General features: G+C 39.6%; 3 protein-coding genes, 2 long non-coding RNA genes, 4 other non-coding genes and 1 pseudogene across 12 annotated transcripts in view; 7 read left to right on the top strand and 3 right to left on the bottom strand.

Moving 5' to 3' along the window:
* Window positions 1-1211, bottom strand: part of LOC148850975 (uncharacterized) — a 4002-nt gene extending 2791 nt beyond the window's left edge. The window contains exon 1 of the mRNA XM_088943920.1: window positions 574-1211. Coding sequence (XP_088800046.1) covers window positions 574-774 — 201 coding nt within the window. The 5' untranslated portion in view covers window positions 775-1211. The remainder of the gene's footprint in view (window positions 1-573) is intronic.
* Window positions 1212-16403: 15192 nt separating this feature from the next.
* LOC148850974 (UPF0496 protein At4g34320-like) lies at window positions 16404-21600 on the bottom strand. The gene is made up of 2 exons (XM_088943100.1): window positions 20096-21600; window positions 16404-16753 (listed from the first exon to the last, which is right to left on the bottom strand). The coding sequence occupies exon 1, from the start codon at window positions 21251-21253 to the stop codon at window positions 20126-20128; it is 1128 nt and encodes a 375-aa protein (XP_088799226.1). The 5' UTR covers window positions 21254-21600; the 3' UTR covers window positions 16404-16753; window positions 20096-20125.
* Window positions 21601-25412: 3812 nt separating this feature from the next.
* On the top strand, window positions 25413-27427 carry LOC148850973 (uncharacterized). Its single transcript, XR_016099550.1, has 2 exons — window positions 25413-26116; window positions 27077-27427. It is a non-coding gene; the product is annotated as an uncharacterized LOC148850973 (long non-coding RNA).
* An 11065-nt stretch (window positions 27428-38492) lies between these two features.
* LOC148850972 (uncharacterized) lies at window positions 38493-47019 on the bottom strand. 3 transcript variants are annotated; one of them, XM_088947772.1, is made up of 7 exons: window positions 46513-46684; window positions 45119-45314; window positions 43929-44050; window positions 43794-43824; window positions 43503-43682; window positions 42906-43251; window positions 38493-39277 (listed from the first exon to the last, which is right to left on the bottom strand). In XM_088947772.1, exons 2-7 carry the CDS (start codon window positions 45188-45190, stop codon window positions 38991-38993), a joined length of 1038 nt encoding a protein of 345 aa, XP_088803898.1. In that variant the 5' UTR covers window positions 45191-45314; window positions 46513-46684; the 3' UTR covers window positions 38493-38990. The 3 variants fall into 3 exon arrangements, with proteins under 3 accessions (XP_088803898.1, XP_088803897.1, XP_088803899.1); XM_088947771.1 differs by having other exon boundaries at window positions 43794-44050; window positions 46513-47019; XM_088947773.1 differs by lacking the exon at window positions 46513-46684 and having other exon boundaries at window positions 45119-45327.
* A 6073-nt stretch (window positions 47020-53092) lies between these two features.
* LOC148850969 (uncharacterized) lies at window positions 53093-54875 on the top strand. The gene is made up of 2 exons (XR_016098664.1): window positions 53093-53392; window positions 54572-54875. It is a non-coding gene; the product is annotated as an uncharacterized LOC148850969 (long non-coding RNA).
* LOC148850971 (small nucleolar RNA snoR83) lies at window positions 53894-54016 on the top strand. The gene has a single exon (XR_016100022.1). It is a non-coding gene; the product is annotated as a small nucleolar RNA snoR83 (small nucleolar RNA).
* On the top strand, window positions 54565-54689 carry LOC148850970 (small nucleolar RNA snoR83). The gene has a single exon (XR_016100033.1). It is a non-coding gene; the product is annotated as a small nucleolar RNA snoR83 (small nucleolar RNA).
* Window positions 54876-54950: 75 nt separating the features above from the next.
* On the top strand, window positions 54951-55024 carry TRNAI-UAU (transfer RNA isoleucine (anticodon UAU)). Its single transcript has one exon. It is a non-coding gene; the product is annotated as a tRNA-Ile (tRNA).
* A 132-nt stretch (window positions 55025-55156) lies between these two features.
* TRNAI-UAU (transfer RNA isoleucine (anticodon UAU)) lies at window positions 55157-55230 on the top strand. The gene has a single exon. It is a non-coding gene; the product is annotated as a tRNA-Ile (tRNA).
* Window positions 55231-68427: 13197 nt separating this feature from the next.
* LOC148850966 (pentatricopeptide repeat-containing protein At3g29230 pseudogene) lies at window positions 68428-70909 on the top strand (annotated as a pseudogene). The gene has a single exon (XR_016099081.1). The product of XR_016099081.1 is annotated as a pentatricopeptide repeat-containing protein At3g29230 pseudogene (transcript).
* Window positions 70910-71789: the final 880 nt, after the last annotated feature.

Genomic DNA, 71789 nt, shown 5'->3' with positions numbered 1-71789 from the left:
AAAAAAAAAACAAGACCATCCACAGGGCATGGAAACATCAATCCAGGAGAAATTTAGTCCAATATACCACGAACTCAAAATTAGAAGGATAAAAGCATGAATCTTTAGGACTTGATCAAAGTCCACATATAGAAATCCAGATCCACGTATAAAACCCACATGTTAACCAAACCCAAATGAACAATCCAATATCAATAAAGATTAAGTCATAAAAAGAAAATGTAATTCATGCAATAAGAAAAGTAACGAAAGAAACCAAATTCTGCAAATTGATCGAATACAGAATAAGTGAATGCAACAGCAAGAAACAAAACAAAATCAAAGCGACAGTGGAAGGAGCACCAAATCCAAATAAATAACTAAAGTAAGAACCAACTAATACTAAAATGAAAAATCAATGTGAATTCTATCCAATTATCCCACATTGCACAAAACTCATCAAATCAAACCTCTCGAACAAAACCCCCAAACTTCTCTGAGAAACTACATTCAGTCTCAACCCAAAAAGGAAAGGCATTTCCCTAGGAACACCAAAATTCATAAATCAAATATCAAATTTCTAACAGAATTTACCAGCCAATGCCAACCGCCAAGCCCAACAGCTTTCTTGACCACGCCTTGGAGTCCGACGAGGACGGATTTGGTACGATTATTACCAGTGACAACGACCTTGGTGTGACGAGGAAGAACAGAGAGCTCCTCTTCGCTGCTTTCTCCGCAGCTCTGCAACTGCGAAAATCCTCCATTCACTGAACTCTCAACTGGCTCGAGCATTTCTTGTGGCCTCACCTTATCGAATTCACAACGAATTAAAATCAGATAACAAAATCGGCGATCAGAGCTCTAAATTGCATGAAACCGATAGATCGTGCATTGAAGAATCCGTAATTGAATTTTTTAGGAATAAAAAAATTAGAAAACGAGGAGAAAATGAGGAAATTTAGAGGAGAAAAAACACAGACAGGAGAAGAAGTTAGACAGGGGGAGAGAGAGAGTGAGTTTGTGGGAAGAAATGGGAGTGACTGTGCTTTCCTTTTGTTTTCTTTATTTTTTTCTCCTGTTCTGAATCCCGACGACCCGAATGTTTCCAATAATTTGTTGCCACGTAAGGCCCAAGGGTTCGTTAATACAGCGCTCCGAGCTGAAGCTCGTTGCAAAGACCGCTAGGGGTTATGTTTGGAGGGGATAGATGGTTTTGACTGTTTGACCACATGTGCCTAGTGGCTTTTAATTTGACTTAAATACCCTTGGCCGAAAAAGAGAAACGTCGAGAACCGTAACGGAAACCGGAAATGCGTAGGCAGGGCCCACGAGGGGGGAGGGGGGACGTTTTCACTTTTTTTTGCTCCGATTCCGACCTCATCGTGGCCTTATCCGACAAACCGGGGCCCACTGACCGTGCGCCTCCAACTCCACCCATGTGCCCAACTAGTATAAAAATATCTCTACTATATATGGCTTTTCCCGCCAATGACAGGATAAACAAAAACCAGCCATCGATCTCAGATGAGGAAAACACCAACCGTCCATTGGCGCGGGAAACAAAAAATCTAACCCATGGATTGGAGACTCTTACGATTTCTATAATTCTTATGTGGCAAACTGGCAACTGGCAACTGGCAACCCAACCTCACTCAAAATTCAAATGCTTCAGTTCAGCATGTAGAATAGAACAGAACATTTTAATAAGCTTAGTACCCGACGCGATTGAATGAACCCGTCCTGTTTATGCATTAATTATTGCGGGATGAGATGATGATTGATTTAAGCAAAAAGTAATGCCCTCCGGTTCACACATAATTACCGCAAGAACCTAACGATTGTAATTTGTAAATTGTAAACTTAGCGAATACATACAACGTCCATGGGATTGGATTTGGAGGCAATTACGGTACGGTGCGCCAGTAGCAAGCGGGCCCCACCTAATAACCGATAGCGAAAGCAGACAAACCAGCATGGGCCCCCTTCATATATGAGGTCAGATACCTGACTGCTAAACCCTAAGACAGCGTTGACATGATCCTGTTCACGAGAGCCCATTACCGCTGCCTGATTCTCAGTTTTATTATGTGATCCTAAATAATAATAATAATAATAATAATAATAATAATAATAATAATATCACCCATCGGCATCGTGTCCGTGTGTGCCACAATGGAATGGAATCTTGACTTGGATGCATCTGCTGCTTAAATCGGGTGGGTGGGGTCCCTTGTCCCTTCGGCTTTGGGACAATAACAAATAAGTCGATGGGTAAATTTGTCAAAAAAAAAATCAACAGAATGGTCAGGCCTAGCGGAGTTTGTTTGGGCCTGGGGTTTTATAAACTAAAACTAGTGCTTTGTAGTTCAAAATTCAAACAAGTGTGGATGGTCCTAGATCATGGACGCCCATTCATCAATGTTGGAATTTGGATGCCAACACCACCGACCAGTGACCAAGAAATAACAATCCGATTATTTATTTTAAAATGTCTACTACCACCTACACCTGCACCTAGTACCACTTTCACTCGTGGTAAATTTCTTTAATTAATTAAGCATATCACAATCCATCAATCCCGAGAGCGTGATGAACTTATTTCGCTCCTTCAATTAACCAAATGAAATGACCGATCCATTGTTTGTCGGTTTCCGTCCCCTCGTGGTTTTATTTTGCTATATATTAAACCTTGCAAGTTGCACCAGCCCAAAAACCAATAAACTGGAGTAAACCTTGCAAGTTTCATCTCTATTAAAGCGGTTTGCTATTGGATATATTTTTTTTAAACAAAACTTGACGGGACAGAACCGATCTTCTTCTTAATTCAGCGTCCGGTTCAACTTTCAAAGTGTTCTTCCACGATAAGTAATAACGATTTGATGGACCATACCATATGGTCTGTTGGATTTATTTGATCGAGTATGGGCCGGCCTCCATGGACCATGATGGCCTCCCTTTTTTCAACAGATTCCTATCTATACATGTCACAACTCGCAACTGCTTGAGTAATGAGTAGGGGAGATTAGAGTATGATCTCGAAAGAAACATCCTAATAACACTGACATTTGAACCGCACATTGGGAATATCTCCTAGGCCGGATGTGTTTTCAGTGTATACGCGATTTTTGCTTTCAAGAGAATCCCAAAAACCATCCCATTTTAACGCGAGCAAAAGCCACAAACATGTTATAGTAACAGCATTCTTTCCCATTCATCCATGCTTTAAAAGTTTGAAAGTTCAAAAAACTCTCAAGTCTGAACCCTCATTCCTTCTTCTTACCAGTATTCTCACGAGTGACGGCAGCGTGCAACAAAACTCAAACCCAGGCTAGGCTCTTGGTTTAAAAGAATCAATGAATCAAATGTAGCAGAAACCATGAATCCATCATTGTTTTAGTCTAAAAACAATGCCCAGGCAGTGGACTTAGGGCTGTAAGCAAAGGGAAAGAGTTTATATACCTTGCTCAGAGATTATCCCTTTCTTTATTGAGTACCCACAGTTTAATCCCCAACTTCAATCCCCTTTTTCTTCGAAAGAGGAAAGTTTGTGCTTTTTTATTTTTCAGATGGGTTCGAGCCTAATTCTTGAATAGCTTTAACCTTAGTTCAACCCAATTATAAATTCTTTAATAAACCATACTTATATAAATATAAATATTCATATATATATATATATATATATATATATATATATATATATATATATATATATATATATACATGCATATCGCTTTTTAGTGCAGATAAATTGACTAAGCCGAACCACAACAATGCTCGCATCTAACTGCCCAACAAGCTACAGAACATATTGAATGAGAACTTAACTACACGTCTTAAATGACAGGTGGCATGGTTTTCTTCTGTTGGGACCAGATTCGAACTCCATGTAAATAACACAAGATGGGACCCGGATTCAGTCAATGCAAGGCTCGCTCCAACAACCCTTGCAATGGAATATCTCCTATAAAATAAAATACAAAAATATAGAAATATTTCCAATGCAAGGTGATGAGGGCAGATTTGGCCCTCCAGTGAAATTGTGATACGTGGCACCTCGTGACAACTAGGAAAACACCCAGCCAATAAATTTACGAAGTTGGTGACCCACCCGGGCACTAGTCTGGCCAGCCTGGCGCGACCTGTGCGCGGCTTGATGCGCGCCTGCGCGACCTGCACGGCGCGCACGCGCGGCCTACGTGAACTACGCACGGCACGTGCGCGGCCTGCGCGACCTAGCCGACCTGGACCAGCCTAGACACTGACCCGCCGACTGACACAGGCGCCAGCTTGACGACCTGATCTAGACACTGACCCGCTGACTGACACAGGCGCCGACCTGATGATCTGGCCTAGACACTGACCCGCCGACTGACGCAGGCACCCCTCTGACAACCCGGCCCAGGTGCCGACCTGGACGCCTGACACAAGCGCCAGCTTGACGACCTCGAGGAGTTCACCACCGTACCCCGGTTCTGACAGGATGCGACGAGTCTTACCATTTGGAGGCTTTTCACCCACCTAACTCGCGAGGACTCCGGTATATAAAGACCTCACCCCCAAAAGGGGAGGGAAGAAAAAGAAAGAGAAGTGACCCTACTCTCTATCTCTCTCATATTATCTTCAAAGCTCTCTACAATAAGAGTGCTAACTTAAGCATCGGAGAGCCCCCACCGGGAAAATGCCCCCGGGACCTCTGATTCAGTTCTCACAGGTCCTTCAGCTCCCTTCGCCTACAAGGAGGAGGAAAAGATGGAGTTCTCGGAGGTCCCTTAGCTTCCGTCGCCTACAAGGAGGAGGAAAAGATGGAGTTCTCGGAGGTCCCTTAGCTTCCGTCGCCTACAAGGAGGAGGAAAAGATGGAGTTCTCGAAGGTCCCTCAGCTCCCGCCACCTACAAGGAGGAGGAAAAGATGGAGTTCTGGGAGGTCCCTTAGCTCCCGCTGCCTACAAGGAGGAGGAAAAGGTTGAGTTCTCGGAGGTCCCTCAGCTCCCGCCACCTACAAAGAGGTGGAAAAGATGGAGTTCTCGCAGGTCTCTCAGCTCCCGCCACCTACAAAGAGGAGGAAAAGATGAAGTTCTCGCAGGTCCCTCATCTCCCGTAGCCTACAAAGGAAAGAAGACCACCTCATGTTCAGGGCAGTCGGATTGCGCCGCACCAGGGAGCTCCAACATTCTCTAAGGCATCGCCGGCCTAGTAGGGAGTTCGCTAGGCAGTTCGCCACCAGGGAGCTCGCCACTAGGGAGTTCGCTAGGCAGTTCGCCACCAGGGAGCTCGCCACTAGGGAGTTCGCCACCAGGCAGTTCGCCCCTAGACAGTTCACCACCAAGGAAGTTCGCCCCCAAGCAGTTCACCACCAGGGAGCTCGCCCCCAGGGAGTTCGCCACCAGGCAGTTTGCCCCTAGGCAGTTCGCCACCAGGCAGTTCGTCCCCAGGCAGTTTGCCACCAAGGCAGTTCGCCCCCAGGCAGTTCGCCACCAGGGTGTTCGCCACCAGGCAGTTCATCCCAAGACAGTTCGCCACCAAGGCAGTTCGCCCCTAGGCAGTTCGCCACCAGGGAGTTCGCCACCAGGCAGTTCATCCCAAGACAGTTCGCCACCAAGGCAGTTCGCCCCAGGCAGTTCGCCACCAGGGAGTTCGCCACCAGGCAGTTCATCCCAAGACAGTTCGCCACCAAGGCAGTTCGCCCCAGGCAGTTCGCCACCAAGGCAGTTTGCCCCTAGGCAGTTCGCCACCAGGGAGTTCGCCACCAGGCAGTTCGCCACCAAGGCAGTTCGCCATCAAGCAGTTCATCACCAAGCAGTTCTCCCCCAGGGAGTTCACCACCAAGTAGCTCGTCACTAAGGCACGCCACCACTGGGTCAAATAACGAGGTACTTTGCCAAAAAATTTTACATCACAAAACATTGGTACGTGGCCGAAAACGGTTACATCACAAGGCTATAAAAGTTGTTTGAACACCGTTTTGCATTGACTGAAGCGGATCTCCACAAGATGAATTAAGGTAATTCCTAGTAGCTAAGGTTCAAAGTATCGATTCGATACAAATTTTGGCCATATTGTATCGGCATTTAGAAACAACCAAAGCTCTTTTTTTTTTTACTTTTTTTTTTTCAAATTTTGGTTATTTGAAAAGATTTTAACATGCTTTTTGTTATTAAAAAAATTGAAATCCAAAACACCTGGAAACAGGCGTATCGGATTGTATCGTTTTCAAAAGATACAATACGATACATCTAATATAGCTTTTACGATATGATACAGGGCATATTTTATCGATACTTTGAACCATACCAGTAGCCAACAGGGAAAGGGCACCACCACCCTAACTGTATTAATAAAAAACGGAGAGACAAAACTACTCCCACGATACAGTTTTTATTATTGTTATAGTGAATATGGCTCAGTTTGAAAAGGTATAAAAGTAAATATATACAATACAAATGCATATAAAATATAAAATTTTGTACTCTACAAATTTATATTTGCACTCTTCCAAACTGAGCCTAAGGGTTTCTTTTGTATTTTCAATGTGATGTGCAAATAAAAATGGACGAAAGTAGAGATAATAACAAAAAATGGATCAGCACGAGGAAAGAGCACGAATAAACAGAAGAAGTCGATTATATTCTTGTTTGTTAGCAAATAGCATTTCATAATTGATGAAAGCAAGGCACTCTACCATATTCAAATATGCTTAATATTATATATGTTGATGCTTAAGCCAATACGCATGAACAAAAATGCTTAGTGGAGTGAGGACACACCGGTGGCCAATATCATTGAATGAAATAGTAGTTGCCAATTATTAAGTAAAAGAGATCTTATATACCAACCACCATAATTGTAATGCCTACTATCAACCATGTGTACATTATGGATTAGACCTGTTTATGGGTTGGGTTCGGGCGGAGCTTTTACTCTGTATTTATAGATTTTTTTAAGGTCTGAATCTGAGCTTGGCCTGATTATCGGGCCTACAACTTGGGCACGAGCCTAACCCTCATAAAAAGCTCAAAGCATGGGTCTGGGTTCGAGTCCGAAATTTATCCCATGCTGTTACTATTGCTGAAGCAACTGAATAGAGAGAGAGTGAGTGAGAGAGAAATTATAAAGAAAAAAAATAAAAAATGTATATATTAAGTTATAAACATATATATTTCAACAAATATTATATTATTTATATATTTTATATAATGTTGAGTCGAGCCAGGCTGGGCTTTTTTGAAAAATCCCAAGCCTGGCCCGTAACAAAGTCGGGCCTACAATGTTAGGTCGAGGTCAGGCTTGTAGGCCTAATTACATGACCAAGCCCGACTGGGGTGCGGGCTGAGCCAGGCCATCGAACTACCCGACCCATGAACAAGTTTATTCTAGATGACAACAAGATCAACCAACCAACTTCGATCATTCCTTTGGTTAGGTTAAACCATTTTGGAGCCAACTTTGAATTCATGGCCATAATTGGACCGGAAATGATGCATGGAGGTTTGTCCACAAGAGCTTGATCACTTACCAATATATGGTATTGTTTGGTTTGCGGGAATAAGAGTTTGGAATTGAAATTAGAATGGCCTATTGTGATTCCAATTGTTTGATTGGATAGAATTGGAACCCCACTTTCATTTTTGATTGAAAATGGCATTTCCCCATTTAAGGGTCCTTGGGAATAAAATCTTATTCCAACCGACTCCAATTCCTATCTAGGGGTGGCCACAAGCTGAGCTTCTTACAAGTTATTCGAGTTCGGCTTGTAAAAAGTTCAATTTAAACGAGATTCGAGCTTAACTCAAGCCTGATATATAGGCTTGTTTGTTAATCAAGTCGAAATCGAGCCCTATGAAACTCAGCTCGTGAGGCTCGCAAGCGTAATCGAGCCTAGCATAATAAATAAATATTTTTTTTATTGTATACATACATATACGTATACGTATTTATTTTTTGTGTATAATAGTAAATAATTTTTAAATTCCTTATTTTTTGTATGTAAAATAAAAATATATTTTTTTTATTTTTTATATGTATAATAATAAATAATTTTTATAATTCTTAATTTTTGCATACAAAATAAAAAATAATTTTATATGTATAATTTTTATGTTTTAGAAAAATGGATTGCAGTTAAGCTTGAGTCGAGTTGAACTTGAATTTGTGAGCTTTGAACCGAACCAAACTCGAGCTCAAGTCTCTAACTCGAATCAAGCTCGAGCCTAACACAATTTCAACGAGCCGAGCTCAAACAGCCAAGTATTTGACTCAACTGGACTCAAATCCACCCCTATTTCTATCTGAACCAAATAAACCATGCAAATAGATCATTCCGATTTCATTCCAATTAAAGAACCAAACGGTCTCAAAATCAAACGTGAACCAAACCTGTAGAGGAATCAATCGAGTGAGAAAGTACCAATCAGAAAGAAGCCTACTCCACAGGTGGGCCAGCAGTATAGATGTACGTCTTACTCGAGGAACCTTGAAAATCAAGCTAGAATTAAGGTGGACTGTTTCTAAAGATTGATTCTCATAATCATCAATCACAGGTGGGCAAACGAAAGAGCTACCAAAGTGACAACTGACAAACCTACTCCCAGACTCCCAGTTATGGTTTCAAATGGGCCAATAGACCGTGGAATTTAAGGCCCACCTAATTTTGTACTAGGTTTCGGATGAGATATTTACCTGTTTGGCCTCTACCTGTAGCATCCTGTAGCATCAGACTATCAGCATGGCTTTATCTTATAGCCCCGCTTTTAAATAGGATGTCGCTTGACTTTTGATTCCTAAAGGCCCCAGCTTGCCCATCTCAAATTTTGAGCAAATTATTAATGTGGGACATATTGCACTGTAGTATAACCGCTTATGTGAGACCACAGATTTTACAAATGATAAATTGAATCTAACGTTGGATGCAATAATTTCTGACCAAAGAAAACGAAATTTTGTTTACGAAAATTGTCTAAAACTAACAATCTGTTTTTAGTATTTCTCTAAACTCATTATAACTTTTCAAAATGTCTAAAATTCATCGTGTTGTTAACTTGATGTTAAACAGATTAGTGGGTGTTAATATATTACCATTTTAACCTTCATAGAAAAATATAAAATATATACAAAATAAATTAATGGGTGTTAATATATTACCATTTTAATATTTAGATATGAAAAAAAGAAAAAAATTCAAAATATATTTTCAAATATAAAATATATAAAAACTTAGAAATTACAAAAATATAAAAAATTATAGAAATTGCAAACAAAATAAAAAATTATTTTCAAATTATAGGAACTATAGAAATTGAAAAACAAAATCAGAAAATAAAAATCGTAGAAAACACCAAAAATTATAGAAGGTTAAACCCAGAAATTACAAATAAATAACAAAAGATATAGGAAAAAGTATAGATTGTAGAAAATAGAAACTGTAAAAAACAGAAATTATAACAAAACACTAAAAATGAAAAAAAAAATGAAACAAGAAAATTGAAAACTGAAAAAGACCATTTTTCCTCTAATTCGCCATTCAAGAGTAATTTGGTCATGAAAATTGTTATTTATGCTGACATGGACACTTCTGTTAAGAAGCATTAACGGTGCACTAACGGAATGTAAGTTTTGAAAAATAAAAACTTATTGGCTTGATGAGTTTTAAACATTTTGAAAAGTTGTGGTGAGTTTAACATAAATATTGAAAACTCATGGTGAGTTTTCAACATTGTGGTGGGCTAGAGTAAGGCCCATAACTAGCAATTCAAAGAATGTTGGGCCTTAATCAACGTTGTAGTGGAAGGCGATGGCCCATACTACAAAAGTTCTGTTGGAGAATTTGGCTTCTCCATGGCGCACTCAACACTTTGGTTGCGGGTTGCAGAGGACTCATAGCTTCCTCTCCCTCCTGCTGAATCCGTTATTGTAATAAATCCTGTAACTCAGCTTCCCATATGATTTTCCAAGTGTGAAACTGAACTTAGAAAATCTGTTTTCTAGATTTTTTTTTTGCCTGATGCCATTGCTGATATTGTGTCCCTCGAATTGAGTTGATTGATGAAATTATCTTTAGGCTATGTTTGGTTTGAAGGAAAAGATAGGGAAAGGAAGGAAAATGTAAGGAAGCCTATACAAGGTTTGTAAAGGTTTTTTTATCTCTCCCTTCCTTTCCTTACTTTTTCCTTCAAACCAAACACAGCTGTGCTCATGGGGATAAAATAGGGTTGAACCATCCAAGGACTCATCCCAAGCCCAACCACTTAGGTTGTGTTTGGTTTGAAGGAAAAAGTAAGGAAATGAGGGGAAATGTAGGAAAGCCTTTACAAACTAAGCACAACTTACTTTTTCCTTTAAATCAAACACAACCTTAAAAAAATGCAAGCAACTATGGTTTTAAAAAATGACCCTGAAATGGAACCGTTCTGGCAACCGGTTTTCAGGTCAATGGTTCGAATGGACGGCTCATTTTGACAAAAAATTAAAAAAAATAGAAATATTAAAAAGTAAAATAGCCAAAAACTGTTGAACAGATCGACTATTCGACTGCCCAGGTCAATAGGCCATTGACTGAATCAACAGTTTTTGGCTAGGAACCGAGGTTTGGGGTAAAACGGAACTAGTTGCCTAGACGGTTCACAGGCTGAACGGTCCAACCATCTAGGTCAATAGTGGTTCAAAAACCATGCAAAACTTCACAAGCATCAAGCCAAGTTGTTAGGCCCAACAATAATAACGGTGTAAGCTAGGGTGCAAGTCGGGTTTCCCCAAGTTAACAGTTTACATTGTTTTGGGCTCAAGCTTCAGGTTGGACCCATCGAAATATTGACAAAATCCCAACTCTATCATGGAAAATTTGCACCCAATGTGTATCATTGGTATTGGCGTTATTTATTTATTTTTAATACCAAATTTTGGTGCAGCCGCCTTAAAATTTTATTAATCAATCAACATCAAAATCAATTGTGTAGCATAGGGGACGATGTAGCCCACTTTCTCCTCTCAACCCCAACACCCAAAAGCAAAATGAAGACAAAAGCATACATCACAAAATAACCAAAATGAAAACAAAAGCATACATCACAAAATAACCAAAATGAAAAGGGGTTTCTACTGTTCAACCCACCCTCAGAAATCCTAGTTCCACGGTGCATTTGGGATAGGTGCCAACTTGGAATTGATGTTAATTTATGAGTGGATATGAGTGTTATAGATGAAGGTATTTATAATTTTGAATTGCTATAAATCTGCATTTTAATTCAAAATTCTGAGGTGAAATGCAATCTACTTACTTAAAAACGGAAGCTTCATGTAATCTTCTTTCACGCTAATACTATCATTATATGTATGGGAATTCTAATAAGAAATCAAATATAGTATGAAAGTATGAAAACGAAAAAAAAAAAACATATTGAAACCACGCTTTTTTTAGGTCTATGCTTATGAATTGGGCCAAGAAATGATTCATTCTAATAATCTTTTGATTGATTTGCAAACATCAATAGGTTACTCTTTTAACGAAAAGAGCTCTAAGAATTGTTTAATGGAGAAAAGCTGTCTAGCCTAGCCCAAATAGAGCCCTATTAGGGTTTTCAAATCGTCCACTCATCTTTCACCCCTTACAGCTAGCTTCATTATTATCATCCTCTCAAGTTTCCGTTCCTTCGTCTATCCAATACAACCACCACTTCTTAGAGCTATTTTCCTTTTCATGAACGATGTGCCTGATTTTTTATAAATGGGTGCGCCTAAATCACTGTCTATCATGCCAATATGTAAATCTGGCAAAAAGTTGGGATTCGATCCAATTCAATCCGAAAAAATAGGACTACGGTCTCATATCTAAATATCTGAATTTGAGAATGAATCAACCCAATCCAACACGAAAAAACTGGATTGGGTCATGGGTCAACCCACCGATTCACATTACAACTAATCTAAGTTGGGATACGTAGATTACCGATTACTCAACAAACGTTTAATTAGATGCAAAAAACAAACGCAAAATAAACTTCCATTTAGTGTTAAACACTAAACTAAAAGGCTGGACCATTTTCTTCATGTAAGAAAGGATAAAACGTAGAATAAAGTCATAGAACTTGCTCGAGTCAAATGGTGTATCCGGTTCAAGCACTGACCCATCTCTATCTTTCGATTAATAATCCTTTGCCCTATCATTTTGTTGGGTATCGTGCACGTGTGGCACGCCAATCTTATGCTTCAAGCTCTGGTCTCAAATTATACTAAGTTGGATGGTTTTGAGACTGATCAAACGCATGAAACAGACAATGATAGCCTTGACTAAGGCGTGCTTAATTTGATTCTGAGGATGTTCCGTGCATCGATTGGTTTCAATCTACGTTATACCCTAATGTTGTTGCTCTCTCCCTCTCTCTCTCTCTTTCTCATTTGGACAGGCCACGATTGTTTGTCAATGTATTACCAGTTATGAGTTATGACTCTTCCCTCGTAATCCTTTAGCTAAATAAAAATCCTCTCTCAAGTGAAGTGCCAAATGGAAGGTGGCAATTAGCTTGATTGGTAAGATCTTAACCCGTTAAAGCGGAGACTTGGGAATTGGGATTACTTCCTTTCATGTTACTACTTTCAAATTCATTAAAGAAAAACTCCTAGCCTTATATTACATTGGCAAAACGAACATCAATACAAAGGTGTGGTGTGGGTTAACTGAGACGGTGGCAGAAGGTAGGTGGCTAATCCCATCCAACCGATAGTTGTTTAGATGGATATATAATATCATCATCATCTCCACGCATGGCAGAAATAAGCTGAGTAGTCGTGCAGGGAAAGTTCCCTACTAAACGTAAGAAAAAGAAATAGCATAAAATAAAAAGATTGGTGTTAAGACTATGCGAATAAAATTAGAAACAAGCTTATTAATATTAACCTAGAAGTAGTTCTAATAGATGATGGAGATAGAAAATACACTACAATGCTTTGCCAATATGTTTAGAAGACAATTAAGCTGATTTGGTAGCAAAATAAATAACTAGGATCCATTTGGTTTGCAGTTGGAATTGGAATTGAAATCATAATTCTTTGTAATCAGAATTGGAATAGTCTATTCCTATAGTCTGTTTGGTTCCGACAGATATGAGAATGAGAATTTAAATCAGCGGGAATCTCAAGTGGGTGAATGCAATGAAAATGGGATTCCGATTCCACTCAACCAAGCAGTTGAAATCGAAATAACCCATCTCGATTCTGATTCCAGTACTGTATTCCCACAAACCAAATGGGGCCTTAATGTAATGCAAGACTTGGAAGTAAATGGTGCTAGCTAGGCTGCTAGCAGATAGGGAGTCTAGAAGATTCGCAAAATTGTATAACATGAGAAGTAACCCTGAGGCTCGCAATCTAGGAGGTTTGGGCAAATCTGTATACGACTTTGATTTTGCTGATGTATGCTGCATTGCATTGCATTTACTTAGTTTACAAAACAAAACCCTAAATATTGGCAAACACACCCTTAATACAATCATTACTGTATTTACATGATGGTTGTTTTCTGTTTTGAAAAACAAAATGTACATATTGAACAACATCACCATGTTGGATGATACAAGGATCCTGATGGAAATCCTTCATGTTTTAACTACGTTCCTCTCTTACTACATATAGAAGTACAAGAAATTTTGTGGATATATGATAAAATGTAGGGGAGTCAAACTCAGGTCCAACAAGATGACAATTTTCTCCATTTCCTCAATCCACACTGGAAAACTACCCCATTTGAATGGAGATGATTTCCCCATGGAACAAGAATGAGGTCAGGGACAAAGATAGCAATCCTGCCCCGTGGGGATATTTTTTAAAATATGATTAAATATATTTTGAATCTATTTTAATAGAATTGTAAATTATAATTATTTTATTTAAAAATGAAATGAAATGAAATAAACTTAACATCATAAAAATGACGGGTAATGGAAAAGAATCAGGCAGCAAAATGTATTCCTTTACATCATTCACAAATTTAGGCCATGTTTGGGAGTGCTTAAGTTAAAAATAAGTGTTTATTGAATAATTGCTTAAAACAAGTGCTTATTCAAATAAGCACTTAATTGCTGCGTTTGGCACCCAACTTTTTAAAATAAGCACTTATTTTATATTGGGCATTCGGTAGTCTTTTTTTCTAATAAGCACTTAAATAAGCATTTGTGACTATTTTGTCCTTCATTTTCTTTCAAATTTTCAAAATATACCCTTCGAAAGCAATTTCATTAAATTACTTCTATGAAAACACTTTTATTAAAGTACATTTTTAAAAACACTTTTATGAAAGTGATTTAATGAAACACTTTTATAAAAGTACTTTTACGAAGCACTTTTTAAGAAAGTACTCTTATGAAAGCACTTTTGTGAAAGTACTTTTATGAACACTTATAAAAGTATTTTTTTTTTAAAGTGCTTTCATAAAAGTACTTTCACAAGAGTACTCATAAAAGTGCTTTCGTAAAAGTACTTCTATAAAAATGCTTTTTGTAAAAATATTTTCATAAAAATACTTTTATAAAAGTGCTTCTATAAAATTCAACTAGGGATAATTTAATAAGTGGATTTTAAAATTCAACTAGGTATCATTTTGGAAGAAAAAAATTAAATAAGTGCTAATTATATAAGCACTTAAAAAAAACTGGAAATTTGGGCTTAAAAAAATAAGCCCTTATTTTTAAAATAAGCACTTATTTCCCAAATACCAATAAGTGCTTAATGGCCCAAATAAATATTTATTTTGAATAATCACTTAGTTTTAAGCACTCCCAAACATGGCCTTAGACAAGAAGCGAGCTGCCTGGTTCGATACTCTAAATATAAATATAAAAGACATTCACAAAAGAAACAGCCTCAAAACAGGAAGCCTAACTGGTCTTAGCCTCTATTACTTGATGAGAAGGTACCAATGGATGGAGGTAATGTAGCCCAAGACCAAGCAGGTCTAAGCCTCTATTTCAAATCAAACCAGGGAAAAATTGAATTGAAGCAACACTAAGATTGTCCTTATGTTTTTCTGATTACAAATAGAGGAGATGAACCAACCAATAAAAACCGTAAGGAGACAGACTGTAGCTTTAACCCTTTTCCCCCATCCCAAAATGTTGGGTTCCCACTTCTAATAATAAGCAAATCTCTTATAAAATACTGCCGCTGATGTAAGCGAAAGTGGTGGGACTTCTGTCTCCAAAGTCCTAACTGCATATAAACCAAGATTCGATTGCATCCACACTGAATGCACATTCTCTGTCACACTGGATCTAGATGGAAATAAACCAATGGGCTGGGCCTAGTTCCTGCATCTAAGTTCTCAGCCTACCAATCCGCCCTCCATCATTTGGTCATATTAGAAGCTCAGAACCAACCAACGGATGGGTCCCAACCAAAATTCAGCATCAACAATCAACCATCTCATGTACACAGCTAAAATGTATATATTAAGAACACACAGTTGCACTATTGCAGTCATATCTCAATCTAATTTAGGGCAGCTAATCAACTTTATGGGATCCATTCAATGGTGGTGGGCCTTGAACTCTTGATTCTCTGAGTGACAAATATTGGGGCCCCATAAGAATCATAGGGTAGAGGAATATCTCAGCTTCTCATTTCATGGGAGCGGGGGTCATCAAGTACGACCAGGGGCCACAAAGTAGCACGCGTGACAATAAAATGGGGGGTTGTATAGTCACAATCCATTTTCATAGCATAGAGTCGACAGTGTTATTTACACATTAGCATTTGCCTTTTACTATGCTGTAGCCAACACTCTACCTTTTTGCCCAATAAATATGTAGATAAGAATTGATCTTTGCTACTTCCAAGAATAATATTGTATGTGCTGAAGTGAAGGATGGCTGACAATTAAATTTCCTTGGGCATCCAAAACTCTAAGAACAAATGGTTTACTACTGGAAAAGTTGTTCCTAAATCAAAAGAAATATCAACATTAAAGTCAAACTGTATCCTTCCCAAAGAAAGACCAAAAAAAAAAGTAGACAACGTATTTCCCATAAACAAGTTTTCTCTAAACGCATTTGTAATGAATTCTTCTAAACATACTAGATTGTGACCTAATTTAATGTGACCCCATGTCCATGACATGAAGCGCTATCTCCATCACTGTCACATCCGAATAAAACTCCAAATTTCCCATTGTCCAGTCCTAAGAAAGTAACTCCATGTACGGGTAGCTGGTTCAATGGATCCAAAAAAGGAGCAATATTACAATTCAACATTGTGAAAGAGATAGAAGAAAGGAGCCGTTTCAAAATGCACAAAATGAAACCAGGTGAAGTTTGGACTCTTTTTTCAGAAAGGATCATTTTTGTATAGGGAAAATTGTTTCAACAGGTTCTATAGCCAAAAGAGATGGAATTAAGCATTCTTATCAGTTGGTTTCAATAATGATACAGGTGATTTTAACTGTGATAGCTGTCTATGATGGTTATTCAAACAGATGATCTCTAAGTTACAACTGCATGCCACTCTCTATCATTGGTATTCGGCCCAATTCATATTTTTATAGAATTACACAAAAGGCCATTACTTGGTGTAATGGTAAAATATTGGGCTGACAGGAGTGAGAACACAGGTTCAGTTCACGTATGAGAGCAGCCACTTTGTGCAAAGAAGTCCCAAAGGTTGGTTCATGTCCAGTCCACCCCTCCAAAACAGATAGCTGGGACCAACATTGGATAATGGTCTTTGCTCTTTTGGCATTGCTAACAATAGAATGGCATCTCTGTTTGCAACTGAGCTCCCCAGCTTCTTCCAGACTGCTCAAGATGGAAAGGATTGTGTGACATAAATAACTAGAAGTGATTCAAAGAAACTAATTAGATTAAAAAATCTACTTTTATGTGGGAACAACATTCTATGGAAAGTTGGAAACAAACTGCCTTACAATCTGTGTATTCAGATGATGGCTTGAACAACAGGCCACAAAATAATTGGACACATAAAAGAGTCATTTCAATTTTGAAGACAACTCCAAAAAAAATGATCTCTCTTTCACATTTTTTTAGAGATTCATGTAATAATGGTTGTAGGTCTGTATCCAGTGTAACCCTCCCAAGACCCCAGATAGCTGGGACCAACATTGGGTAATGGCCCTTTCTTCATGTACGAGTGATTTTAAGCCTTTCTTAAGGTTATATTGTATAAAAAAAGGGAAAGTAAGAGTGCAAGGATATTTAGGTTACTGTTGAGAACTTCCGGTTTTGTCTTTTAGGGTTCTTTTTTCTTGTGAGGGGAGTTTACAAATACCTTTTGTCTGGAGTTTCTTTGTGGATGCTCTCTAAGTTTGAGATTTTGTACAAGGGATTTTTTTCTTACAATCAGAAGAATGTTCCTCTTGGGAGGTTACTCTTTGACTCTTACAGGTTTGGATTTCCACTGTAGTCATAGTCAGCTTTAACATCAGTGGATTTTCTATTTGTCTTTACCCGTGGTCATAAACATATTGTCAAACCACATGAACCTTGTATTCTTATGTGGATTTTTTTTTTCTTTTTTTTTCTCTCTACTTTTGATTTTGCCATCAAACCCACAAACACATTTCTGCACAACTAGGTAGCTGACAAAATAGCAGTAAATAGGAATAAGTTTATATCTAACAATCATCTAAGTTAAGACAGTAGTTTGAAGATAAGAAAGACCACAAAACCATGTAAACTTAACTCTAGCAATTGCCCCATTAATCAGTTGGTACAACTTTATCTGCAGATGCCTCTAGGCTTAACGAGGCAATATTGGTTACAATTATAGAACTTCCTGGTCTCTTGGTGCTCTTTCTAGAACCAGGCATTGTCAAACATAGCGTGAGTCCCTTTTTTTATCAATAAACATAGCATGAGTCCTATTAGATCCACAAGTTACAATTTCTTAACAACATAATTCCAAATCAGCAATGAAGGAAGCAGGGCAGTTCAAAGTCTTCAGACTCATAAAATATTGCAACCACTTCAGTTGTTTTCATATCCAAGGCTATACTTTCTTTTCTTTAAAAAATTAATTCGTTCCAATGCTTCACTTTGCTGACCACTTGACCTATTTGTGGATTCCCTTTTTATTCGATGTAAATCTTTCATCCTAGATACTGATCATACCTTCCTCTGGTTAACTCTGAGCATATAATAAGAAGCAATGACATTCTTATCAGGTATTTTTCTTCATAAACTCTTAGTCCATATATTCAATGTTCTCCACTACTTGACTCCTACTTGAAACTCTATGTATTTTTCTGAGTTAGTCTACAAGCCTCAGTGAGTTTTCTTTTTTGAGACAACTTGTTACTTGTAAATAAAATATATTGATGCAGCTACCACATGGCAATAGGCCCATGCCCACATAACTCCATCAATGCCCTTGTATCCACAACTAAAGTGGGTTGTCTATTTACATGTCTAATAACCAACATTCTTGGCCCTTTTCCTACAAGTCTATCTCAATACCCAGCCAGGCTCTACGCAAGCCTGTATCAAGTCCACTCTACTAGACTCAAAGCAGAAGAAACTAAAAGGAGAACTAAGGCATATTACAAAGAGATAAGACTAGGATATTAATGGGTGTTTTTGTAATTTTTCTTGCCTTGAAATGACAACCTAGCCTTCTCGTATAAAAGGAACTGTACTCCTTAATTTCTTTTTTGATGAATGAATATTTTATCTGCTCAACAACTTTTTTTAGTTCAGAAGTGAGACTTCTCCTAATGCTAAAACTCCACCTTCCCCTTCCTCTGGTTAGTGAGACTCAAATCAAAGGATTGGAAGCTAGCAAAGATGCTTTGGATTCCATGTCAGCACCACATATTCAACCATTAAAATTTGGGACACTTTAGGTTCCCTTAGACAACACTGCAAACAGGCTTTTGGACACCATTATCATGATTCCTTCTCAATGTCCAACCTTTGCATCATCATGCTGTTCTATCTGTTCTTGCTAAATTTTGACACCTAGGACTTGGAAAAAACATTGATTTTCTGATACAAAACAGATTGACATCAGTCTTGAGACTTAAGCATTGAACATTATTAACTGATGGAAAGCCCATTGCTATTCCTACTCAATATCTCCACCAAGTTGGAACTGATAAGATTTCTACCATCAGTAGTTGAGATAACACTTGGACATGCACAACACTAGTTTGTGATGGCTTCTGTCTTCCTTTGTTGAGGGAGAAGAGAAGGTTCAATTCAATGTGGTGTACTCATCAACAAATTACAAAACCAGGACAACCATGTCTTCAGTTTTTTTTTTCATGCTTTATTTTAATTATTTGATGTGTATTATTTTTTTTTACGTCAATTAACTTATAGCTAAGTGGAGGAGGTAACTGCCGGGACCATAAGCAATGCTATCTTGTCTGATAATGACCGATACTGTTATTATTACCATTCCTATTTGGGTTGGTTAGATTTATTTGCATTATTTCAGGACAGAGCAAGAAACAAAACTACTGTTGTTAATTCCATCATTGAGACCTGACACTATACAATAAATAAACTGTTTATAGACTGCTAGGACTAATCTGGTTTTCATTCAATAGAGTTCAACTATAGATTATAGATGCCTGAGCTTCTGTGTGAAAGTATAACAGTGCTTTATGAGCAGAATGGTTGTGTTCCATAATCTTTTTGTTGTCGTGCAGTGAAACAAATCACAAGGAATGACTTGAAGAAATAGATATGAATTTTCACTTTCAACTAACTTCCCCACTTTAAATCCACTATGATAAGAAGAAAGAACTGCATAATGCAGAGATTCAGTTACAAATATGGCCAGCAGGTCACATATGTAGACAGTAGGGCATCTATTAAATTTTCTAGGCTATAATCAAGCCAAAAACAATTACAATATCCATAAAAGTTTTGACTTTACAACTCTAATACAACTTTGAATGAGAGGGCAATATAAAAGTACAAAACAATAAATAAATTTATTCCCACAGTTAAGAATGATAAAAATTGGGCACAGAGACATCCAAGTTTAGACCTGAAAGTATCAACTTTTCCTAAATTGTTCTCCATAAGGTGAGATATCCAATTCAATGGATCAAAAATCCAGAGTTAGCTGTTGTTGCTTAACATATATTTAGTATGAAGTCGCATGAGATTTACCCAAAGAAGGAGCAAGCTTCAAAAAAGCTTTTAGTTGTTGGGATGCTTAATAATCCTCTGCAGGACTACCGTCCGTGCCCTCCTTATATCCCTGCTGCACCTGTCAGCATGTTCACCCAAATCCTCAATGCTCTTCATAAAGACCCCCAACTTCTTCTTGATCTCCTCTATTCCGATCTTTACGGCATCCTCCTCTTGAAGTGCGAAATCGGCATTTTGCATTAGAGACTCAATCTCTATTTCCAGCCGATCAACAAGAACCCTAATGCTATCCAAGTCCTTTATTGCAATGTAAGTTCCTGCCTGCATTGAGTGTATTACCTCCTTCTGCCCTTTCAGTGCAACCTCGTAATCCCTCCACAGTGAATCGAACCATTTACCCATCGACCCTAAAGGAATTGAAGTTGCAGCTGCCAGGGCAGCTGCGACAGGGGGTGCCGCCATTGCAGCAGCCACCACCGAACAGATGAGAACAGCAGCAAAGGCGGCAGCAAAGATAATGCTTGAGACCTTTCTCCATGCTTTGACAGATTTTAACTTCTTATCGAGTTTCCTCTTTCGAAGCATTAATTTCTCTAACATCAGTACCTGCTGCTTATAAACCGAATTGAAAACCTGGAAGAACTCCTCCGTGAATGGGTCTCCTGCAGCTTTGAAATTCTTTAACTCCTCCGATGTCTTCAAATACTTCTTCTGCCCCTCTACCCCATCTTCCTCTTCAAACTGTTGGAGGGCGACATGAAGGATCAATTGGCTGTCCCGGGCTCTTTTGAGGCATTTCTCCATGGCGGTACAGAAATCTAAGGTTTGCAAACTGTTCTCGAAGTACTCTTCCACGAGTTCAAAGAGCTCTTGATTCTTCCAGATATCTTTCTTGCATTCCAAGATGATCTTGACGACCTCCTGGTTCATCTCAAGCAGGCATCCGGTAACTTCTCTCAGCGAGTTGAAGGAGAGCGCTCGAACCTCAACGCCATGGGCGAGGGTGTTGATGACGCGGTTTGTGCGGGCTTGAAGGGTGCTGTCAAAGGTTTGCACTTCAGGGTCATGCCTGCATGCTGCTTCATAGGAGCTCAGCTCGGCTGTGTACTGGAAGTTGCTATTTAGTTGGAGGACGGGCGGATTTTCACCCGTCTTCTTGCTAAATTGTCCTCCCATTGATGCAAGTTCAGACTTGAGACCAAAGCAAAAGATCCCTCAAAGCTGCAGCTAGTAATGTAAATCTCAGCTTGAAGAAATGACGAATTTCAAACTAGATTTCTTACTTCAATCGAGGCTTTCTAGCACAAAAGAAGGTTGATTTCCAGCAAAACTTGTATTTTTGAGATGAACCCAATAATCATTAGCTAATAATTATCAGAAAATCTCCTGAAACTCCAACTAAAACCTCTCAGAGATCCGGTCTCCAAAAGGAAAAGGCAAATATAAACAGAACAACTTTGCCTTCAAATACGAATCATATATATATATATATATATATATATATATATATATATATATATATATATATAAAGAAAACAAACCCAAGATTCCCTAACCAGAAATATTGAAGGTTGTTGCAACCAAACACATTTGAGATTATAGACTCTTCCACCAGACGGGCAGACAGAAATACTGTAGAACAGAAAGGCAAAATGGGACTAGAATAGGATCAAAGAATGGAAATTTTGGAGAAAGAGGAAGCGATCGACTTATATAAGTAGGAAAGCAGAGAAAATGAAGAAAGAGACAAAGAATTTCGGGTGAGGAACGCAGGAGATGCTTGCAGATAATTAAAACCGTTAGAAAGAAGACTAAGAGATTGAGAGAAGGTTTGATAATGGCTTGCACGCATGAGAAACGGAGTGGAAGGAGGGATGGACAATGCGGGAAGCAAATGTCTACTCTCTCTCCTCTCTCTCTCTCTCTCTCTCCCTCTCTTCCTGTTTTACAGTTGTAAGGCGCAAAGGGACAATTACCAAATAAACTGGGGGCTTAAAGGAAAAGGATCATAAAAGTGGGGAGTCCCCCCTTCTTTAAGACTCAGTCAGACGAGAGAAGGGCGACTCTGGCAGTGCAAAGAATGGGGAGTCCTCCCAGTTGAAGTCAATAAACCAATGAGTCAAGAAAGAATTGAAACAAACACAGAGGCAAATGTGGGGAAGGTACTGAGAGTCTTCTTCAACTCTTCAACAAAGCCTGCCATTCTCATCTAAAATGACTAAATTATCCTTATTCGGACTGAATTTACTCGGACTTTAGAGATGCCTTTTTATACTTATTTATTCCTCTCTTTTAGAAAATGGTAGAATGGCTCGTCCGGTGCAAGGAGACCAATGGTTGATTAACCACAATAAGCACTGGGGGTCCTGATTCAGCCCCAACACCTCAATGTATCAAGGATTGGTTCATATGAAGATTTGCTATTGTCTAATTGATTGTCGTCAGGCAAATTCAGGTTAATATACACTTGCAATTTAAGAATTTGTATAGTGTAGACTATTCCTCGTAAACAATTGAACCAGTGTTGGTAACTGTGCAAAGTATAATAATAAGCAAATATATATGTGAATAATTCAAATTTTTAATAGGTTAAAGGATTACATCAGGCAGAGATCAATACGTGGGTGTCTTTCCCAGTTTTCTTGGCAAAAACATATGCAAGAAAAGATGGAGGCTGAAAATAAAATGTAAAATTTTCTTAAGCAATCACTTTGTGCTAAAATGAAAGAGAAGAACTAATAAAGTTCCTACAAGGAATTGGCAATTGATTGGACCTCATTTCATATGGGTTAGCTTCATTTACATACAGCCAAAGATATCAACTGCAAGTTTATAATCAAAATGAAGTATAAATGAAGGTGCAAATATTTTAGACAATATGAAGTCATACTGTACAAATTTCAAAGAAAAGAAATGATCAAATCTTGCTGCACTAGATATAAGAAATAATGGAATATAGTAGGAAATTTATGGAGAGATACAAATGAATAGTGAATTCGTTAGGGAGTCTAAATTAAGAAAGTTTGTAACCAAAATGCAAAGGCAACATTAATGTCTCATATAAAAATAAATAAATAAAACAATGTTTTTCTGATATATGCTAAATAGGATAGAATATACCTGGATTTCTACTTGAAATCACTAATCTGAAAGTCTACTTATTCCATACTTTTATTACTTGTATCAGGGTTTCATTGAATTGAAAACAGAACTAGGGCAAGAAATCCACCTAAAAATAAATGTTTCAGACTATTTAGAATTTGCAAAAAAAAGAAAGTAAAAAAAAAAAAAAAACGATGAACTCCTACAAGGAATTGACAGCTAATTGGACCTAAGATTAAGTAGTTTTAGATGGGTTTGGGTATATCTAGTTAGTTTCATTAATTAACAATAAATGCTGGCATATTTTAACAAATCTTTAGAGAGAAAAGTTGTACTCAAATTGACAAATCAACACTGAAGAGAGGTGAATCTTACTTGGATATTATTATTGACATACATGGCCATCTTTGTTGGGGATGGTAGAAATAATCCTCTAAATCTTACTTGCATCTCTTAATAAATAGTTCTCTAAATGCTTCATGTTTTCAGAACTTTCACTTTTCTTTACATAACAGTTTCAATCACTTCATTTTGTTTACTTTTAAATTCTGAGAAAATGTCTGTTTGTTTGATTTGGAGTTCCAAGAATAGTTATATATGCGAATCAGTAGATGTTGCATTGGTGCGGTGAACAAGATATTTGTAAAATGGAGAAGTAGGACAGGTCTATTGTAGAATTCTGAATTCTGCTGCAATTCTATAAATATTTAAAAGGTTAAAAAACCACACCCTATGCACCTATATTCGCCCAAAAATTGGCATCAATTCGCACCGTCCCCAATTGTACTTTAGGCCTATTAATTCTAACCCTTCACTGAATGGTCATTCTCCCATTATTTTACACACACACATATATATATATATATATATATATATATATATATATACACACGCTTTCATGCACCATAATAGAACACTTGTCACATAATAATTGGTTGGTTAATGTAAAAAGTGTAGGAAATTCGGTATGCGTTTGTCACGGGGGTAGTTTTACAGCGGAAGAAACCCGTGCGACGTCCAGGTTAAGGTAGGTCAGGACAAGCCTTTATGTGCTTAGAGGCTAGGATTTGCCTGATGGGATGGCTCCACCAAAGTTAGTAGCACATGATCATGACCTCAAGTCCAATGACTGGGGCACTCTTCTGGCTTAGACCGATCCATGGGAGGCGCCGCTTACGTGCTAAAGGGGGACAACCATAATGCAAGGTGATCATGTGCCGATGAGGTGACTTGGCACCAATGTGAAGGGTCTTCTGTATGCCAAGGATGACAGACACATGTGTGCCATGATGATAGGCAACCGCTTAGGCCGAAACACACCTGTGCACTAGGGGCAACGGGATAGCTCAATTAGCTTGGGCAAGGGGCTGGCGAGGTGAAGGATCATGCTTGAGTCAGGCCTGCATGCCAAGCCTCCCTTGAGTGTCGGTAGCGCAGTGCCGATCCAACACTGTCCCTGTGAGCAAGTGTACGCCCATGAAGAATCCTAGTATCCATGCTAGCCATTAACTAGGGCCACCCCACATGGGATAAAGGTTTAGGAGTGCCAAGTTAGACACCCAAGAATGCCAACCACCCGTCCTCCAAAAATACGTTAAACTTTTCGTGATATGCGTGAAGAGAATATCAATTCTCTCAAAAATCTGACAAAATTAAGTCTGTATTGAACCATAACACGTCGGCATCGGCAAATGTAGATTTGTAAGAAAAGTGTCGGGGGAGACCGGCGCCGCCGTCACTAGACGCCCACTCTCACAAGTCACAAGTCTGTCTCCGTGTGTGTATTGGGGCAATAAAAAAATGACAAGCTTAGAATTTAAAATTTATGGCATTAAAAATGAAGGGGCGGCGGAAGTGGCAGGGCTCCGGCCTTCTATAAAGGCAGAGTTGATGGGCGCATCGTTCGCGCAGCATGAAAACGCGCTACGTATCCTTAAAACGCGTGCGAGATGAATTAAGTGCACTCCCCTCTAGAGTTGAGTTATCATAATTGATAATTATATATTTTTAATATTATAATTTATAATTTTATATTAATATTTAATAGGATTAAATCTTTTAAATTATCCTACTGTTTAGCTAATTGACGTATAATAGCTAATGTCTTGCCGTTCCATAAATTTTTAACAATTGTCCAACCTCCTCTCTGCTGTTAATATCTATTAATGTTTCGTCAAAATTCATACACACGTGATACGATGTATAAATTTTATTCAAAACCCAATTTTACCTTTGGTCCCTCTCCTTTCTTCTTCACCATCCCTCCCGGTGGCAGTTATAGCGAACCACTCTACAACCGTATCGCCGGCGAAGAGGGCTCTACATCATAATTTTCCACGAGGTCGGGTGTGGAAAGGAAGGAGAACGAACGAAGGGAACCGAGAGAGAGAGAGAGGGGATGTGAAGGGGTCTGTCATTGCTGCAACTGATGAAACAAGGGCGACAGGGAGAGAGAACGAAGGGAACGGGGGAGAGAGAATGAAGAGGACGAAGAGAGAGAGAGAGGAACCTCCGTTGAGCTCCCGAGCTAACAAAGAGATTCTTCTCCGTCAACACCAAATCGGTTCCCAAATTAACATTTTTATCAAGATCAACCCTCCGTTGAGCTCCTAGCTAACAAAGATGATGAACAGTTAAACTCCCGTCACTCCGTTGAGCTCCTGAGCTAACAAAGACGATGGGCCACCAAAATCCTCTACTCTCGTTCACTCTGAAGTCCTCGCCTTTATCGCCTTTTGTCTCTCATTCGTTGAAGTACACAAAGCTGAGTTCGCTTCCATGGTCTGTGTTCACTTCTCTTCCTTCTCTCTCCTTGAAACTGAGTTGCCTCGCTCCGGGGATAGCAATTCCACTGAATCCAATGGTTCATACACGAGATCTAGAGAAGACAGCTTGTTGGTATGATCGATCGGGCACTAGAGAAGGAATTCACTGAAGGTTTGCTGGATCTACGCTCCTTGGCTCTTTCTTCTTTTCTGTTTTTTACTTATGTATTTTGATTTGTTCCCTGTGGAGAATGAACTAGGGTTTTCGTTAAGGCTTTTCTCTGTTTGATATCAGTGTCGGGTTTCGTGTTAGTGCGAATGGGAAAGATTGTGAAGTTCGTGCTTGTGGATCAGCTGTATGTGGTTTTTGATGTCCTACAGGACAAATGTGAGCGTGATCTCATGTTGATTTTTCTTCCTTTCTCAATTTTGTTTTAACTCATTTCCGGGAAAAAGTGATTTTCAGGCATATAGGCTCTTTTTCGTCTACGCCTTAGGCCCGTTTGTTTTTCACTAAGTTATTTATCCGGGTAAATGCAATTACTTTGGATAAGTTTTTCCTAAGAAACATTTATTTTACCCATATTCTTTTATTTCTTATGTAAATAAGGCGTTAATCATTTTAGTTATAAAAATCTATTATTAAAAAATATATTTTTATCCCATTCAAGTGTGGGCCTATTTATCCACCTAAGAGATGGGTACCCAAGAAAATAAACCTTCAATGATCCTCATATAAATATAAATCTGAAAAAAGAACAATGAATTCCTAGGAATTCCCCCCTTTCAAAATCTGAAAAAAGAATGCCCCCTTAAAACTGAATTTATTGTCAAAGCATCAGCGTTTTTCCTAACTTCCATATGCTAGTCCAGTGTTCTCTCAATGACTTGAAATATTAATTGCAATTTCCTGAAAGTTATTTCTTTCTGATCCTTTTAAACAATTTTGGAGACGGATAAGTATGCTTGTCTACTAAAACAACTAACGGGGAAGATTTTCCAGTTTAATACAATAATTTGTTTTCTGGAGTTTTCGTTTGTGATAGCTATTGTAATTTACAATTTAGTATATTAAATTTTCACGATTTCTGCTGGTATAACATGACTTCCACTTTATTTGGATTTGCTTTAGTTTGATAGGGTCAGCAAAATAGCACCCTGAAAGCAAGCATGGAAATTGCTGGTTTTGTTCCAGTAGTAGCATCTCTCATCACTCAAACCGACGACCCACCACCGGAAGGGGTTTCACAATCCAGCTACGACAAATCGTTAGTCGTTGAGGAGGCAATAAGTGTTTTCAACCTTCTAAAGCCAGCTGCCGATAATGGTAGTTCTGAACAGAGATGAAGATGGACGAAAACTTAAGGGTACGTAAAACAATAGCTAAACATAGTATTACTCATGTCAATTAACTAAATAGTAGGGATGGTTTAAGAGATTTATCCTATTTAATATATTATGCAATATACATTATTAATTCATTTAATGTCAAGTTAAATTTCCAAAAAAAGTAAAATTCAAATGAGTAAAAGAAAAGCAAAACTCAAAAGAATGAAAGACAAATAAAAGAAAAACAAAACTCAAAAGAGTGAACGACACTATTGGTGTAGGAGTCTAAGCATCTTCTAAGCATCTTCCTTCCTCAATAATCTATCTGACTCTCTCTAGTTTCTCTCTAATCTCTCTGTATTTAGAAGTTTAGATTTTGGAATACAATCGAATAGGTTGACCAGTGGCCTACTATGCTGTTGCTGCCCGTTGGGTGAGGGGCTGACTGGCTGAGGGCGTCTTCCTTGTCCTGTTGAGTGTCGCCGAATGCCATAGCTATCGGCTGCCGCAGAGGCCGTCTTCTCCTCCATTTTTTATAGAACAAACAAGGCTTAACTTAATTTCGATTTTAACAAAAATAATAAAAAAAAATTCAGTTCAGTTTAATTGGTTTTTACATATTTCATTTTCGATTTGGTTTGCCATCTTGTTAAATCGATTTTGAAAATTTCAGCTTTTTTGGATACTCACCCCTACTCCTCTCACCTCTCTTGCCATACCGAATCGAACCCACCGTTTTTACTCTCATTCTCTCCCTCTCCGATCAGTAGCGACCAACAACTATCTCCGATGACCAGAGAAAATTGGTAGATGAAATAAAATAAATCTGGGCCAGAATAAGAAGAGAGGGAAATAAATGAATTTATGTAAAGCGATTTTTTGGGGTAAATTTATAACGTAATGTGTTGAACCGTCGCCGGTGTTCTCTTCTCTTATCTTTCCTCCCCACCGTCTCTACATAGTATCAAACCGCCGCAACGACTGCCTGAATCTCCACCGCCCAAACAACAACGCCGTCGAAACCATTGCTACAACCCTCGCCGTTTGGAGGCGGAAATGGGGAAATGGGTGTTGGAGATACATGAGCTGGGGAAGAAAACGAGAATTTGGTTGGACAACTTCGAAACGCGGAAGATGGCACCCACTGCCTATGACATTGCGGCGTTGCAGATTAGACCGCGGTTGGCAAGCTCATGAGGAAGCTTCGTTGTTGATGATATCCGGTCGACGGCTCATGAGGTGGCTTCATTGCTTAGAGTTAGAGGGCCAATAGGAAGCTTCGAGGTGTGCAGCTCTAGCTCGTACTCTGTTCCAACAATCATTGGTTTGCCGCAGAGTCAAATTCAAGCTATCAATGAGTCGCCTTCTGCGAAGTTAGCAGAATCTTTGTTGATGGAGCCACCTAATCTGATTTACAGGGCTCTCTCTCCTGGGACTTTTCTTGAGCTCTGCCAGGCATTTAATGGCGGATTCTTGAAAGAGGTTTGTCTCTTTTTTGGTTGAGGTCCGACCGGTTTTTGCTTAACACGATGGAGGACGTCAATAAAAAACTGGTTATCAGGTATATGTCGATTGTCACGACTGAGGACATAGAAGGTGTTAAACCGACACACTTATGACGAGCTTATGACTCGGTTCACATCCGCAATGAGCTCAAAACTTGTAAAGACTTGCAATGAGTTCAAAACTTGAAATAGGCTTGTGATGAGTATAGGACCACCACAAGCTCGTAATAGACCCCAAAACCTCAATAATGCAAAGAAACTCAGAACCATCATGAACATGCGATGAACATAAGGCCATCACAGGGCTACGATGAGCTCAGATCCATTGCAGACTTATAATGAACTTAGAATTACTGCAAACTTGCGATGAGCTCAAACTCATCATAGACTTGCAATGAGTCCAGTACCATCGCAGGTTGTGATTTATTAACACTGCACGTGATAAAGCACCTGGCAAGACGAAAAGACATATAAGAAAAATATTGATGTCATTCACGCCATGTCAGTCTTGAAAAATTCACAAAAGGAATTAGTATCCGTATTATAAAATTCATTTTTGAAACTCATAAGACATATAACAAAACCCTAGTTGTATTTTCCGATAATTGACATGAAATCAAAAATTTTATTTTCTAATGAGAATAAAAACTTTTTACTCTATTCTTTCCATACCTCATGATGTTTTCCTATAAGTAGAGATTTAACTCATAACAAAAATATTTTTTATCATTTTATCATTCTATTCACCCTAGATTTTAACTTACCCTTTAACCTCAAACCTTATCTTTAAAGAAGACCCATATGTAACCTTACTACCACACTCACAGCACAACAGTAGTTAATGCAAAAAAAGTGATCAGCCAGGTTGTGCGATCAGGACTATCGTGGACCGGATGCTGTGCGAACGGTACGCGCGCTAACTCTGGCAGTCTGCGCTGAAAAAAGCCGGAATCGTCTGGGAGGGTTTTCATGCTTTTGGCGTTATATCAATTGATAGATCGGGAAAGTAATGACTAATGTATAATGAAATTGTGAGCCAAAATGAAGCCATCTCACGTAATTTTTCTTAAGAGGGCTCGATCAACGCAAATGTCCCAAACGGCCTGTCAAATCTTAACAGAACCCGTTCAGTTGGTAGGTTTTCTGTCTCGTCGAAGTAGAGACCTGGGATTAATTTCCGCTGCCACCAGAGGGTTGGGGCTAAACAAAAAGAAAGTCTTTAACAGCACCCCAGTTGACTGTTGCATAACATGCCAGGAAAAAATCCAGGACCCACCGTATGGTCTCTAGTCTAATAATCAAGATCGCTTAGCCAGCAAATCATCAAGTTTATGTATATTCTGGATCGTCTCATTTTTAATTATTCTTGGAACTAACTTATATTTAAAGTTGGGATCATGTGGATTTGGAGATCAAGAATTTTTATATGGCCCCCCACTTAATTGTCCCAATCCTCCATAGATAGAGCGAGGTCTATCTACGTGCTTTGCGGTGGTTTGCTTATAAGTTTTGCGGGACCAATTCCAAACCGGCTACTATCCACGTGCAACACTACATTCCAAACAATTAGTACTTTCTTTGTTTGTTTTTCTCCTTTTAATTGCCTTTTATTAGCATAAGTCTCATTGATATATATTTTTTATTATGGCTCAGTTTAGATGGTATTTTCATCATGGTTTTAAAAAATGATCCACAAATGGAATTGTTCTAGCCATTGGGTTTTGGCCGATATTCAATCGTTTGATTTGAATGGATGGTTCATTCTAAAAAATAAAAAATAAAAAAAGATTAAAATCATTGAACAAATCAATGGTCAATGGTTTAATTATCTGGATCAATAGGTTGTTGATTGATTCAGTATTTTTTGACCAAGGATCAGGTTTATATAAAACGGAACTAATTACCTGAACGATTTTTGGGTAAAATAGTCTGACTATCGATGATTCAAAAACCATAATTTGCACTGTATATATTTTTTATTGTACTCTTGCCAAACTTAGCTTACACAAATAATTGGACGCTTATGTGGGTGGGGACAGAAGAGGGCACAATTGATCCTAAGGATGTAAATGGGTGGGGTTAAATGGTAAACTCTGCTTGAACTGATCTATAGGGTTGGGTGAAAGTCTTGGCACTTCGACAACCCAAGACAAGATTCAGTTGGGTTTGGGTTTTATCATCCAAAAATGTTAGATCCTGATCTCCCTACATATAGAGGGTATTTTATAATTTGGTACAAAGATTGATGCATCAGTAATGACTTCTTCGAGGGGAATGACATCGTATTGATGGTTCAAAGTTGTATTAATTATTGATGCATCAGTAATGACTTCAATGGCACGAAGCTTTTTGACATTTTAAGATTTATAGGCCCATCATCCTGACTAATGTTCAATATCACATCCTATCAAAATGCATTGTCAACAGCCCAAAGCCTATAATTTCTAAAGTCATCACTTAAAATCAGTCTACTTTGAGGCTTTTTATTTTATCTTAATTCTAAGAAGAAAGGAGGTTCTTATTATATGACTATAAAATTGGATTCAAAGCCTGCCTTTGGTGGGCTCGAGTGACCCTTCCTCGTGTCAGTCCTTGAGCAAATACTATTTACCAATGCATGTACAGTTAGTTTGGTTGCTATGCTTAGTAAAAACTTGTAGGGGTCGCATTTTTTGAAATTGAGATTTGATCTTCATCCAAGGCACCTAACAACGATCTCACATATACATTCCACCGTGCATTGGGAACATTATCCGTAGGTCAATTAATTCTGTCTTTGTGTAGCAAAAGCTTATTGATTCCGTCTTTGTGATAGCAAAAGCGAAGGAGGTCTAGGTTTTAAAGACTTAAGTATTTTAATATTGCCCTTTTAACCAAATTCACCTAAAAAATTTTAGTGGTCAGCTTCCCTCTCGCTCAATTTAAAAGGAGTATAAATACAAATATGTAAAGTGCCAAACTTTATATTTTGTATATATTTATTTGTATATATTTGTATTTACAATCTTTTCAAACTGAACTTCTGGTGCAAAATTGTGAAGGGTCGATGCTTTCCAAATTGTTGTTTTCTCAATGCTAGCACCGGTAGTAATCCTTCCTAACTTTGGAGGAATGGGAGTGGTGAATCTTCGAGAATTTAGTATGGTAGGATCCTTGGGTTCCATTTCTCCCCAACTTTTAAATCCAATCTTCGGATGCAACCGACTATCAATGCATTTATGTTTCAGTCTCTTACTACATACACCCCACATATGGAATGGAACCCTTCTTGTTAAGCTTTTCAACTCTGTTGAAGTCGAGGCCATACTGTCTATTCCACTTTTAGATTCAGCTCATCAGGACTTGTGGGTGTGGAAATTCACACAAGAAATGAAAAATATATATTTTCTAATATGTGAATGTAGTTTGTTTTAGGGGTGTTCATAATTAAATAAGCAGACCAAACTGAAAATTTTGAATTGGAAAATGTGGTTAAATCAATTCGTTTTAGGTTAATATAAAAAGAATTGGTAATTAACCGAACCAACTGGTATATATTTATATATATTATATATTTTTAATATATATCACATATTACCTATATATAATATATAAAGATATATGCATTATATATATAAATATATACATATATTATATATCATTTATTATTTATAAAATAATATTATACATATATTTATATAAGATATATTATAAATATAAAAAATTAAAAAACCAATAGGACCGGTTCAATTTGAAAAAATGTTTATGGTTCCATTAACCGTACCATGGACACCCATAGTTTCATATGGCTTAGCATGTGGATACCTTTTTTTCTAAAAAAAAAAATACACCATATTGTGTTACTTATTTTTGAATATTTTGTATATTGTTTTTATTATTAATACCTTTGACTATTATGGATTCTGCAACTTACAAGAAATTTGTGGGATGAGATCTCCTAGAAGCAAAAAGGCCATGTTTGGCTCGCTGCTATGGGCCTCATTTTTTCAATTCTTAGTTATTTTGGGTAAGAATGAATAATATAAGAATATTTGGTTACAGAATTCTTTCCTCAAGCCTCATTCATTTTAGAATGAAAAACGAGTCTATGGCATAAAAGTTAGAAAAATTTATAGAATGAAAAATAATGGAGCCCCATATTGCTGCTTTTCATTCTTCGACGAAGCTTTATGCTGACGGTAATAAACTTATGCTGACAAACATTGACCGTCAGCCATTCGTTAGTAAAAACTGTGCCGATGGTTTTTAAGACCTAGGCCAACGGTTTATGAATACCGGCACAAAGCTTCTATGAAAATTGAAAAGGAGCAATATGAGTTATAATTTTATGATGTTTGATTATATTTTCTAACATTCTTATTATATTATCTTTATTAACTATACTATTATCAATTTGATGAAATTGTTAGACATTTTGTATTTCATGTTATTAATTTTATTTTTAATTTATAGTTTTTAAATTTCATTTCTATTTTGAAATTCTAAGCTCTTTTCTTCATTTGCATAACTGTGTACTCAATCAACAAACTAATTTCCTTTCAATTAGTTTTCAATAGGTGCTAATTGTATATTTTTCTATGCAATCAAATGCAAAAGCTTTTTTGATTTGTGGGGCTCACATAATTGATTTGTGTTTTGTTGGTGTGGGTCTTGCATGTGTCCACTATATATTTGCTAATGAGTACCATTTTGATTGATGAAAAAATGATTGAAAATGAAATTTGTAATCAAATGGTTCAAAATTTATTCTTACTTTTGCTACAATAAGAATTTTTCTTTTTGAAAAAAAAAAAAAGTTTGATTTGTAACAACAGTTTATCATTCTGGTCATTTCTACCCATTTTTGTTTATTCTATAACTTTATTATTAAAAAGAATGAACAAGAATAAAAATTCAACCCAACATGACCAAAAACTCTACACACGCAGCTGAATGTTGTGCACAGAACCTTAAATCTCTAGCTCAAATTGAACTTGAACTCAAACCTAACACTATTAGCTGAATGCTTTAACTTTGTAATAGGCTGTGAGACCTTTAATATTGCCCCACGCCAGTAATAAAATACATGGGACCTATGCTAAGAGGTTGAATGGTTGTGGGCCCATGTATTGACTAATGTGGAGTATTATAATTGGCTCCATAGCTATTGAACGGTTAGAGGTGGATTCGAGTGGAACTAAGCTGAATACTTGGTTATTCAAGCTTGACTAGCATAAATAGTGTTAGGTTTGAGTTCAAGTTCAATTTGAGCTAGAGATTTAAGGTAGAGCTTAGCTCGACTCAAAAGCTTGCAGGTTCGAGCTCGGCTCAGCTCAAACTTGACTACATAACAAGTTTTTTCTTAAAAAATTATACATATTAAAATATATATTTTTTATTTTACATACAAAAAATTAAGAATTATAAAAATCATTTTTATTATAAATAAAAATAAAAATATTATATATAAAATATATCGTTATGTATATAATAAAAATTATTTATTATATATTTATATGTATGTATATATGTATAATAAAAATTATTTATTTATTATACTAAACTCAATTAACCTCGTGAATTTCATGAGTCGAATTTTTAATAAACTCGAACTTGGCTTAATTAGCAAGTGGACCTACGCTCAAAGCTCGATTTAAATCGAGCCAAACCAAGCTGGAATAGCTCGTGGCCACTTGTATAAACAGCTAGTGTGTTTAGCTAGTAAATGTAAAACTGTAAAGGGCAACGATAAAAAAAAAAAAAAAAAAAAAAAAAAGAATATTCTAGGGTTTTAGCATTTGAGACAGACAAACTCAGGTTATTAATGATGGCAATTACGTTATTTTGGGTGTTGGAGAATGATGATTTTATATAATAACAACGAATTGGAATGGAATTTGCTCCTCACACAGGATGCCTCACAACGACCTCGGTGACACATCCCATGAGAGATGTTGCTAATGCACCGTAGGATGTACCTGTGAGGTCGGTGGGAAGCGCCATGAATGAGGAGCAGATCCGGTCTAACCAACAACACGTAAAAGTTGAAAGTTGAAACTTAATGCTCCCTCCCTAAACCGTAAAATCCGAGGACAACCCAAGAAAGAAAATAAAGCAGATAGGGTTTTCTTCAGCCAGTGACCATGGAGCAGGAACCAGGGGTCATAGTTCAGAGACCATTTCCTCCTTGGTCTCCATCTCTCCCTCGCCCCGCCCCCGCGTGCTTTCAAGGCCCTCTTCTCTTTGCGAGGAAGGCTCAGCTCTTTCTTTACTTGCCGGCGTGGGGGCGGGCGGCACGTTACGAATAGGCGCTACGTGTCTCAATTTCAATGATTTGACTACAAATTTTTCCAAATTTTAAAATTCTACGTTACGTCATTCTCTGTCGTTACGTAACGCTCTGCCTCTGCCTCTGCTCCATCACCTTTCACTCACCGCCCCATCATCCCAGCCCAATTCCTTTGAGGAGGAATTTCGCGGCTACTGAGAATTTCGATGATGAGTTGGCGCAGTAAAGGAATTTGGAATTTGGTCCGACAGGTTTCAATAATGGAACCCTCCGACTCCGAGACCAACAGGCAGCAGAATTGAGAGAAGCCAGGCACACGTCTTTTACTTACAAATTCAAACAACCTTTCCAATGGCTATATTTAAGGGTATTAAAATCTGTGGAATGCTTTGTGGGATTCTTCAGTCTTCACAATCACAAACCATAACACCTTTTCTTTTTTTTTATTCCTTTTGTTCTTCCTTTCTGTTTCCAAAATTCATTAGTTTTATTTTATCACTTTCTTGTGCGTAACTTAGACTTCAACATGAACATGCTTGAGTGCGTATGCATTCAAATCAAAACCTTAAACCTGTTACTGCTTCCTGGTGCATCCTACTAATAATCACTTTTAGTTTTAGACTCCCAGCATTTATTAATACAAGTTTTCTTTGCTGAATTTCTATGTCTATACAAGCAAGTCAGTCACATTATTTACTATGCATTTATTAATAATCCAGTCAGGTTCGGGTTGCACATGTCGAAGTATATTTGTATCTGATCCAAGTGCATAACCTGCAAATTGCGTACGTGCCTTATTAGTTGGTTTAGCTGCTGTACACATGATGAAATTCGTCTAATTCAACCTCAACCTGGCTTGGTTTGGTTTGATGGGATATGATGGCATTGGCATGGCAGTCTTTTGGAGCCAAGGGCCCAACCCAAGGCGCCCAAGAGGCATTGGGGAAGGCCCTTCCTAGTCAAGTTTCGCCCGATCTCAAATTTTGGACTTGGGCGAGGCCTGACTCTGAACTAAGCCCAAGGATTCTAGTCCAAACTCAAATTTAGGCCTCAGGATGGGCTCCTACTGACTTGACTTTAGTCTTTAGACCAAAATCTATTGATACAATATCTATGAAAGAAAGGACTGAAATTAGTTACGCTTTGTTTCTCGACCCAAAATCATTTTGGGCCGGGCATTAGGTCCTCGGGCCTGACTCAATCTGATGTAGACATTGATTGCGTTTTAAATTAGGCCTAGGCCCGACCCTAATTCTTTTAAGGCAGGCAGGGACAGCCCGGACCCACGTCCAACCCTCTACCAGATCGAAACTAAGACATATAATATTAAATTAGTACAGAGTGCACAACATACCATATCAAAGAGTGTACGGAAAAAATATGTGGTTGGATTAGTATTGCAGGTATTACTCTTGCGTGAAGACTAAAAGAGTTGAGAGTCCGAGGATGCATACTTTTTAGATGTTTTCTAACTTAATCAAATTATTAGTAAGGTCATTTATTAACACATCCCCTATATTTTTATATTTTTATGGGTTTATTATAAACCTCCCCTATAATTTATGTTTTACTAAAATATTCCTTATAGTTTGTAATTGATTTATTTAATCAACTTTTTATTACATAACATTGCAAAATGACAATTTTGATCCTAATGCTTATTTGTTTAAATTTAATAAAAAATAAAAAGAAAATATCATTTCGCCCCTAATAAAGCATGAACAGCCACTCTATTTGGATTTATTTGGTCTTTTTTTTTTGTATGAAGAAGTGTTAGAAGTACTTTTGGAATAAACAATGATGTGCCCATGTCCTTGAACATTTTTCACTCAGTTTAGGTGATGATATTATTATTTTTCAGATGGCAAATCAAACACTTTTTCATGAAAGGTCAATTAATAAATTGATTACAAACTATAGAGGTGCTTTAGTAAAAAAAAAATTATAAGATAGGTTTAAATAAATCCATGAAACTATAAGAGGGGGTGTTCTAGTAAATTCTCTTAACCCTAAAATAAATCATGATGGTAATACTAATAAGGATAGAATCCCCCTCTATAGTTTTATGGATTTACTTAAACCTACTCTATAATTGCTGGTATACTAAAACACCCCCTATAATTTGCAACCTATTTACTTAATCGACTTTTCATGAACAAGTGTTTGTTTTGTCATCTTAAAATAGTAACGTTATAACCTAAATTGAATGAAAAAATGTTCAAGAGAACGGTTTATGGTTGTTTATTTCACAAATACCCATAATACTTCTTATACGGGGTAAAAATTATATTTTTATTTTTATTTTCTTTTTTATTAAATTTATTCAAATAGACATTGGGGATAAAATTATCGTTTTTCACTAAATATCGATTATTACAAATTATAGGGGTGTTTTTAATAAAAGATTGGAGGTGTTTTAAATGACCCTTTTATTAAATTCAAGCGTATGGGGCGTCGGTTGACATGGTGTTTATTTTTCGCATGCTGATTGCTAAGTGCACCAACACCATACTTCGACGTCAGCCTGAATAAAAAATTCAAACATTCAAGACTTAATACAATTTTGGTTGGACGTAATCATGAGTTAAACCTCAAGCAGACTTTCGCTTGATGTCTGCACTCTCTGCGACGCGCCGCGATGCCTTGCCTACTACCATTGCCTCTTTTCTTGTTCCTTGTCTCGGCACGTATTCTTTTTTTCTGGACAAAAAGAAAAAGAATGAAAGCACACAAGGTCAATTTGCTGGATCCAAAGTCGTTTGCTCTATCAAACAGAGGGCCAACCTTGGACCTACCATGTGTTGCGATTTGATTGGGCACAAGGCCCAACTCAGCGTGATTGAAATTCAGGCCCAGCCATCCATATTTAGCCTAAAACCCAACACTTGTACCCCTAACCATTTTCACCAAATTTCAGGTTACAAATAGAGATGGCAATTTCCTTCGTAAAACTGGGGTTCCATCTTGCCCGAACAGGATACGAGGCGGGAACAGGTTTTGTATATAATTCCCCAAACCCAAAGGTAAATTAGTAAAATATTTTTAAGTTTAATATTGATATTTAAAATATGTTTTTCTTAAAATTTTAAAATCCTAAGATCCCATAATTTAATTTTTGAATTACCTGTAAAATACTATAAATTCAGTTCTAAAATACCCCCAAATTCCTATATCCTATGTATTAATTGTCCATAAACTAGATAATTTTTAAGTGAAGCGAGAAAAATTCGAGGATTCCCCATCCCCAATGGAGAATGGATGCCAGTGGTGGAATGGGTATGGGGCAAGGTATCATGACTTCATCCCCACCCCGTTGTCATTCCTAATTCCAAATGTTATGTTGGTAGCCAAAAAGCATGCAATTATTTGTAACTTCTTTTTTCTTTTTGCATGTGTCAAAAACAAAACAAAAGTTACCAATATGGTCTGAATTTAGATACTGCACCTTTTCCAAACTAGATTGCATTCAAGCAAGATGGCCAATTATCATTCCATAAGTACATTTCATCACAGTACTAACATTCTTTCCTATTCTTTAGACAATTTTCTTTTCTTTCCTTTCTCGTGTATTATGAACTATATAAAGAACAACCTATTGTAATGTAGATAATTTAATTGTTCACTTGATCAATCAGATTTCAAATACAAGTGGTTTTGATAATCCATGTTAGCTTTCCACATGGCAAAAAGGAACCCGTATTAGGGAGCCAAAGCTGTAGTGTCTAAGAGTGATGATTTGATGAGAACGCTCCCATTAACCTTTTAGAACCCCTACTGTGGTATCATTCATTGGCTTGAAATCGAGACACCAAATAAGGTCTCAACTTAATATGTTTTTTTAGACAATGGATGAACATGGTAGGGTTGAGAGTGTTCTCATCTGATCACCACTGAATATTCTAAACAGAACACCCTGTCAGTGCCTATGTAAGAAAATAATGAAGCTAGAATGGCATAAAGCACCAGTATTTCTTCTTCAGCTTTGACATCCTACTGACAGCCTTCCCTTTGCCTCTAGATGCTGCTGGAAGGCCACTGGATGATGCCACTCCATTTTCTAAGGTGGATGAAAGGCCTTCAACAGTATCCCCTAACTTGGGCAGACATCGCTCATGTTTTGATGACTCACTATTGAGAAACTTCTGCTCAACTGATGAACCTGGAAGTGAAGGGTCTGAGATAAGCATTGGTCTTCTGGACAGGTTACTTCTGTCGCACCCATGAAGAGAACCTGTTGAGGAAGAAGATGGAATTAGTACACATCTGAAAATTTTATCCCTCTAATGTTTATAATATTTAAACAAAACAGAAGAAAACAACAGTTAGTCACTAGCTCATGAACCAAACCACCCAATATACAAGAGCAAAGGGGGGAGAGGGGGATCTCCCGCGACAGTTACATACAGCAGGTACTAGTGTCAATCTATGGGAATAATCATTCTCTCTCTCATATAAAAGCAAGAAGCCTTATTACCTTAGGCAAACTGGGATGGTTATCAATATGCAATGCAAGAAAATAATATCTTTAAAAACTGAAATGGAAAAAAGCATTTTTTAAAAAACTAACAAAGCTTGTGAAATACGGGAAGCAGTTGCACAGCATACAATGAGCACTCAGAAGAAAAATAGGAAGAGATTACAAAACACACAAAAGAAGAAGAATCTCACACAAGACATTCAAAGAACTTAGAAGCACATACTTAAATCAGTCCTTCAGGCACTACCCAAAGCACACCTTACAAATGAGATCCAAGCCTTATTTATAGACAGGAAGGGCTTGATTCTAGAGAAATCTATCATCTATTTTTTCAGCTTCGATCTTATCTTCGGCCTCTATAACTGAGATGCCTTCTTATCTTTAATGTCTTTTTAAACAAGCTGTCAATCTGGAGATGATTCTTTATCTTCGGCTTTATCCTGACAAAATGATAGCAAACCTTTACTGTTGAAGAAAGCGGTGAATTTATCAACAGTAAATTTGCATTATCGAGCCTTAGTGTCTAAGTCCTTTGTCATTTATTTGCTTTTTTCCTTTCACTTTCTTGGCAAATCGAAGAGAGATTTACTCTAGCTCAACAAAGTCAGGATCTAGAAACTTGGTCTGGAGCTTTTCTTGATAGGACTCAAAAATGGCTTGGAATACCTCGTCTTCTTGAACTAGTTTTACAGTGGAAGTTAGATCGAATTTATCCCACCACTTAATCTCTATAGATCTTTCAAGTGCAGGAGCCAGGAGGCAGATGATATTTCCATCATAGGATCCATGGAAGGCGATAGGTCTTGAAAAACTCGAACTAGTTAACATGTTCATGCTCCAGACCTTGGCCAAATTTTGTATATTTATCAAATAATTCTTTTTTGGGAAATATATCATCAGATGCTCCCCAAGTCGTCCACCAGACATAAACCCAGTCTAGATATGGGCCTTGAAATTCTTCTGAGAATCTGATGAACCAAGAATGTCAGAACACTGTGTTCTGAATTAAGAACACTTTTGTACCATGCATCTTGATAATCCCAATAGTTAAATGCTATGGGACTTCGATTGATTGGCCTGGTGATAAATTTAAGCCTGTTGTCTCCCCATGACTCTTAAGTCATGAATTTAACAACTACTAGCTTTGAATAAGCTATATTTGTTTTACCGGAATCCCTATAATAATGTTGGATTCTAGCAGATCCTGTGTGAATAAGGATCTCTTCATAATATTTTTGGTCTTTATTCAGACCACAGACTGTGAAATGATGTCCCTCTAAATATTCAGAGACAAGTCCGTTAATTGCTCCATCGACAACTATGGAGGTTAAGACCATTGATGCCTCCACTTGACTTATTATTAGTACAAAGTCAGAGGAATTGGTCTTGTATTGGCTAATATCAGCCTCATCAATTATTGAAGATTGATCCCTATTTAAGGGAGAATCAGATCTGTCGGACTGACTAGTCCTGTGAGAAATAGGGCTGGACTGATAAGTCCTATTATGTGGCCTCTGATTAGGGCTTGGAGGAAGATCTCTGCTGCAGTTTGCCATCTTTACTTAGTTGTCCTTGGAGAAATTCTCTAGTTAAGAGATCAAACAAAGCATTATCAACACCTTTAATATATTTTATTTCAAAATAAAAAATTGATAAAATTGCTTGCCATTAGCCAAAAATCTGCTTTGAAACAAGATTTTTTACATCTTTTTCTAAAATCTCTTTTGCAGATTTACAATCAATCTGTAAGGTAAAATGCTGATTTATTAAATCTCCTTGAAATTTTGTAATGCATAAAACAATGCTCAACATTTCCTTTTGACAGTGAAATATTTTTGTTGGGTTTCATATTTCTAACATAATCTGTGACACCTTCACCCATAGCTTTTTATATTAAACAACAATAGAAACCAAATTCCAGTAACAAGTTTTGTTTTGTTTTGTTTTTTCCTTATCTTTGGTGGTGGTGGTTTTCTTTTTTTTTTTTTTCTTCTAACCAATAGCATAAAGCAAGCAATGGTAATATTTTTTCCTCCTTTCTTTTATTTTATTTTATATGGGCTGATGGAAAGTTCAATGATGATGTATGGGGAGAGGCTAGGCGGTTTGGAAAAAAACAAATTGGGCTGTTTTGAAGCTTCATGTGCATGACAAGTTAAGCATCAGTGTTGGGTAAAACCATAAAAGAGTAATTGCAATCAATATTCTTTTAATTAAAAGGACAAATAAAGAACTAAATTGGGTAATGTGCCATGTATAGGAAGCTTCAAAACAGCCCAATCTGTTTTTTCCAAATCGCCAAGCTTTTCTCATGATGTATGTTAGTTACAGAATGAAACAACCAACAGCAATTGTGATAGTTATGGGATTGAGCAGTAACCATCAACAAATGGTCCAACTACCTAGAATTCTCAGGTAAAAGTGAAGCCAACAAAATGATACTTCATCATCTAGAAAAATAGTTATGATCGTTTTGACTGATCAATCATGAATCCCTTCCCTAGACACATGTACATGTGCAGTATCATGGTCTAAAAGTACTAGAGAATGTAATATTCTCAATGCACAATGTATGAAGTCAGAAATATCACAATTCCCCAACTGAAAAGATAACAACCAATAAGATATATGGGGAAAAATTGCATAAACATGAAGATTGTAAACAGTAGTATCTGCAAATATTCATTGTAAGGGGGACTTTCATGGTGCAGCCAACACAAAGCACATATATGGAATTCCTCAAAGAAGGAAAATCTACAAGCCTAATATCTGAAAACATTGTGCAACTGGGCCAGATGAGGCCATGAAAATTTGGGTCCCACATAACTCAGATGATCACCATTAAAGGGTGGGGATGGGAGCTAAAATAAACAAAAAGTATGTGGGGTCAATATTACCACTATCCTATGATAGCATATAGTTGACTGCAAAGTATATGCAGTCAATATTACCATTATCTTATAATAGCATATAGGGTACCGCCCACATCCCCCGGGTGCTTCCCCTTTTGATACTGTGATATTTATTAAATAACCACTAGCAATCCTTCTAGCAATGTGTTTAATGAAATCACATCAACATGGAATAGGTCCCCTCAGAAGGTCCCATCAAGTTGTGGCTCCCAACCTGCAAGTGCTTCCATCTCTATTGTTGACAGACCACAACTAGGGCTGCCAGAAAGATAGAAATTAAGATTTCTGTTGTCAATGGACCATAATCATAGCTTATGGGAACTGAGTTTCCAAAAGTTCAAAAGAAATATATACATGCACAACACAGATAAAAATGCAAAATGAGCCAACCTATTTTAGTTCGAATAAGGTTTTCTTGAGTTGAATTGAGTACCAGAAATACAACCATATAACGAATATAGTGGACATACCTGAAGAGGAGGACCTGATAACTATTTTATTGGATTCAACAGACTTGAAGACATTAAGCTTGCAGTTTGGATTTTTCTGTTGAATGTCTTGATTATTACAAGCATCAAGGTCTTGTAACAGGGCCCATGAGTCGAAGTACTCATCCGAGGACATTGTTAGGCAACTAGAATTTTCTGAACTGGAAGAAGGAGATTCTGGATCAACAAGATCTAGCAATTCCAAGTAGTCCCCCATGGAGAAATCATAGATCTCATGCTGTCCTTGAATGGGATCTTCAGGACCATTGTCTGGCAGATGACTGTCAAACACTCGCAATGGCCTATTCTCATTAACTCGACCTGTCACCTACATGTGCATCAACAGTCTGAACTTATATAAAATAAAGAAAGTATAACATAAAACAAATGCATGTCATAACTAGTCCATATGTTGAATAAAGGCCACTGGAAAAAATACAATAAAATAAAATATTTCACTATAAAGCTCAATCCCAAACATGTTTTACTTGTTAATGTAATAGACAAATGTTTATCAATATGAGCAGAAGGATTAAGTATTGACACTGTTAAAATGCCTAAATAACAGAATTCACCTACCTGGAACCTGTTTGGTTGATCTTGACGATTATTGTTGTTTTGTTCAGCGTCTTGCATGATTGGTGATGCTAAATGAGTGTGATGTCTACTGGAATTATCCATACCAGCATGGTTACGTTGCAATTCATGTTTTGGATTGTGACTGTGTTTTAAGAAGACTCTACACAGTGAATTGAAACCCTGAAATTTGTGCAACCGAACTGGCAATTGAATAGCAAGTTGGGCTGATAATTTAAATAAAGAAGAACATCAACTGAGAACCAGAAAGTATTATTTTATCCGAGAAAATACCTGTCCACTGCTGCCTTCTTTCTGATTCATCCTGTATTCATGCATCATCCAATTAGTTTTAATCCCATTTGGGGCCTCCCCTGTGTAGAATTCCAGAGTAATTTTCCAACCAGTATTAGGAGAATTTTTAAGTACCATATGGTCCTCTCCTGTAGCCTGCCAATATCCAGTTGTTTTAGGATCCTCTCCTGTAGCCTTCCAATATCCAGTTTCAGTTGTTTTAGGGCCATCCGAATGGAAGAAATACCACATATTTTCTGCATCCAACAGGTTTTGGCACATAAATGCTGTATTCAAAAGGCAGTAAGAAACATAATTAACTGCCCCCTCTTCCCACTTGAGCATATGATTGTGCCAAAGAGAAACCCAAAACGGTTGGTGACTGCACCTCATACAGTCATACCATAAATAGTAACAAGTATAACCGCCCTAAATCACATTATCTCATGTAGGCGGGTTCGACAGTAAAAATAGTCACCCATTCCACAAGCAGTATCTCAAATTAAACAACATGGTCACTTTGCAAACTTTTTATCTTTATTGGAATTCTTATAACAGTCATGCGCCTGTAGAAGATGGATAAAAATATTTATATATATAATAAAAAATATTTTACCATTTATGACTGATTTCTTGTTTTAGTTAATGAGATTTTGCAAGGTGGGAGTAACACATAATACAAAAGGAAGAGAGAATTAAGACTAAAAGCAGAGAACTGAAATTCTTTTTTAAGTTGATTGAATAATGCATAGCCTAAACCTGAAAAAAAAAAAAAAGTCATGTTTCTAGGCCTGTACAGCTCTTACTGGCCTCTGAACGGGTTCCCTGGCCTATCATGTTTAAACAAGCCCAATATTTTGGGCTTTGACCACCTGTCCAGCAAGATTTCCTACATTTAACAAGGATATCCTCACAAAAGATTCTATGGATCGACTTGTTGAGTTTTTTGTCATTGTCTAGAGATTTGTCTTCTTGTCAAGTTAGAAGATCTTACAAAATTCTTAGAAATCTTAGGTGAGCACCAGAAGATCCTAGAAAATATTTTGTTTGTAGTGTTTGTCATTGATCCATGGATATTATGCCTTTTCCAACCAATGAAGAGCAAGTTCAAAGATAAAACTTAATTATCTTAAAAATAAATATAAATTAGAGAAAAAAACATGTTTTGCTTTGGATGAATACTAGAGAAAAAGACATGTTGATGACAATAAATTTGTACGGATGATAAATGATGCTAAAAGATCTAAGCCAATAGATTACCAAAGATTGAAATATGATACTCTGTGTTCAATAAGGCCTCGTCAAGGAACAGAATTGATACTTACCAGGCGAATTCCAGGGCAAAACATCGCAAGGGTTGACATCTGTAATAATGTTGGCTGGAGTAGGAGCCCCATTTTCCATTCTTTCCATGGACGCTAGAAGCTCTTCATCAGTCAAATGGAAACCAAACTCAGGAGGGACATGTCCAAAAGGACACATTCTTAATCGAGTCAAAAAGAGTGAATTAGGGTCAGAAACCTGTATGTGACCAGTTGATTGCTGGAGTGTCAGAAATAACAAGTAGGTAGAAATAAACCAAAGTATTCAAGCATCATACCACAGTTATTGAACAAACTGACAAGGAATTAAAGCATAAATGACCAAGAAAACCTGAGCAAAAACAAGGAAACGAAAAATATAAAACTAAAATGGGAAAGAGCAGAGTCTGACAGATGTAAATTACAGTCAAAAGAAGTGCAATCTATAAATATCACTGGGATTTTATTTTGTTATTTTGCTAGCCAGTAAATAGCTGAGGGAATTTGATTTAAGAGATGACTAGGGTGAAAAGGATTGAATTGAAGTACAGTTTAAGCAAGTAGACTCAATGCCTCCATCCTCCACAAGGTCACACTGGCCATTCTGTTGGTAAGATTTCTAAAAAACCAACTAGTTATGATTGCTCCATAAATGAAGATCAACAGAAAGCTGGAAATCCCTATTCTAGGATATAGATCGTCATAAAGTTAAGACAATGCATTGACTAACCACTGTAAGAAGCCACAAAGACAAATATCTCCACAGAAATACGAAATCTTGAAATAACAAACAATAAGTACTGTTTAGATGCTTATAATGACTAGATAAACTAAAAACAGGGAGAAATATGATATTTGGATACCAGGAAAAGCTTAGAGTTACAAAGCTTTTTAGTTAACCTTAAATAGTAACTAGAGTAAAACCACGCCAATCTAAATGCCAAGGACTCCAATTGGCCCCAGACTAGTAACGAGATACCGTCATTTTGCAATAAACCCCGAAAGGCATTACCATTTCATATCGAACAGAAGAAAGAAATAATAGTTCAAACATTCAAACTAGCAAAAGTGAAAATTCTATAGCTAGTGGACTTTGAATTCAAACCAAAAGATAGAAACATTGCCAAGTGGAAGTCAGAGAATGACTAAAAATCACTCCACAGAACCAACAAGTCTCCAGTATGATGCGATAAAAAAAATCTTTAAAATCGGACTTCATAGAACACAGAACGTTCTTAAGAAAGAGCGCACCATATGTCCTTTAGTAAATTCAATAAATTTCGCAATTAAGCTTCCAAATCTGCTTTCATTAAACGTAGTTCAGCAATCAAAAGAAACAGAAACAACTATAGAAAAATCGAAACAAAAAAAAGAAAAAGAAAATATAATACGAAGAACCAAAGATTACGAGCCCAAACCTCTGAGTTGAAGAAGAAACAGAGAGACAGAGAGAGCAAGTAACGATCCTTGGCAATTCCGCGTATCGTGTCTCCGTTCTAGAGGCTTCTGTGTTTTGTCTCAATCCATTTTGTCGGCCACTGAGACAGACTGTGTGTTGAGTTTGAGTATATGCAAATGAGTAAACAAAATAGCCCAGTAAATCCGGGGCTTCGTATTTATAGGGCTGCCGAGGCTGTGGCTTACTAAATTACTATGGTTAGTTTTAACCCGCCCACAATTAAGATCGTTATGCCTCTAAACTCCACAGTCCTGACTTTTGATAATTAAAATTAGAGAACGTAATTTTATCATAATTACACCTTTAACATACGTACGTGAGACTACGTGGTGTTTCGCCACTGGAGGGAACCCCGTCATCGTCAAGCGTAATAATCTGGGATCGGGGAGACGACTGACGAGTCGATGAGTGATGACTACCTACCGTCTGAGAAGTTTCTTAGAACGAATCGCCATCTTATCGTCAATACTCACTACAACGCCTAGCAATTGCAAGATAAGCATTTTGGCTCGGGTGTGTTTGGATGATACAAGCAGGCGTGTGATTTTGTTCTTTTTCCATTTTTCTGGTGAACTAAAAGAAAATGGGGATGTTGGTCGCATCGGAAAACAGAATGTCTCGTTATTATTTATTGGGAGACAAAAATAAAGAATGTTTTTAATTTTTGTTGAGAGAGAGAGAGAGAGAATGTGACTTGGGCAGTTGTGCCTGAGCGGGTGAGGCCATATATGATACACCTTAGACAAGGTTGACAGGTTAAATCGCTCATCAATTGACTACGTAGAACTGAAGCTGTGTTTGATTTGAAGGAAAAAGTAGGAAGCGGAAGAAAAAGATGGGGAAACTTTCTTTCAAACCAAAACACAGCTTAAGGGTGCAGTTTGGATTGATCATTATCCAACCTAGGCTTAACACAAAACTTAGACCTTGGGCCGAGTACATAAACTCTCCCTATCCCTATCCCACTCCACTCAGCCCAACAAAGAAGAAAAATACCACAAACTAAGAGAATCTTGGAACTAGTAACTATAGGCAAAGAAACTATAAAGTGATCACGAAGGACGGTTTTAGTAACTATGGGCAAAGAAACAAAAGAGAGATACTAATCATTAGTAGAAGTGTTCGTAGTTTGCTAGATAATCAGGTGGCTGATTGGCCTCTCTATAAACAAGAGCAAATGTCACTAACATCTGAGAGGAAAGATCATCCACCTCATAAAATTGATAATGAACATTCCAACGACAAATTCTATTACTATTAATAAGATCCACGAGAGCACAATTATCACATCCCACATTGACATCGGTCTAATTAAGCTGAAATATTCTAACAAAGAAAAAGTGCACCGTTATGGCTATGCCTTGAATTCTTTGTTGCGACTCATTTCATGAAAAATTTTATAGTGGTTAGTGGTGGGCTATAGGCTTGGGTTGCGGCTTACATTCAGCTTATGGGTCCGATCGAATACAGAGAGTTATATATTTATTTTGGGGGTTTCTTCTCTTGTATAACACCTCTCTTTTTCTTGAGAGAGAATCGAGCAACTTTGAGTGTATTTGAGGTTTAGGTTTTCTGTGAATGAGATTGTTAGTGCACAACTTTATATTCTTCTGCATTGCTAATTTCATCATAACAGATTTCCACTCCTCCTTTGCCCGTGGACGTAGGCTATAAGCCAAGCCACATAATATAATCCCTCCACCGCCCCTGGATCCGGGTTTCCTTTGCACAGTACATCAATATTCAATTTAACAAGCCCTTATCATTTGTCCATTGTTATCTTTTAATGGCATTTCTCAAAAGAGTCACCACCTTTTCTCACTTGGAATAATGGGTCTATTTATACCCATACTCGAGTTAGTCTTTGCATACATTCATAATCACATAACACATTTATCATTCATAGTTGAGTTTAAGATTGTTGAAATTTATGAGCAGAATGTTGGTTTTCTTGTACTGCACCTGACTTAATCTAGAGGCGAAAAAGTTTTGCTTAAGGACAATGTTTCAAGCATGCCTTAGTTGATAAGTTCTCTAACTTGTGCATTTATTGTTCTGTCACATTCATAATAGCATCCTATTGCACGCATCGCATTAATTCCGATAACACCTGCACTTCGAAACAAGATTAATTCACTTCTTCCTGACAAGATCATCAATTAGAATAACCTTAAAACATAGAGTGTTACATGAAAATTGAGATTTTCGTCAGAAGACCAGCTTCCAAACAAATTTTGACTAGCTAACCTCATCCTGAATCTCTAACTCTAACCATGTTCCAAGCTGAGGTTGTAGTAAAATTATCATTTTCGTTGCTTCGATACTGATCTGATAGACTGATGCAGACTGAAACCCACTAATTTTCATTTTTTATAGTAAGCAGTGGGAGATAACCGAAACGAAGCCTATTCAATCAAGGCTTTACCATTAGTTTGGGCTGCAGCCACTCACCGTCGATCCTGATTGCTCGATACCAGTAATGGAGGATGTGAGAGCTGGGGTTTGCTCCGGTAGATTTGGAAATTTGGAATTAGTGTTAGATTTACAAAATAAAAAATAAAAAAAAATTAATATTGTATATTGTTGGGCTGGGCTTGAGTCAGGCTTTCATGTAAAATTCCGAGCCCAGCTCGAAATTAAATTGAGTTTAGAACATTGGGCCCGAGCCCAGGCTTGCAAACCTATGCCATGTCTGGTTCAGTTTTCATTTTTACCCAAGATGAAATTCTAAAATATAAAAGAATGGGTAAAAATAGGCAGAATGAGAAAATATTATTATGAACCAAACACTTTCTTTTTTCTAAAAATGAATTCTTTTCGAACTAACAAGTGTCCTATGTTGCTCAATTTCATTCTTCAAAAAAAGTGTTTTCATAAAAATAAACACCTATGGAAGTAGTTTTATAGGTAAAGTTTCCTCAAAGAATGATGGGGCATTATTATTTTTCATGTTGCAGGCTAGTCAAATTTTATGCTATGGAGTTGATTTTTCATTCTAAAAGAATGTAACCATTGGCAATAATTTTGTAACCTAATACTATATGCTATTCATTCTTGTCATTTCTTACCTAGAATGAGTAAGAATTAAGAGAATGAAACCCACAACGGTGAACCAAGCATGACCCTAATAATATGTCAAAGCCCGTCCAAGATTGGATCGGATTGTTCAGCTATCTAACCCATAAATAGGAGACCTGATATGCTCCTCACATAGGGCACCTCACATACGCATCCTACCATATATTGAGAACATCTTCCGTACTTATAAATTATTATTCACGGAAGATGTTACCAATGCACAGTGGATGTGGATGCCAAGCGCCAAGTGTGACGAGCAGATCCCGTTCCCATGAACAGGTCTACTAACGCGTGGGGCTGAATCGGGTAACCGTAGATACTCGAATCGTAATTCGCAATGCTGATGCTGGGGTACTGTTATATCGCCGATATCAATAATTCTCAAACGTTTGACTACTTTTTCAAATTCAAGGTCTTCCGAAGATTGCTTGGGGAAGAGGGAAATGAAATCCACCGTTCATGTGTTAAATCGAGACACGTGACACGTGGCAATAATAATTTTTTCTACCCATATTCTGGAAACTTCGATTCATATGGAGATACTTTAGGCTATGTTTCGTTTGTTGGAAAAGGTAAGCAAAGGAAGGGCAAGGCAGGGACATTTCCCTTCCTTTTTTATATTTTCCTTTAAATCAAACATAACCTTAAAAAACCTATTTTCATGTGCTTATTTAGGTTCTGTTAATTTGTTTTAAAAAACATTATTTTAGAGATGATTGTGTTATTTTCTGAAACAAAACCAACTTAATTTTAATTAAAAAACAGAGATCGACAAAGTATATTTACTTTATTTTTTTTATGAGGTAAATTAAAATACAAATGAAAGTAAAAGCATTTATGTTGCGATAAGAAAACAAAAGGGAAAATTCCTAATGATAAGAAGGTATAATACCATAAGAGCATTGACCAAGCAAAACCCTCAATGAATTCTGATAAAAACCACCCTGACTACTTACCATTTTCATGATATCAATATTCATTAATTGACTAAAAAGGGTAAATTGCTGAAAATGTATGAAAATGTCTAAAATACCCATATAGTTCCTATTGAGGTTAGTTTCTATGGAATAAAAAAAATACAAACTTTATGAACAACAAAAATAAAGGGAATTTAAAGTTGTAGATTTACCTTTGAGTGATTGATAAAGGGCAAATTTGAAAAATAAATCAATTTCAGAGAAAAAAAATATTTAAAGGGTTTGAGGTAATTATTCATATGAAGAGAAAACTTGAAAAATAAACATTTTTGTTAAAGGCAATTACATGGGTATTTTGGATGTTTTTATGACTAGAATATTCTATCAAAGGGAGTCTACTTGCAATTATATGAAAAGGTTTAGGAGAGGTGATTGCAACTATCAAACTTCAAGGGTGGTATCAGCAATAGTCAAAAACTTCAGGTGAGGTTTCAGCAATTTACCCAAAAATAATAATTCATATTGTAGTCTTGTGAATACCCTGTTTCCTCAACTTCTTGTTTCTCTCTTTTCTCGAATTAAACCAAAACCTAGTAGACAAGCTGTGGAGTTAGAGACTAGAAAAGTTATAATCTCATTATTCTATCATCCAAAATGTGTAAGGACCGCCACCTCCTTCAATGATCCAAAACCGAAACTGTTTTGGCCACCAGTTTTTCAGGTCAATGGTTCAACCGTTTAGTTCAAATGGATGGTTCATTCCAATTAAAAAAATAAAAATAATTAAAATAAAAGAACAAAACCGTTGTCTAACTACCCAAATCAGCGAATCGCTGGTCTATCCAACATTTTTTTGCCAAGATACAGGTTATAGTGGAACCAATTGTCTGAACGTTTTTCAGTTTGAACAATTCAACCGTCCAAGTAAACGATAGTTCAAAAACCATAATTTTCAGTATTTGCATAGAGAGAGCAATTGCTTCCCATTCTCTCAAAGGGAGAGTACTAAAAACCAACTAAAGGGATTGTTTCATAATGGGAGGTAGCACATCTCCAATCTCCTAAAACCCCCCAACGAGTCAGATATCCTATCAATAAAGCTACCATCGGTTGTTAATAGCATAATGAAATTGAAATTTGGTAGATCAATATATCCTTGAAAATTAAGCAAATAAGTCTTTTCAATTCATCAACTTCAGCCATTAACAAATGCCCCCTTAATAACATCTTATGATTTTCACATTATGGCATAGACACGACAATGTCAAAAACCACCCTGACATGATCTCTTTGAAGTTTCAAAGATCAACCCAAATACCCAATTTGTGGAATTTAGGAATGTAGTTACCCGACTCAGCCCCCTTGTGGGTATGTAATATCAGGTTTGGGGATATGGGCTGGGCCACGCCCAAGTAGCTCAAAATAGTGGTGCAAATAGATCGGATAATCCGAATTCTGATTTTATTTTGTAGGATTTAAATACCTCAATTTTGGATATTTGGAATGGATCGGAGAAATCAGATTGAATTTGGATCACCCTATGTAAATATGATAAAAAAGTAAAAACGTGTATAAATATGATAAAAATAGTTGAAAAATTTTTGTATTTTTTGTTTTTTTTTATTTAAACTGTTATATATAATAATTTATTATTATTTTAAATGAAATTGGATTAGATCAGATTTAGATATTCGATATTATAATCAGATTCAAATTTAAATCGATATTTATGAGATCTAATCAGATAGGATCCAAATCTGATCTGATCCATTTGCATCCTTAAGTAGATTTCAAAAGAGTTATATTACCTTACAAAGGAGGGTGGATTCAATTCTCTCACAAAATTGTAGTCATGGCATTCTAAGGCCCTCTGTGCATAGGAAATATCTCTGTACTTATGTCTTTATATTCATGGAAAATATGCTCTCAAGGGTGAAAAGGATTCTGACAACGGTATGAGTACAATCTTGTGAGGACCAAATTCAGTTTCCTTGTATAAAACCTCCCGCCCGAGCTTGGATTGGCTCCCCACACTTGAATGCACTTGACGACACATCTCCAATCTCCATGGGGCGCTATGTGGGGAGTTAATGTGTAGGGCTATCAATGGTTGGATCGAATCGGGTCTAGGTACAACCAGAATTGACCCAACAAGAAATATCAAAGACTCAAAACTGAACTAGACCCGATAGGTTAGATCTGAATCGATTTAGGATTAGGTAAAACCGATTCTATGACAATAATAATGGAAACAATATCAAGAACCAAAACCTATCAGTTCCGACATTGCTGGAATCAAAACCGATTCAACTGGTCCAGGTTGGTTTAGTCCGTAATTACTCTTAGCTGGTAATCGCATTGGCTCCCATTCCTCAAACGAGCAAACGAGCATTAGGAACATCATCACAAGTATGGGTAATGTTTTCGATGCCGATGGGACGTTCCTGAGTCAGATTCTACCCACATAACATCGCAACCACAAAAGGAGAACATCTTCCGGAGTCCTGTTTCCTACATGTATGCCCTAATTCATCGGCTGTTGCTGCTCGAGTTTAACCAACCCTACGTTTATATATAGCGTCAGATGTGTAAATTACCTTGCTTAGTTAGGGTTAGAGTACCGTGGATGAAAAAGTGGAGGGGCGGTGGTGGCGGCTAGCCACCGGCTCGGCACGCAATCGTTTCTGTTTCCTTACCTCACAGAGTCCTGCTGTACTGCCTCCACCAAAATCATATACCCTGCCGTCGATTTCAGCAGTAGTGGCGCATAGGAGGAGCTAACCTTTCCTCATCTGCAAATCTAATCAGCTCCTATAACGGCAGATTGTAGAAATCGATCACGAGGTTATCGTCTTTATTCTTCGTCATTATGTTCGAGTCTGTGATGTTTTATTTTGCTTACCTTTGATTGGGTAAGACTTTTTGGTTTTATAGTAAAGTTTGGGCTTGTTTCGTGGCAGTGCTTCTGGTTAGCTCCCCTTTCTCTCTCTCTCTCTCTCTTGGTTAAAGCTCAAAAAATCTTGGTCAAAGCTTTTAGAACTACCTGTTTGTTACTATGCCTTCAATTTTTCACTTCTAAAGTCAATGCCTGATGAGTCTATGTCTCCTAATCCCTCATCATAATGCATTATGCTATTTGATGGGTGTAGAAATGGTCTGTCTATCTGTCAGGCTTGGTTTTTGAATTTCCGTAAGATGAGGGAAAATAACGCTCTACTGGGAGTGTAGGATTCATGTCATAGAGGATGTGGTGGCTAGGAACGTATCAATGACATCAGTTACTTCTTATGCCCCACTACCACCACTCATTGATTCCAACTCAAGCAGGGTCTTGGTGCCTTCATAATCCCAGATAAACTTTCTTGGTTTTTATCTGATTCATGGGAGGCCTACATTAACGCTGGAAGTTTCGCTGATAACACCTCTTTTATTCTAGGAGGTGTTTTACTAGTAGCTTGCCACACATGTATGATTATTTTTCTTGCTTGTTTTCCTCTGTTTTTCTTTGCGGTGGAAGGGGTGCTTTTGTTCAGTACCTAGGCAGAACATATTGTGCACACAATCACTTAAACTTTTTAATTAATATAAAGGGTAGACTTTTGTTTTCCCACTTTTAAACCGTTGGTCTATTTTAACTTTTAAGTTTTAGATTCCTCAAAGTAATAGTGTAACACTTCCTTATTATTTCTTAAACTTTGATGGTTAAAATGCCCATTCTCTCCTATTTCTATGGATGGCCAGCTGCCCCTGGTTTTTGAGTACAACTAAAGGGGGGGGGGGGATACATGTATAATCGAATACAGACAATGAGACAATGTGGTGTAGATCTAATAGGTTGATCAATTACTGATGTGAGTTTGAGCCTTGTCCATGGTAGCATCTATGGACTTTTATTTATGAAGCCATAGTTTATGACTCTTCATTTTTTACTGGAAATTAAATGTTTGCGATCTGTTGTTTCTCTCACACACTATCTCTTCCGGTATGCAATTCTAACAACTCTCTGTGCCTTCATAATCCCAGGTAAACTTGCATTGGTGTTTATCTGATTCATGGGAGGCCAAAATTTAAAAATGAAGTTTCGCTGATAACACCTTTTTGAACTCATGAAGGTGTTTTACTAGTGGCTTTCCATACACATCGTAGAAGACTATTCATATATTATTATCTTTGTAGTTATTTTGTTTATTTTTGCAAATTGATAAATGCACCTAAGATTATCATGTACAACCAGCCTATACTTTGGTTCTCTGCTTTCAAGGTTTTCTTTGTGAAAAAAGCAATTTATCACTTCTTGGCAATTTAATACCTTCGATCTTGTTTGATATTTTGGTTGGCTGTAACTTATTTGCTTAGTTCATCAGATAGTATATATTAGTTCAGTTGTTAAAATGTTAGTGCTGGTCCTTTAGCTCAGTTGGTTAGAGTATTGGTCTTATGAGCCAAAGGTCGCGAGTTCGAGCCTCGCCAGGACCATTACTGCGGTTCATCCATGATGTTGCATGTATTCCACCCATTCCATCTTGTTTGATATTTTGGTTGGCTGTAACTTATTTGCTTAGTTCATCAGATAGTATATATTGGTTCAGTTGTTAAAAAGTTAGTGCTGGTCCTGTAGCTCAGTTGGTTAGAGCATTGGTCTTATGAGCCAAAGGTCGCGAGTTCGAGCCTCGCCAGGACCATTACTGCCGTTCATCCATGATGTTGCATGTATTCCACTTATTCCCCATCAACCAGAAAACAAAAAAGGTATTATCTTCAATTTGCAAATATGAATTGAAGATTAGGTCAGTGTGTTAAAGCAAGTCGCATGCCAAACTTGAGGTAAGGTTCAAAATATGATACGCCGGTAGGAGCGAATTGAAGAAATTATAGATTTATTGCTTTTTCCAGATTCATCAACCCAAGTTTTAACTTCATATATAGTTAAATACGCCAAGTGTCTTAAGAATTCACAAATAAACTCCTTTAACTCTGTTTTGAAGGTTCTGTAGTGATGAAGGAAGATTTGGCCAGACCTCTTGACCATCTAACACGTGATAGAACTAATAATTTGGCATGGTAGTATGCTTGAGGTGCGAGTTTTGAGAGGAGGAACCAGCAGTTTGAGCTTCTCAAAAGGAGTCCGAACTCTCCTTTGAATCTGAGCCTTACAAGGAGCGCAAGGGGCAAAATCCCGAACTGACCTGCCCTAGGGCAGTTCGGGCCACACCTCTACCCAAACTTAAGATTTCAACTCGCACACCATCCCAGCACTTCGGCTCCAGGCTATCGAACTAAACAATTGTACCTGACACCAAAGGAATTTGTATCCTTAGGTGGCGCACCTGACTGACTTGGGATCTGACGCTTGACAGTTGCATTTCAATGGCCACTTGCCACCGCCACCTCTAGTCATAGAGATGGCTCCGACAAAGAGAGCAGTGGCAGTTGTTTGCCTTAGTAGAGGTGACTACACCCGAACTAGTCGAAGTGCAAACGTAATGATGCCTGACCTGACAGGTGCTTGGGAGTGAGTGCGCGAAGTGGTTATAAAAAACTCTCTTCCCCCCAAGAATGAGGTATGTGAACTTTGCGTCATTTGGTTTATTATCTTGCCTTTGAGGATAATACTAATTTGAGCTTTGGAGCACTCTCATCGGGTCCCTCTCCGGGGATATTTTTTCCCCGTTTTAGGCTCCTTCTGCTCTAGTAAGAGACAAAATCGTTGACAGTTAGGACCGACCGGATTGCATACCGTCACGTAATCTTAACTTCCGTCTTATAAGATGTCTCTTTAACCATCTGATGTCTGGTGATAATTCATAAATGGAGCCTAATCCTATCAAGTGGACCCTCCAAATCAAAAGCACCGTGTGTGGAATTGGTATTTTCTGGTTTGATTTCTTGAAGATGCACATTTTATGTTTATTCTGATTTCAGTGTTGGGATTTTGCAGCCCTGCGATTGAAAACACTGCAATGTCAGTTGTGTGTGTGGCCTTTAACGTGTTCTAATTTACCTTTTGAAAGCAACTTGAGTACTAAAGTAAAATCAACCATACAAATTTAATTTTGAAGATGTTCACTAGAAATGGACCCGTTTTGGGTCCTTTACAGCATTAGAGATTACAGAGCAAAGTTTTCAAAATTTCACCCCATGTAATTCTGCCTCAATTGCTATGGAAATGACTATTTAAAACCCCAAAACAAGCTATGTAAAGAGGCCCGATTCACCAGAATTCTCCCAACTCTGCCGCAGATATTCTCAACTATAACTGGCATGTCTTGATTCTGAAAGGTTCTATTACTCCACTCTTTGCATACTGATCAGTATATTGCTCCGGGGATCATTCTCCGAATGACTTAAACCCCTCTTTGATAAACCTTCCAGGTTTTAAGAAGAAACCAGTTCCTGTACTCTATAACCGTAGGTTCAGCCCAAGAGGTACCAGACATATTTAACGCATGAAACCAAACTGCATGTGAGAACCTGCAAAGGAGAAGAGTATGCTGTACACTTGACAAAAAAGAAGAGTATGCTACACATTTATCAACAAACAAGAATTTCATTTTGGCTCACAAGATCTTTTAACATCCAATGAGATGATCCCCCATCATCATCAAAGGGTTGTTTGCAAGTCTGCCCTCACACTATTAACAGCCTCTCCTAACCTTATGATGGTGTGCAATCTGGCTAGTCTTAGCTGTCAACGACCTTGTCTCCGACTGGAGCAACATTGAGTCTGAAACGGAGAAGATGAGGAATCTCCAGAGAGGAACCCAGTGATATTGCTCCGAATCTCAAGTTAGTATTCTCTTGAAGGCAAGATAAAACCAGATGGTGCAAAATTCACATACCTTGTTTTTGGGGGGCAGGGAACCTTTTATAACCACCTCGCGCACTCACTCCTAAGCTTCTGTCAGGTTGAGTATGATTATCTCTACGCTCTTGCCAGTTCGGGTGTCATCACCTCTGCTGAGACAGAACCGCCACTTCTCTCTTTGTCGGAGCTGTCTTTGCAACTGAAAATGGCGGTAGCAGGTGGCGGTGGCAAGGGCTGTTGGAGTGCGGTTGTCAAGCATCAAATCCCTAATCAGTCAGGTGCGCCGCCCCTGGGTACAAATTTCCTCGTTGTCAAGCGAGGTACGGTTGTTCAGTTTAGCATCCTGGAGGCGAAGTGTTGGAGTGGTGAGCAAGGTGAAGTCTTGAGTTCGGATAGAGGAGTGTCCCAAACTCTCATGGGGCAGGCCAGTTCGGGTCGTTGCCTTGTGTGAGGCTCGGGGCCTAAGGGAGAGTTCGGGCTCCTTGTAGGGTGTTCAGGCTCCTAGTAGGGAGTTTGGACTGCTGGTAGGGAGTTCGGACTGCTGGTTCCTCCCTTCGGTGCTCGCGCCTTGGGCGCACTATTGTGCCGAGCTGTTGCCTTTGCCACGTGTTGAGTGTTTACGAAGCCAAGACAAATCTTCCTTCATCATTTTCTCCCCACTCCTCGTGCTAAGGGTCTTGCCCTGGCGCGGGGAATTCGCGAGGTGGCAGGTGGATTTGTCTCGTACTTTGAATTTCGGTTGACTGATAGCGCGAGATGCGTTGTCAGGGTTCTTTGGGTTTCTTGAGAGCCCAAAAGACGGGAAACGCGTTGACCTGCCTACAAATGCTGACAGACGTGACACCGCGCGCCTTATTTCAAAAATTCAAAAAGCGTGCCGTTGGGAGACGTGAGCGCGCCGCTAGGGGATGTGACAGCAGGTGTCTTTTCAAATTTGAAAATGTGTCGCTGCCACCTTTAATATGAGGAGACGTGCGCTTTCAGTTTCGAAAGACGTGTGGCCAGTCATGTCTCGGTCTCAGGAGACGTGCGATCAGCGCGACTGTGGGCCGTCGGATTGGCTTTGATCTGAGCCGTTGATTCTTGGTTACTGTGGGTATAAATAGTGAGGGACCCCAGTCGCTTTGTCATTTCTGCGCTTTGCTTCTTGAGCTCACGTCCAAGTTTCAGCTCGTGTCTAGGCTTTTAGTTCGCACTCAAGATTTGAGCTCGTGTTTCAAGTTTCCGCAGTCCATTCAAGCCTTTTTCCAGGTGAGTACTTTTCTGGAATCCTTCTCCTCCCGATGTCTAGCTTGGATAGCTCAGACAGTTCTTCAAGGGGGTCTGATGCTGGTTTTACGAACCGGGTTGAATCCTCCGACGGTCTTAGCGAACCTGAGGTAGAACTTGAGGAAGAGTTCGAGCCCATAGGCCGAGTTGCCTCGGGCAATTTGGCGTCCACCTCTCGTCGAGGTCGGATGTTAGACAAGTTTGGGCCCTTGACCAGGACACCCAAGGGGCTTCAATCCCTTATTACCCAGCGACCTCGACGAGGTGGAAAGGCAGGCGCAACCCCGCAGCGAGCTACTCCCTTGGGAGCACGGTCCTGATGATATTTTAGGAGCAGCTCGCTGCGGGGTTGCGCCTGCCTTTCCACTCTCTCCTTGCTGAGGTCATGAACTACTTCGGTGTTACTGTCGACAAGTTTCACCCGAACTCCATCTGTAACTTGGTGGAGACAATCTCCCTATTTTGCGAACAGGGCTTTCCTTTAGACTTGGAGATCATCTCTTCCATTTTGATGCTTAAGAAGCAAGCGGGTCCCCTTCCCGGGCGTAGGAGGGCGTATTACCTGTCTCCTCGCCCGGGTTTTAAACTTTTACATGAAATTCCCAACAAGGTCCCGGCGTGGAAGCGGGACTACTTCGGGGTGCGAAGTGTGTTGGGGTGGCCATTTCAGACCGGGTGGGGAATGACTGCCCCTAACTCCGGTGTTACGCTTGATAAAGAGACGGTGAAGGGCCTTCGGCAATGGGCACGGCTTGGGCTAAAATGCCATTAGTATCTGACGGAGGCCAAGCTCATTGTGGCCGGCCTGAGTTCGGGTAGGTTCCTTACTCAGAGGTTTTTTGTTTTTGCTGTTCTTTTGTTTTTTCTGATGCCGAACTCATTTTGCAAGTCTGATGGACTCAGAAAGGACTCGTGGTGGGCACTTGTTTCAAGGCAAGAAGAGGAGGAGGCGAGTCACCAAATGAACTCGTGTCGAGCTGCCCTGGGATGCGGAGCCGAAGGTACCAGACTACCCGTCAAAGGATCCGCCCAGGGAGCCCGAGATGGCTCCTCCAATGCAAGAAGCAGCAGGGGCCCCTTATGCTTAGACTACTTACAACGGGGCTCCCGCTTACTCTAGGTCTGTTTATACACGAGCTAGGCCCTCGGGCTCGGGAGCTCAAGGGGAATTCAGGAGTGTGTTGTCGCCGAACCACACTCTTCAGAAGAGTAGGGAGGCCAGGTGGCCTGTCGTGCTATCACTCATGCCAAGGTGGTAAGTCAGATTTTTTGTTGAGCTCTCTTGCTTTTATCCCTCTTGTTGTCGTTCTTCTGATCACTTGTTCTTTTCTTTTGGTAGGTGAACTCTTCTATCTATGCCTTGGCGGCCCAAGTGGAAAGGAGCTCGAGGCAGGCGCGAGCTGCCGATACGACATCCCGAGCTGCTGAGGCGACTGCTCGCGCTGCTAATGCGGCTGCTCGCATTGCACAGACGAGGCAAGCGAGGTCTCAAAGAGGTGCCGAGGCAATGGGAGTAGTGGTGAAGTACATGGCGGACCTGAGGCTGGATCTGCAGCATCAGGTTGAATACCTTCAAGAGAATATTAGGGAGAGGACGCAGATCTTTTCTCAAGGCATCGAAGATGCCAAGAAGAAGGTCGTCGATGAGTACATCGCCTCGTCACGCTTTGAGGACCTGATGGTGGACTTGTACAAAAGGGGTTTTAAACTGAGCCGGTGGATGATTCGGAACACGTACCCCGAGGTCGATATCTGTGCCATATCAACTTCGCGCATAACTTAGGAGAAGGCCAACGCTGCTGATGGTGAGTTAGATTCCAAGGGCGAGGCAGGGCTTTCGGGTATCGTTGAAGTGCCTTCTGATAATGAAGAAGTAGCTCCGAGCCGGTGAAATATAATTTTTTTTTCGAAATGTACACTCCCTTAATTTGAAATGGAATGACTTTTATTTTGGTTAAGTGTTGGTTGTTCTTTCTCCCAAACTGACCGTATTTGTTGAACTGACCATATGCCTGATCTATTTCTTGCCCGGGTTACTGTGCATGACCTGTTTCGGTGTTAATACTTAGTCTCTGAGATGCCGATGTCCCTGTTAATACTTAGTCTCTGGTAGCGATTTTGTCCACATCGCTTAGTGGTCTATAGGTAGTATTGCCTTAAGTTGATGATGTTCCATGCTCGGGGTACTTGTTTGCCCTCTAAGGTTTCGAGCTCGTATGCCCCCCCGAGCGCTCTCTTTACTTTGTAGGGCCCTTCTCAATTTGGTCCAAGTTTGCCCATGCCGGGTTCGGGTACCATGATCTTACGGAGAACCAGGTCGCCAACGCAGAAGCTCCGCTTCTTTACTCTGGCATTGTAGTACCGAGCTACTTTTTACTGGTAGGCCGCTGTCCGGATGTGCGCGAGGTCTCTTACCTCATCCAATAGGTCGAGGTTGGTACGTAACTCATCTCCGTTTGTCTGATCGTCATATGCTTCTAGTCGTAGTGTAGGTATTTCGATTTTCGCTGAGATTACCGCTTCAGTGCCGTAGGTGAGGTTAAAGGGGGTCTCTCCCGTGGCGATTTTTTCCGTAGTTCGGTGAGCTCATAGAACACTTGGTAGCTCGTCTGCCCACAACCCTTTAGCTCGGTCTAGTCGTGCTTTCAGTCCGTGGAGGATGGCTCTGTTCATTACCTCTGTCTGACCATTTGCCTGCGGGTGTGCGACCAATGTGAAGTTCTGACGACTTCCAATATTTTGGCACCATTTTTGGAACTTCATATCCTCGAACTGCTTGCCATTGTCGGAGATCAGTACCCGAGGTATCCCGAAGTGACATACTATGTTCTTCCATAAGAAGTTCTGTATGTTTCGGGTTGTAACTGTTGCCAGAGGTTCAACTTCTATCCACTTTATGAAGTAATCTACTGCCACCACTAGGAACTTTCCCCCACCTATTGCTGGCGAGAATGGCCCCAGGAGGTTGATGCCCCATTGTGCAAAGGGCCACGGACTGGTGAGGTACTTGAGGTCGGCAATAGGATGATGGTGGATATTGGCATGCTTCTGACACTTGTCGCATTTTCTCACGAGCTCGATAGCTTTTGCTTTCATCGTTGGCCAGAAGTATCCTTGTTGAAGTGCCTTTTGGGCGAGGGCTCTGCCCCCCAGATGTCCGCCGCACAGACCTTCATGAGTGTCGCGGAGTACGAGCTCGGCTTTGGCAGGTCACAAGCAACGCAGGTAGGGGAGCATGTAGGGTCGTCGGTACAATCATTCATCTATTATGACGTATTTGGCTACCTGGCGCTACACCCTCTTGGCTGCATTGCTGTCCGCAGGGAGGGTTCCACCTAGCAAGAAGCTCGCGAGTGGGTCGATCCTGCTCGGCTTTGCTTCAAGGACGGGAGCAACCTCCTCTGCCCCATCGAGAATGCTAGGCCGAGGTAAGTCCTCTATGTACACGATTCTTATGGTGTTGTGACTCGTGCTAGCTAACCAGGATAGGGCATCGACCTCAGTGTTCTCTGACCTCGGGATTTGCCTGATGAAGTGTGATTGGAAGTTGAGCAGAGCCTCCTTTACTTTTGCCAAATATGCGATCATAAAGAGCTTGCGTGCTTCGTATTCGCCTGTAACCTGATTGACCATGAGATGGGAATCACTACAGATAACTATGTGCTTTGCTCTTACCTTTTGCGCTAGGTTCAACCCGACTATTAGTGCCCCGTACTCCGCCTCATTGTTGGATGTCGTGAACTCAAAGCGTAGTGTGTATTCCAATTTCGTGCCACTCGGGCCGCGTAGGACTATTCCAGCCCCGCTGCCTTGCTGGTTCGAGGAGTCATTTACGTAAAGGATCCAGGGCTCCTCATCCCAGCTCGCATTTGGCCTAACCAGGAGAGATGCCACACTGACTGCTGCTTCACGGGGTTTAGACTCTATTGGCTTGGGAGCTCCGGGCTCACCCGAACTAGGGATCTCAGGCTCAATCGGCCTAGGGGCTTCGACGCTGAACATGCACTCAAAGATAAAATTTGCTAAGGCTTGGGCCTTAATAGAAATTCATGGCATATACTGGAGGTCGTACTCGATGAGCTCGATGGCCCACTTCGTCAGTCGACCGAAAACCTCAGGCTTGAGTAAGACTTGCCTTAGAGGTTTCTCAGTCAAGATGATGACGGTGTGAGCCTGAAAATATGGGCGGAGTTTCCGAGCTGCAATTACTAGTGCATATGCTAGCTTTTCTATCTACAGGTATCTCGTCTCTGCTCCTTGCAGAATTTTACTAATATAATAGACGAGCCGTTGGACCCGATCTACTTCTTTTATTAGTACCGAACTGACCACCCTGTCGCTCGCCGAGAGGTACAGTTTAAGACCTCGCCCTCCTCGGGCCTGTCTAAGGTTGGTACAGTAGCGAGGTAGCTCTTTAGCTCGTCGAACGCAAGCTAGCGGTCTCGGGTCCATTCAAACCCTTTGCCTTTGATTGCCTTAAAGAAAGGCAGACAGCGGTTTGCCGATTTGGACATGAAGTGGCTCAGAGCGGCTATGCGGTCGTTTAGCCTCTGAACTTCTTTTACTTTTCGGGGTGGTTTCATATCTAGGATGACCTTTAACTTGTTTGGGTTGGCCTCAATACCGCGCCGGTTGACAATGTACCCTAGGAACTTACCCGATGTGACACCGAAGACACATTTGTTGGGTTCAGTTTCATGCTAAATTGACGTAGAATTTGGAAGACAGAATCTAAGTCTTGTATTAATTCCTGTGAGAACTGTGTCTTGACGACCATGTCGTCTACATAACATTATATTTTCGTGCCAATTAAGAGCTGAAACAACTTCTTTACAAGTCTTTGGAAGGTCGCCCATCATTCTTTAGTCCGAAGGGCATGACCTTGTAGTAGTACAAGCCGAACTCGGTTATGAAGCTGGTTTTTTCCTCATCGGACTGGTCCATCCTGATTTGGTTGTAGCCTGAGTAGGCGTCCAAGAAGCTTAGCAACTCATGTCCCGATGTCGCATCCACTAGGCGGTTAATTCTGGGGAGGGGGAAGCAGTCTTTTGGGCAAGCTCGGTTCAGGTCGGTGTAGTCGATGCACATGCTCCACTTGTTGTTTGCCTTTTTCACCAGTACTGGGTTGGCTACCCAGCTCGGGTAATGAACTTCCCTTATGAAGTCCGCTGCGATGAGCTTTTCGACCTCCTCGTCGACCGCCCTCCAGCGCTCCAAGGCTAAGTTGCGTTTCTTCTGTCTAATGGGTCTGATTACAAGGTCAATGTTAAGTTTGTGAGTTATAAGGCCAGGGTCAATACCGGGCATATTGACTGTGGACCATGCAAAAATATCTAAATTTTGAGGTAAGAAACTCACTAGTTCGGTTCGTAGAGGCTCCTTGACGGAAGCACCGATCTGTAGCATACGATCCGGATCCGTAGCCGAGGTTAGGATCGCGACCGTTTCCTTTGTGAGCAAAGCTCGTTCCTTGCCCTGCTCCGTAGGCCGCTCCAGCGCGAGGTCGTCGGCTGCCTCGGTTTTTCCCTTTAGGGCGGCAACATAACACTTGCGGGACTTAAGCTGGTCACCCCGTGCTACCCCCACACCGAAGTCTGTGGGGAACTTCATTGCCAGATAGAAGGTGGAGACCACTGCCCGCAGAATATGCGTAATTGGCTGCCCTATTAAGGCATTGTATGGGGAGGGGGTCGCGACCACCAGGAAATCGTGGTTGAGTCTGACCGCACAAGGCCATGTGCTGACTTCCACAGGTACTGTTATCTTCCCGAGGGGCCTGACTTCTTCTCCGCTGAAGCCCAACAGAGGAGTGTTTGCGGGCTTCAGCTCGCTTCTCTACAACTGTAGCTAGTCAAATGCCGACTTGAAGAGGATGTCCGTCGAACTACCTGAATCCACAAGTACGCGCCTGACTTCGAAGTCGCTGATCCATAGTTTTCTGACAAGCGCTTCATCGTGGGGGTAGTGGACACCTCGCGCATCGTCTTCCATGAAGAAGATTGGTTCTTCTGTCTTCGGCCTCTTTGGAGGGTTCTGTTCTTCTCGAGCTGCCTCGCGAACTGACGTCCGGGTTACTGCCGAAGTACACCCTGCTACCACCGAACCTCTCACTATCACATGGATGGTTCCCCGAACTGGCCTCTCTTCCGAAGGCTGTCGTTGCAACGCTTCGGCTGGTTTGCTACTAGATTTAGGGGCATCCTTTCCGTGCTCCCCTTGCCGACCTGCCTTATTGTTATTATTAATATTATGCTATACAAAATTTCTCAAGTATCTGCGACGGATGAGTCCCTCTATCTCGTCCCGGAGATTATTACACTATTCGGTACTATGACTATGATCTCTATGAAAACTACAATACATATTTTTATTTCTCTAGTTTGGATTCCCCTTTAGGTGAGGTGGCCACTTTACGTTTGGGCCGTCTTTGATCGTAATCAAGATCTCGGTCCGCTTCGTGTTTAACAGTGTGTAATCCGTCCGAACAACTAAGGGAGCTCGGGACAGCTGGCTTGGCTTCGCCTCCCGGGATGGGTTTCTTCTGTCACCTGGGTTGGAGGGCTTACCTTCTCTTTTCCTTTTCTTGACCCGCCTTCGGTCCTTTGGTCGATCTCTTCCTCTGTTCTCATGAACTTGTTCGCGATCTTGAGGAATTTGTCCACGGTCGCGAGCTGGCTGGCTACCATGTGCCATTTGAACTCCTTGTGCGTTACTCCTCTCTTGGCCGCCGCGAGTTGTACCGTGGGGTCTAATCGCGGTATCTGCAAGCACACTTCATTGAACCTTTTGATGTAGCCCCGGATGGATTCTCCTTCTCTTTGGACTACTCCGAAGATACTTTCCTTGATTCTGGGGCACCGCTTAATGGTAACGAAGTGTGCGGTGAAGACCTGCACGAACTAGGTCCAGTTTCTTATTGACCCGGGGGCTTGGTTCCTGTACCAGGTGCGGGCCACCCCCTGAAGGTGGTGGTGAAGGCCATGCACATGCATGATTCACTGGCCCTAGCGAGGCGCATTTGGGACTAGAAAGCATCGACGTAGTCGTTGGGGTCAAAGGACTCATCATACTTGTCCAAAGGTGGTAGCTTGAAGTCTTTGGGCATGGGGACTGCCAGGAGTTCTGATGCAAGGGGGGAAGGAACTGAGAGAATTGGGGCAGCTTTTACCTCGTCTGAGCTCATCTCTTCCTTACCTCTGAGCTCGGGCAGGACACGGGTGGCAGTTCGGCGACTTCGCCGGCGCCTTCGTTGTTGAGCAGGCCTAGTACTGGCACTGCTGGCCGCCGTGTTGCCAAGCTCGATGGGCCCAGAATGTTGGTAGTCTGCTGCTAGGGCGTTGAATCGGTTCTCTGTGAGCGGGAACTCAGGCTTGGAGCACCGAGGTGCTGACTTTGCGAGTGATGTTCCTGACCCGCCTGCGAGCTGCGAGGCGGGGGTGATTTTCCTTTCCCTTCGGCCTGGGGATGAGGCCTGACTGTTAGGGGGGTTCTAGAGTTAGGAGGCTTCTCCTTGGTGAGGGCATCCACCCTGAGGGGAGGCCTTAACCGGCTTCGGAGCAGGGTGCCGAGGTGGAAGAAGTGATCGGTTCAAGGGTAGTTGGGGGAACTGCTGCTGATAGTGATGTTGAGAGAGGTGGTGTAGTACTTGGTGCTGCTGGATTTGATGCTACTGGAATTGTTGCATTTGGGCTTGCATTGCCCACATGCATTGCATCAAGTTGTCAAACTGGTTCTGGCGGGTCGCCAGGGGGACATCAATTGGTTCAACAAAAGTTGTTTCGATAGGGAGTGGAAGAGAGACGTTCATGGTAAGAAGGTTTACGGGCGCCACTGTTTGTGGCGCATTCAAGCTGGGGATCCCATCCACCAGAAGGGGGATGGTGAACTGTCCGATGCACACCACAGGGACTTGGAGTTTTTCCCCGGTGGTGTTCATCTCTGTGCCACGTCCGGCATTGTTGGAAGATGCCATGAGTGTTGGAGTTTTTGGAAGAAGAGGAGGTTATGAGAGTTTTAGAGGGAGGCTTTTAGAAGCGTTTCCCACAGACGGTGCCAATTGATGGTGCGCAATTCGGATGGTCTTAGCTGTCAACGACCTTGCCTCTGACTGGAGCAACAGGGAGCCTGAAACAGAGAAGATGAGGAATCTCTGGGGAGGAACCCGGTGAGATTGCTCTGAAGCTCAAGTTAGTATTCTCTTGAAGGCAAGATAAAACCAGATGGCGCAAAGTTCACATACATTGTTCTTGGGGAGCAGGGAGCCTTTTATAACCACCTCACGCACTCACTCCTAAGCTTCTGCCAGGTCGGGTATGATTATCTATGCGCTCCTACCAGTTCGGGTGTTATCACCTCTACTGAGACAGAACTGCCACTTCTCTCTTTGTCGGAGCCGTCTCTACAAATAGAGATGGCGGTAGCAGGTGGCCGTTGGAGTGCAGCTATCAAGCGTTAGATCCCAAGTCAGTCAGGTGCGCCACCCCTGGGTACGGACTTCCTCGGTGTCAGGCGAGGTACGGTTGTTCAGTTTGGCATCCTGGAGGTGAAGTGCTGGAGTGGTGAGCGAGGTGAAGTCTTGAGTTCAGATAGGGGAGTGTCCTGAACTATCATGGGGCGGGCCAGTTCGGGTCGTTGCCTTGTGTGAGGATCGGGGGCCTAAGGGAGAGTTTGGGCTCCTTGCAGGGAGTTCGGGCTCCTAGTAGGGAGTTCGGACTGCTGGTTCCTCCCTTCGGTGCTCGTGCCTTAGGCGCGTTGTTGTACCGAGCTGTTGCCTTTGCCACATGTTGAGTGATTACGAGGTTGGGCCAAATCTTCCTTCATCACCTTACATTGGAAATATCTCTCCATGAAATAGGACACAAGTACAGAGGCATTCTTAATGAAAGACTATAAAGGATGTTTGAATGGGCATTGCACCGACCAAGCCGAATTCAGGTTATTCAGATCAAATTAAGAGGGAATTTTAACCGTGAAAAAAGAAGCAGAAGCAAGTCCACAGTGAAGGTAGAGCAGAAATGAAGTTTGCATTGGGCTCCAACTTTGCCGGACACTGTTTTTTGTTTATAGATAAGTTTATATGATCTGAAATGAACCACCAACACTCATAGGCATATGAACCAAGTGAATTTACAAACAAAAGATTAGGTTCACTCAACACCCAAATCGTTGCTTTTTGAGCACAACATCCCTCAATTCTGCACTCCCAAAGGAAAGGAAGAAAAATTATCATTCTATATCAGTATTTCTCGAAGAGTTTGTTTTTTCTGGAGGATATTGACAAGAATAGGGTAAATTATCTGAAAATAAAATGTAGGGTTGATTGTGAATAAACTTGATGGTAAAACTGGAAAGGCATTTAGGTTATGTTTGGTTTAAAGTAAAAGATAGGGAAAGGAAGGGAAAGACAAGAAAATCTATACAACGTTTGTGAAGGTTTCCTTACCTTTTCCTTCCTTTCCTTGCAATTTCCTTGAAACCAAACATAACTTTAAGTCACTTCTCAAGAGAAGCCCTTTTATCATCTACCATTTTGCTCTTGGGAAAGTTGAATGTCCAAATTTGATAATTTTGTCATTAGAAATGTTGAATATCTAAGTATCTATTATATACAATAACAAGGTTTACCATAAAAAATGATGCATTAACTAGTTATGTGATACATGCAACCAAAGAGATAAGATTCCTAAGACAAAAATGGATGGAATACAATAGATTTTATTTTTTATTTTATTTCTGCATTTATTGTTTCCAATTTCCAGCTTGCAAGGATTTACGAAATACGATTGCCTTGTTATTTCTTCATTCATATTATCATATAGAAATGAACGTGAGTAATTGGAAAAATGGAACAAAGAGCCACCGCACAGTGCCTTTCTCTGCTTCCGAAACTAAGCAGCTTGAAAGAAGTGAAACAAATCCATGCCCACATGATCAAAACTGCATTGGATCAATTCCCATATGAAGTCAGCAAAGTTGTAGAATTCACATCTCTTTCTGTTACACCTCAAAGCTTTGCTTACGCGCGCGAGCTGTTTTACCGGATCCAAAATCCCAACCTGTTCCTCTACAATACCATGATCAGGGGTTGCTTAATAAACAAAAGATCAGAAGAAGCCACCTTCCTGTACATTCGAATGCGGGGTGAGAATCTCCTCCCCAATAACTTCACATTTCCCTTTGTTCTTCGTGCCTTCGAGAACAAATTGGGCCTCAAAGGCGGGAAGGAGGTTCACGGATGCATTCTAAGAACTGGGCTTGGGTCGGATCTCTATGTTCTGACCACACTATTGAACATGTACTCTGTGTGTGGAGGTAGCATGAAAGCCACAACCAAGGTCTTTGAGGAAATGCCCCTGAAGGATGTGGTGTCTTGGAATTGCATGGTTTCTGGGCATGTCAGACATGGAAGCTTGGAGTTGGCGAGAACATATTTTGATCATGCCCCTGCAAGGAGCCTTGTCTCTTGGAATTCGATACTCTCTGGGTACGCCAACTCTGGGAGGATTGAAGAAGCAGAGAGATTGTTCATGGAGATGCCAAAGAAGGATACAGCGTCCTGGAATTCACTGATCAGCGGGTACCTTAGGATTGGTGACCTTAACTCTGCAGAAAGGCTCTTTGATCGAATGCCGGCGAGGGATGTCGTTTCTTGGACAGCCATGATCGACGGGTATGTGAAAAATGGTCACTATGATCGTTCTTTGGCTCTATTTCATCAGATGCAGCTAGCTGAAATCGAACCCAGTGAGGTGACCCTTCTTAGTGTGCTCACTGCTTGCGCTAGCTTGGGTGCACTAGAACTAGGAAAATGGGTTCATGCTTATATAAAAAAGATTGGCTTTTCAATTGAAACCAATCTTGGTACTGCACTTATAGATATGTATGCTAAGTGTGGAAATATGGAGAAAGGTTTGGAGGTCTTTTTCAACCTGGGGACAAAGAAAGATGTGATTACATGGACAGCAGTGATATCTGGACTAGCCATTAACGGAAAATGTACAGAAGCCCTAGAGTTCTTCAATCGCATGGTGACTGAAGGTATAAAGCCTGACCGAGTAACGTTTCTTGGGGTTCTATGTGCATGTGCTCATGCAGGATTTGTTAAGGATGGGTTTCATTACTTCGATTCCATGAATAAAGATCACCTTCTGGTGCCCAGAATGGAGCACTATGGTTGTATGGTTGACCTTCTTGGACGGGCTGGTTTACTTGAAGAGGCTATGGAGTTTGTTAAAGCCATGCCATTTGAACCCGATCCTGTTATTTGGGGATCCCTCTTTGGTGCCTGTCAAATGCACAAGAATTTGGAATTGGGGGAGCAAGTGATGGAACGCCTTTCAAAAATGGATCCCTGGAATAAAGGAAATCTTGTGACCTTATCTAACATCTATGCTGCCACTAGTAGATGGGATGATGTTGCTAAAGCAAGGAAGAAGATGAAAGAGAAAGGGACGAGAAGAACACCTGGATGCAGCTCCATTGAAGTCAATTTCCACGTTCATGAGTTTGTTTCCGGAGACAGCTCGCAATTGAGATCCAAGGAAACCTATGAAATGCTGGATTTGTTGGCAGGGAGAATGAAGGTTGCGGGTTGTTTACCAAACGATGTGCTTCTCCTAGAGGATTAGAGCGAGAAGGAACGTATAAGTAAACTGACTTCTCGGAGGAAACCAGCAGCAAAATGACAATACGCTGAAGGGAGCTAAATTCCATGTAATTGGGCTTCTTGTCACATCAGGAGAGTACCCAACTTTCTGCAACGACAAGAAGCTCATCAGGGTTCATGGGAAAGGCCAGAGTCACCAGAACTAATGAACGCATCAATATAACTTGTGTTGACAGCGAACCTGTTATGGGACAAATGGAATTATGGAAAGGAAAGGATTGAAGCTCCTGTAAACCCAATGCTCCAAACCTTACAGAAAACCCAATAACATGTCAATAGCTGTCCCAACCTTGTATGACCACCCCTTCTCCTTCGTGCAACCATTCGCGTGATCATTAGCAGGAGAGCTGTCTGACCTTCAAAAAGACCCTCAGTTTGTTCCCATTATTGCTGATTACGACATGCTGAAATCAGACATTTATAGGTATCAAACTTAGGATCCAATCCCATCTTTTTTTTTTTTTTTTTTGAAACAGAGACAGACCTTCTTTGGCTGTAGAAATTGTTTATGAAGCCCAAATCAAATCTAGCTCCAAGTGCACAGGGACGCATTCAGTAATTACAAATGTAAGCAAGCTGATGACAATATCGAAATGAAGCAGCTTGGTCAATTCCCCAGCATGAATGATAACTGCTTTAGTCTAGCTATTAATTGAACCGAAGTAACTGGCAAGCAAAAGGGGAAAAAGTATTATCTAGTATTTTATAAGTAAAAACAGGCATTGGAGACCAAAGTGAATGCTCCAGCCATTTGAGATTGGTTGTAGATAATGATCAATTGGATGTGATAGAAATTAGCAAATTCAAAACCCAGGAACCGCTTACCAAATTATCCTCAGCCCTTTCCATCACCCCCACCAGTCAAGTGGGTTCCCCACCTTACCGCATGGCCTGAACTTGGGTTTGTTGCGTTACTGCATTTTTAGATAATCTTCTTAGGTCTACAACCGTGGATCTATACTTATCAGCCTTACTTGGATTGATTCCCATCAGAAAATGGTGATGGCTTTTGTCTTGATCCAAGATATGGACTGAAACAAGTGTAGAAAGGCTTATTGAGAATTTGGAAATATAGACATTTTTTGAAGCAAAAGGAAATAGACATTGTATTAAAATCTAAGACAGATGATACCTACATGCTCTTCATATATATTTTTCTTATTGACCAATTTTATAATTTTTTTTTTTTTTGCATTTAGTAATGGATATTACCAAGGTTCAAAAAATCAGCCCGTATCGGCCGGTATGTATCATATAGGAAGCTTTCCGATACACCCCTACAGATGGTGAATCGGGGTTTTGACAGGAATAGGGGTGAACAGACGTTAAACCGGCCCCTCTGAACCAGTTTTCAAAAAGAACTAAAAAAACTAAAAAAAAAAACAATACTGCACGATATGCCTCTACCAACGTATCGGGCATATCAATATTTTGAACCTTGGGCCCTACGGTAAAATTAACTTCACTTCTCCAATAAAACTTATCCATCTCTCATGTGGATA

This window comes from Nelumbo lutea, chromosome 5 (genome assembly GCF_056320005.1).
Source record: "Nelumbo lutea isolate HS-2025 chromosome 5, American lotus-T2T, whole genome shotgun sequence".
NCBI lineage: Eukaryota > Viridiplantae > Streptophyta > Magnoliopsida > Proteales > Nelumbonaceae > Nelumbo > Nelumbo lutea.
This window is presented reverse-complemented; position numbering and strand designations above follow the sequence as displayed.

Bases quoted from the DNA above. Each gene is read 5' to 3' on its own strand.
- LOC148850974 (XM_088943100.1), bottom strand. From the start codon at position 21,253: ATGGGAGGACAATTTAGCAAGAAGACGGGTGAAAATCCGCCCGTCCTC.
- LOC148850972 (XM_088947771.1), bottom strand. From the start codon at position 45,275: ATGTGTCCTTTTGGACATGTCCCTCCTGAGTTTGGTTTCCATTTGACT. The intron at 44,051-45,118 runs GTAAGTATCAAT...TGTTGGATGCAG, and splicing joins TTTGCCCTGGAATTCGCCTG to AAAATATGTGGTATTTCTTC. The intron at 39,278-42,905 runs GTATGTCCACTA...CTTCCTCAACAG, and splicing joins TATCAGGTCCTCCTCTTCAG to GTTCTCTTCATGGGTGCGAC.